Genomic DNA, 72,089 nt, shown 5'->3' with positions numbered 1-72,089 from the left:
AGAAAAATAAGCAAAATAAGTAAGAGTGAAGATCAAAAGAAGCTAGAACTGCCGAAGTTGCTGACTGCCCAGAAAGGCTGAATGCTGGGTACTGGGAAAGTCTCTGTTAACTAAGAAGCCCAGCCTGAGCTGAGTGCATCTCAGTTTCAGTGAACTGCAGAGGGGGTGTGGCCCAGCACAAGAAAGCAGAACAATGACTACCAGTGAGGCAGCTGCTAAACTAGAGCTGGCCAGACAGGAAACAGAAGAGAAGGCAAAGGACCGGGAGTTTCCATTGAAGCTCAGAGAAGCAGAGGCAACTGCGCACAAAAGGGCTCTGGAAGCTGAGGCAGCCAGTTACAATGAGCCCTGGGGTTAAGAGACAGAGAAATACAGGCCCAGATTGAGGCCCAGAAGCATGAACTGGCTGTTATGGAGTGGAAGAGACAAAACCCTCCAGCAGCTGGCCCCACTTGCCCAAAAATACACAAATGGGAGCGAATATGTCTATGGTCTGATGAGTCCAGGGATTTTGCTGAAAATTTGATCACCTTTGTGCGCCCTCCATACAATTCCTGACAATCAAAAAATGACCACATTGGTAGGAAAATTGACTTGAAGAGCTCTGGACATATTCAATAAGATGCGTATTGATGATGCTTCAAATTATGGTAAATTTAAGAAATTGGTTTTGAAACAGTTTCTGATTACACCTGAAACCTAAAGGGTTAAATTCAGGAGTCTTAAGAGGGAATCTGGATTGAGTAATGTGGCTTAAGAAAATGAAATGAGAGAATTTTTCGTTAGGTGGGTGAGGGGAAAAGGCATTACAAGCTTGGAAGAAATGTGTGATTTGGTTACTCGGGAACAATTCCTGAATATGTGCAGTAAAGATGTAAAACAGGATTTGTGGGACAAAAAGGTGGATGCAGTGGGTGGAATGGCTGAGTTTGCAGACTCTTTTGAGCCATCACAAGCTACAATTAAACAGAAACCAGGGGCAGAGGGACACAGGTTTGGGGGAAGCAGAATCACCATTTTACCCCAGGCTAAAGGATGCTGGGTGTTCACCTCCCCATTCCCCTGTTACTCGTCCCAAGTCTCCTGTATGTGCAGAGGAGCCCAAGAGGTGCCAGGATTCTGAGTCCACTGAGCACCTGAGGAATAAATGTCCTTTGCTGAGTGGGAAGAGGCAGCAGGTAACACATGAAGCTGCTGCTTCTCAGAGCCAGGCTGCTGCCTCTTTCCACACAGGATTTGTAAAGGGGGCTTCTACACAACCAAGCAGTCAGCACATGCATGCTGTTAAACTGAATGGGAAAGTTCTCCTGGGATTGAGGGACACGGGTGCAGAGATTTCTGTGGTCAGAAGGGACCCGATCCAGGAGAAGGATTTGTTGCCAGGGGAAATGGCAGAATTGGAACTGGTGGGAGGTTAGAAAGTCCTTGCCCCTTCAGCTAAGGCACACATGGAAACTGGTGATGTGCAGGCTGAGCTGACTGTTGCCACAGTGGCACACAATTTTGCACCATTTCAACTGGGGAATGATTTCTTTGATGTGGCAGTATCTGCTCCAGGCTTGGTTAACAGCGAGAAGGAATGTTGTGCTCAAAGCCCCAGGGTGGGGGTGTGTGTGTGAAGTCACATGGGCTAGTGGGGGAATAGGAGAGAGTCTCTTAAATTCCTCTGTAGCAGTGAAGCATGCAGCCTTGGGGGCAGGAATGGCTGTTACCAGTTTCTGTAGCTCCTGGGCTCAAGGCAAGTCCCTGTGGGAGGGGCTGGACAAAGCCATCTCCTGTCCTGTGATCATCTGCCTGCGGGAGGGGAGGGCTCCAGCTGTAACAAGGAGGCCATCCCAGCTGCTGACTGCCAGGAAGTTGCAGGTCGGCAGGGGACAGGCCCTGTTCTGTGGTGTACAGAAATATGTACCCCAAAGGTGGAAGTTGGGGTCCTGGTTACTGCTGTGGTGGGAACAGGGCCCAGGGACTCTGTAGCTGGAAGCAAGCCCAACCTGAGGGAAAGAGGGGAATTTTGCTGATGAGGGAAGGGTCTGTCCTAGCTGTGAGCCCACAGCCAGACCAGAGTCACGTTCCCTCTTGGGGGATGCCGGAGTCTCTGACCCAGAAGAGAGCCCAGAGTGGGAAGTCCAGACAGAAGGTGAGGGGGAATCGGAGAGGCTGCCCACCTTTTGTAGGGAGGCCTTTTCCCAGGAGCAGGATGAAAAATCTGTATTTAAAATGCCAAACCCCTCTCCCGTGAATCAGGTTTTAAGAGATGACTGGGGCTCAGATCTCCTGGAGGGGATAGTCCACCCAGCTGACCTTTTGGTAACTGAGGGTATCTTACTGATCCAAAGCACTCCATTAAAGAATATTATTCCTGTGACCCTTATAAAAAATAATACTCTCTCTTCAAGGCTGGTGGGAGAAAAACTCTGCACTTAGGAAGCTTCACAAGAGAGAGCAGTCGAGGGCAGGCATGGTTGCAGTGCCCCTTTCCTTGCCAAAGCCGCAAACACATGCCTGAATTAAAAGCCTTCTCCAAAGAGGCAGAAGAATCTGCATCAGAGCCCCTACCAGGGTACAAAAAGGAATTGGGAAATGCAATAGACACTAAACAAGCTAAATTGTGTGAACAAAGCCTGTCCGCTGAAGATTTCCTGTTAATCGTGTGTCTTTTGCAACTTCATCTGTGGGTCAAGACAAAGGAGCTCATGCTAGTGGTAAATCCTTGAAAGATGTGGGACACACCTGCTTTGTGGGAAAAAAAAAACAACTTTTGTTCATGCTAGGGATCCTGGCAAGACAGTCCCACAAGCATGTTGCTTTTCAGTTTATACCTGTAAATGGGCTGGAAGCTTGGCACCATAGCAAAAGCAAAACAGGCCTACCCTGCTGTGTGGAAGGGGAAACTGAGGCACACTGCCTCACGACATTTGTGGCTAAATGCCAAGACAACTCCACTTTAACAGATACCGCTGTCTTCATTCTGTTCGCAATACTACACCCCAACTTGTTTTCAGGCATCCGGGGACCAGGAACCCCAAACCTTGCAAGAACACCTATGAATGACCTCCTACGGTTTAAAGGTACAAAAAGGGGTTGTGACCAGAAACAAACAGGGTACTGCCTCTGCCATGGACAGTGTCCAAGTCTCTGGCAGTATGTTCAGGAGGAGGGTGTGACATTACACCCCAAAATGCTTTCTAGAAATATGCTTATGAGTGTAACTATGACATAACTGGAATATGTTTTATGCTAGATAGGCCATGTAACATATCTCTGCAAAGGTTATGATCTCCTGGATATATTCCTTCTATTTGTATGCATGTATCATTTTTGTAGTTGGAGTTATGAATATTGGCTGTGTACTTGCTTGAGTTTAAGTAGCCTAGTAGAGCATTTGGTCAGCTTGTGGAGTAAGGAATGTGCACGTTAAGTGCCCAGTCAAGGAGCAATTAACAGACAATAGAACTTGGGGATGCCAATCCACATCTGAGCTTCCCCAGGAATGTGGTTTGGCTGGTAAGGAACTCAATCGTGCAGGGACATGTGACTTGCCCATGTGACTCCAAAACTCCATTTTGTAACTGGATTCTACACAGGGAGTGGGAGGGGTGTCCACCCAGAGGAGAAAGGCTATAAAAATCCCTGGGAGACCCCTCCATTTTGTCTTCAGCGGGCTCAAGAGATAGCCACTCCACGCCCAGGCATACCTGAAAGAAACTGGAACAGAGGCCAGTAACTACAGGGGGTGTGAGTGATTGCTGGACCCAGACTAGAGGGAGACTAGTCTGTAAAAGGAAGCTTAATGGAACACCAATGAGGGTGAGGGTTTTATCTGTATTCAGTTTTATTACTATATAAAGAGAGATCTCTGTGTTTTATTTTATTCAACTTGGTAATTCACTTTTTTCTGTCTGTTACTACTTGAAACCATGTAAATTTCTGTGGAGAAAGATGTGGTTAGGGACTATTTAGAAAAGCTGGACGTGCACAAGTCCATTGGGCCGGACGAGTTGCATCCGAGAGTGCTAAAGGAATTGGTGAATGTGATTGCAGAGCCATTGGCCATTATCTTTGAAAACTCGTGGCGAATGGGGGAAGTCCCAGATGACTGGAAAAAGGCTAATGTAGTGCCAATCTTTAAAAAAGGGAAGAAGGAGGATCCTGGGAACTACAGGCCAGTCAGCCTCACCTCAGTCCCCGGAAAAATCATGGAGCAGGTCCTCAAGGAATCAATCCTGAAGCACTTAGACGAGAGGAAAGTGATCAGGAACAGTCAGCATGGATTCACCAAGGGTAGGTCATGCCTGACTAATCTAATCGCCTTCTATGATGAAATTACTGATTCTGTGGATGAAGGGAAAGCAGTGGATGTATTGTTTCTTGACTTTAGCAAAGCTTTTGACACGGTCTCCCACAGTATTCTTCTCAGCAAGTTAAAGAAGTATGGGCTGGATGAATGCACTATAAGGTGGACAGAAAGTTGGCTAGATTGTCGGGTTCAATGAGTAGTGATCAATGGCTCCATGTCTAGTTGGCAGCCGGTGTCAAGTGGAGTACCCCAGGGGTCGGTCCTGGGGCCGGTTTTGTTCAATATCTTCATAAATGATCTGGAGGATGGTGTGGATTGCACTCTCAGCAAATTTGCAGATGATACTAAACTAGGAGGAGTGGTAGATACGCTGGAGGGCAGGGATAGGATACAGAGGGACCTAGACAAATTGGAGGATTAGGCCAAAAGAAATCTGATGAGGTTCAATAAGGATAAGTGCAGGGTCCTGCACTTAGGACGGAAGAACCCAATGCACAGCTACAGACTAGGGACCGAATGGCTAGGCAGCAGTTCTGCGGAAAAGGACCTAGGGGTTACAGTGGATGAGAAGCTGGATATGAGTCAGCAGTGTGCCCTTGTTGCCAAGAAGGCCAATGGCATTTTGGGATGTATAAGTAGGGGCATTATCAGCAGATCGAGGGACGTGATCGTTCCCCTCTATTCGACATTGGTGAGGCCTCATCTGGAGTACTGTGTCCAGTTTTGGGCCCCACACTACAAGAAGGATGTGGTTAAATTGGAGAGAGTCCAGCGAAGGGCAACAAAAATGATTAGGGGTCTGGAACACATGACTTATGAGGACAGGCTGAGGGAACTGGGATTGTTTAGTCTGCGGAAGAGAAGAATGAGGGGGGATTTGATAGCTGCTTTCAACTACCTGAGAGGTGGTTCCAAAGAGGATGGTTCTAGACTATTCTCAGTGGTAGAAGAGGACAGGACAAGGAGTAATGGTCTCAAGTTGCAGTGGGGGAGGTTTAGGTTGGATATTAGGAAAAACTTTTTCACTAGGAGGGTGGTGAAACACTGGAATGCGTTACCTAGGGAGGTGGTAGAATCTCCTTCCTTGGAAGTTTTTAAGGTCAGGCTTGACAAAGCCCTGGCTCGGATGATTTGATTGGGGATCGGTCCTGCTTTGAGCAGGGGGTTGGACTAGATGACCTCCTGAGGAACCTTCCAACCCTGATATTCTATGATTCTATGATTCTATGAAATCCTACTTTCTGTACTTAATAAAATCACTTTTTACTTATTAATTAACCCAGAGTATGTATAAATACCTGGGGGGTGGTGGGGGGGGCAAACAGCTGTGCATATCTCTCTATCAGTGTTAGAGAGGGCAAACAATCTGTGAGTTTACCCTGTGTAAGCATTATACAGGGTAAAACAGATTTATTCAGGGTTTGGACCCCATTAAGAGTTGAGCATCTGAGTGTTAAAGACAGGAACATTTCTTAAGCTGCTTCCAGGAAAACCTACAGCTGTTAGGGGACATGGTTCAGACCTGGGTCTGGGTTTGCAGCAGGCTAGCGGGTCTGGCTCAAACCAGGCAGGGCACTGAAGTCCCAAGCTGCCAGGGCAGGAAAGCAGGGGCAGAAGTAGTCTCGGCACAAAAGTTGGCAGCTTCTAAGGGGGTTTCTGTGATCCAACCCATCACAGGTGGGTGCTCAGCGCTCTCTGAAAGTCCAGTCCTTTTGAGGTGCTTCAAGCTAGACACCCAAAATCACTATTCGCTTTTGAAAAGCTTGACTCCACTGAGCAGCTTCACTCTTCTAGCCTTCGTCCCCCACCTCACACCCAAACCCATAAAGGGAGTGTGTGCTAATGGGAATCAAACTCGTATTAGCATTCTTTAAACATCACTGTTTTTCCCCACTCAGTCACGTGAAAGCTAGATCCCTGGCTAGTCTGCGTCCGCATAACTCTATTGATGCCAGTGGACCAGGTGTAAATAAGAAATGTTCTATTCAAGTTAATTGCTTAGATCTCCTGCTAATGTACATTGGCCATAAACACTATGTAATTCAAAGGGGCCAGATCCCCAGCTGGCATAAATCAGCTTTGATCCACTGAAGTCAGTGGGCCAGATCCTTAGGTGGTGTGAAGCATAGAAGCCCCATCGAAGTCTCTACACCAGATTCTTTGCTGGTGCAGCTGACATCGGTCATTTGGAGCTTCTGGGTGGTGTAAATTGGAGTGTTCCCGTTGAAGTCAACAGGCCAGAGCCACTGCGGGTGTGACTCCTGCGCCAATTTGCACCAGCAGAGGATCTGAGCTAAGGATCACCAATGCACAGCCTCCTTTGGGTAACTTCTATACTAAGTCCATAGGAATCAGCCGGCCGACAATGGCACTTTTATTTATTGAAACTCTTACAAATTATGGTTTTGGTATTTGGCCAGCTTGAGGCCAGGTGTACCCTAGAAACTTATTGCCAGTATTGTGATGTGGGTTAGGCATGTGATTTTTTTTTAAACAACATTTCTGTACCGGCAAAAGCCGTAGGGCTTGTCTACACTTGGACTGTTACAGTGACAGCTCTGTAGCGCTTCAGTGTAGAGGCTCTCAATGCTGACGGGAGGTGTTCTCTTGTCAGCAGAGGTAATCCACCTCCTTGAGAGTTGGTAGCTAGTGCTCCCTACTTGGGGACTTAGGTTGGCTTAACTACGTCGCTTGGGGTGTGAAGTTTCCACACCACCGAGTCACAAAGCCGGGTGGATCTAAGTTTCTAATGTAAACCAACCCCTAATGGAGATGCAGGTATAATGGCAAAAACAAACACACACAAAAAAAACCAAAGAAGTGCTTTTGCTGATTTAGTTATTTCTTTTGGGGGAATGGATATAAGTTATGCAAGCAAAAACTGAGGCTACGCTAGGCAGGTTCACCGGTGTAGCTGTACCAGAATAGCCAAACAGGCAAACCTTTCTAGGGTAGACTGGGCCGAAACAAATAGCTTTTTCCATTCTTGGTCATTTATGCCTCATCACTCCAGCCTTTGAAACTCTCGATGTGAAGAGGTTCTGAAAAAGAAATATTCCATTAAACCTGGAAACACCAAGATTCCAGCCAAAAAAAAGTTCTCTGGGAGCGTTTTGCACACGGAAAACTTTCTGAGTGAATGTAACATATGAGCTAAATGCAACATACCCCCACCTAGTGGCTGGTCCATAGAGTAGATAAAAATTTATTATGGAGACCAGCAAACAGAGTAACTATGCACTGAAGGGCCTATGCTTTGGTGCTGAAGGTCTTGGGTCCTATAAGCAATTATGACACATAGTTTTGGTGCAGGATGTGTTTTCTAGGCCTTGGGATTTGTGCACAGCTAAGTTTCTAGGGGAGTAGTTGCCTGGAAATGGTCACATTGTCCTTGCTTGAATGTGCAGGGTTAAGGAGACAGTGCAAGGAAAGTGTCCACCGTAGCGCTCCTGCACAGATACCAAGTACGACTGCATTCTCTTTGCTTTCCTGAGTCCAAGCATCACTCCCTCCTAATCCCCTTTTGGCTGCGAGCTATCCCGCAAAAAACAGGGGGAGAAGCAGGGAGGAGATAGGCTCATGTTCCCCCTTCCTCTTAGAAGGCAGCAGAGATGACTGGACCTGGACGGGAGGAGGTGCTGTTCCCTATGAGCCTTGTTAAGTCCCACTGAAGTTAATGGATTTAATGTCTGGGCCCCATTGATTTCAATGTGAATTAGGCACCTAAATACCTGTCAGGATCCAGGCTGGCTGTGCCTAACAGGCACAATTGGAGCCTACACGATGCAAGGAATAGTCCAGCTCTTCCTCTGCTATTATCAAATCTACTGTCCCCACTGGAGGGTGTTGCTGCGAGTTTACCATCCCTTCTAGTGAGCTCCGTGTACCATGAGCGCAGAGGTCAGCGCGGTGGGCCCTCCAAGCACTAGGCTCTTGGTGGGTTCTCCATCCCTTGGTGGGTCCCCATTAAACACTTCACCTTCTGAGAGCCTCAGGTGCTTTCATGCTCTGCTTACAACTTCCAGTCCCTGGCCTCTGGCCCTGCTCTCAGGCTGCCCGCTACTTGTCCTTCCACGGGCACCTCCCAGTCTGCTGCTTCTGGCTGGCCCCTGCCCATTCTCAGCAGCTCCCTGGCTGAGCCTCATCCTCTCCTGCCCTCTGGGTGTCACCCCTTGCCTGTTCACACGGACACCTCTATTGTCACGATGCGGAACTTGGTTAGAGACATCGCCCTCTGGTGGACATACATGAACCAGATCCCTCCCAGAATGAGCTGTGGCCCCATCCTTTCCCTCCAGCTAATTGTGGAGTGGGGTGGGAGGTGGGGCCAGACCATGAGCTGGCAGGTTCATTACACTATCTCTATAGGGCCCAACACCATAACACACACTCCCACTCCTGTCCCCGGACATGCTCAGCTCCACATTCCCTCGTTTGTGTGATGCCTCTCAGATTCACAAGGGTAGTGTGGGAGCAGAGAAATTCAGTACACTCAAAAACAACGAGGAGTCCTGTGCCACCTTAGAGATGAACACATTTATTTGGGGATAAGCTTTCGTGGGCTATAACCAACCAAGGAAAACTTTATTGCCGGCACAAAGATTCTTAAGTTTTGGGAGAGTCGTGACATTCAAACAGTGACAACACGTTTAAGGCATAGTACAATCTGTTCTGGCAACCAGAGATGGATTAAGGTCTCCCAGGGCCCTAGGCCAGAGCAAGTGGGGGAGCCCCCAGCATCGGAAAAAATGGCTCAGTCCCACCCATAGTCCCACCCTATTCTGCTCCTTTCAGGGACAGATATAAACCATATTCATTAGAGCAGAAACCAACCTCTAACCAGTGGGTGTTAGGAAGAAACTTTCTACAAACAAGTTATCACATTGTGAGAGGGATGGGCAATGAGAATAAGGTTATCCTGACTGTTAGGGGGCTTATTCCTTCACCCACTTACTTCCCTGGTCCTTCTTGCATGAACAGAGAGCAACAATACCCGAAGTCCAAAGGAGCAAACAATTTGATGTTTATTGGGGTGAACTTCCAGCAAACATGATTCGAGTTTCCTTCCTTGGTATCCTCCTTCCCGGCTCTGACACCACAGAGCCTTACACCTGTGTCCCTGTTCCCATTCCTGCCCTTAGCAAAACATGATTCCAATTTCCTTACCCCCATTCCCTGTTCCCATCTCCCCCACCCACACACCCACCCCCTCCCACCCACACCCACTCACTTCCTGATTGGCGACAGAATATATAGTAAAACTTGAGTTCTGCTTAGCTATACCTTAAACAATCATTTTACTGAAATTTAACTAACCAATCCTAACATATTGTTACATGATTATGTAACCAATTATATCCCACCACCTGAATTAGTTTACACCCAGCAAAATTAATTATACAGCAGACAGGAACAATCACAGAACCAGACAGAGATTATACAGACAAACAATAGCAAAATGGGAACTATAATGACAAAACAATACAGAAGTGAGGATTTCACATCCCAGCTATTGATAAGTGAGTTCTTGCCAGACAGGATGCTGTCAAACTAAGTTTCCTTTTCTAGGCACTTCCCTTTCTCTGGAGGTGATAGGACAGGATTGTATTCCTAACAGCCCAATAGCACCTTATTTCAATGTGACTAGTTTGGAAGGTGAGGAGGTGACCGGTCGCTTCCCAGCTTATGGCTGCCTCTGCTGCTTAGCCAAAGATTTTAGCCTAAGCACAGGGCCTCAGACTGTCATGGTAAGAGAAGGCTCTCACACCAGCAGACAGTGATTTTGATTCTTTCTTTTATACCCCTGACTAGCCAAGTGATAAGAATACACCTAAATTCTTACAGTATAGGCCTTTACAGACAGGCCTGAATATCTATATCCTAACACTGACCCAATAGATATTTTGCAGACGTTCTAGCCAGCATATAGGTAATGGCCCCTGCTGTGAGTTATCAAAGCATGCAAGGGCATGTGATCAGCTCATATGACACTGGTCTCCATCTTGTGCCTGTACTTTTCCACTAACTGTGCTGGGGGCTTTGTTTGGGATAATGAAGTTCCTCCATACCTCAGAAGCTATAAAAGGGGGAAGTGACATCATCACTTGGCTTCACTCTCCCCACAACTGAACACCTGGAAAGATGGCTAGAGGTCAAAGACTTTGACTGGGGAAGTGGCCCCAGGTGGGAAAGGAGGAATTCCAGCCTGTTTGTGGAAGATTGGTGAACTGTTTCTACCATCATGGTGAGACACTGCTTCATTCAAATCCTGTCTAGGTTATAGAACTTAGATTGTGATTTTGTTTTATTTCTTAGGTAATCTACTTTGATCTGTACACTTATTACTTATAATCACTTAAAATCTGTCTTTCAGTAGTTAATAAACCTGTTTTATGTTTTTTTTTTACCTAAAACAGTGTGTTGTTTGAAGTGTAAAGGGAAATCTGCTGGTGCATTGTCCTCTCCATATTGAGGGAGGGTGGATGGGGTTATAACTTACACTGGTCAGGCTTCTGACCAGGGCAGGACAATACAGGTCTGGGATCCTAGTCTGGGGAGCAAGAGGGAACTGACTGAAGCCTATTGTTGGTTCATAGCAGCTGGCAAAACATTCATGTAACTCAGCTGGGTGTGTCCCTGCCTGTGAATGTTTGTGTCAGTGCAAGACCTGTTGCATTATTACAATATGGAAGGGAGCTCGGGTTGGTAAGACAGAGAGCTTAGCAGTGCCCCAGTTCCAGGTTGCACCCCGGGAACGCCTGTCACAATCATGCCTCAGGGATTAGGGACCCCAGTGCTCATGAAGAAGCAGGATAAACTCTGATGCTGATAGCAACTGGATGCTGATGGAACTGCTTTGGAGGCAGGATGCAGAATGCCCCGCCTCCTCCTTGTCAGCTCCGCCCCCTCCCATAAAACCTCCTCAGCTGTGCCATTCTTACCCTGTCTATCCATGTAAAGGCCAGGAACAGTATGGCTATAAAACTCTCTTGTGTGTATCTTTTCCCCACTCATGCCAAGCACAGGCAATCTCTGAAAACTGACTGTGTAAAAATGTCACCTGCCTACACCACAGACCTGCTCCCTGTCTGCATTACAGTCACGTCTTCTATTTTCAGTGGCAGAAATCAGTTTTTACTGCTGATTATTTCTGTTAGCTCTGGAGAACTGACAATGAGGAGAAAGAAGGAGCTGGACACTTTCCAATCTGATGCATCATCAGTAAAATTGTTTCTTCAGGTCCAATCGTTTACATCTGGGCAAACCTACTGAAGGTGCTGTGACTGGAGATGTGTCACTAAGGGCCCAGTTCGCTAGTGATGATGATGAATGAGATGGACAATGCCCCATTTGACTCTCAGAGAGCAGGCAAAGTTTTCAAAAAACTCCCAGGTTAGCAGTGAGATATGATCTGAGCAGACTTGGTGTAGATATTAGTGAGAGACAATAAACACTGAGAGCCATGATGCCATTTTTACTAAGTGACTTTTCAAAGAGCTTACTACATCTTAAAGTGAACATGATGCGAGTGACAGGTGTCTGACGGACAGCTCTGGAGACTGAAGACTGCTCTCAATCACCCACATCAGCCACACTGTGGGCAGCTACAATAAAGAGTTACACGCAAGCCAGTTCCAACTAATGTGCCTCAATGCTGACCTAGAAGCAACATCTCCAGGGGATGATAGGAGCATTCAGTCTCTGTGGCTTTCTAGTCACTCTTTGCTTTCTCTGCTGAAGTTGCCAACAAGGTACCAATAAGCACTAATTGCAATGGTGGAATCTGTGATGTGGGCAGAGCTGGTTAAACATTTTCCATCAAAATTATTTTTCATGAAATATTAGGCTTTCACCTAAGTGGATTTTTTTTTTTTTTTGTCCTCTGAAACCTGAATCCCTGAGAGCCCAAATATTTTTGGATTTAATTTGAAAACTAAAATACTTCAATTCTGAAATGCTGCCAGGGTACCTCATGGGAGCTGTAGCTCCAGTAACTCATGCTTCAATTCGCCACTGCATCTCCCATGAGTGTGGACAGCATTAGCGGCACATGACTTACGAGGAGAGGCTAAGGGAAGTGGGGTTATTTAGTCTGCAGGAGAGAAGAGTGAGGCGGGATTTGATAGCAACCTTCAACTACCTGAAGGGGGGTCCCAAAGAGGATGGAGCTAGGCTGTTCTCAGTGGTGGCAGATGACAGAACAAGGATCAATGGTTTCAAGTTGCAGTGGTGGAGGCCTAGGCTGGATATTAGGAAACACTATTTCACTAGAAGGGTGGTGAAGCACTTAAATGGGTTACCCAGGGAGGTGGTGGAATCTCCATCCTTAGAGGTTTTGAAGACCCAGCTTGACAAAGCCCTGGCTGGGATGATTTAGTTGGGGTTGGTCCTGCTTGGAGCAGGGGGTTGGACTAGATGACCTCCTGAGGTCTCTTCCAACCCTAACCTTCTATGATTCTATGTTGGTAGCAGAAGCTCTCCCACCGACATAACTACTGTCACTTATGGAGGTGGTTTTATTCGGCCAACAGGAGAGCTTTCTCGCTTCAGCACAGAGCGGCTACATGAGCGATCATACGGGGTGCAGCTGCATTAGTATATCTATGCTGCTGTAAGCTCTCTAGTGTAGACATGACCTTAGCCATTGAGAGCACAGGGATGCTGGTACAATAACTGACCAGAACTGTACAGAGACAAGGTGGAGGAGGTAATAGCTTTTCTTGGACCAACTTTTGTTGGTGACAGAGACAAATTTTTGAGCTGAGACAGAGCTCTTCTTCAGGTCTGGGAAACTAACTCAGAATATCACAGGTAAATACAAGATGGAACAGATTGATTTGTGTAAGTAGTTCACACATATTTCAAGGGACAATTCAAGGTGCAAGTGGCCTGTTAACACCCCTCAGTCACAGGGAGGAAAGGGGGTGGGAAGACCCACCTCGGCTCCTGTCATAAATATAAAGGGAAGGGTAACCACCTTTCTGTATACAGTACTATAAAATCCCTCTTGGTCAGAGGCACAAAATCCTCTTACCGGTAAAGGGTTAAGAATCTCAAGTAACCTGGCTGGCACCTGACCAAAATGACCAATAAGGAGACAAGATACTTTCAAATCTGGCGGGGTGGGGAGGGGGAGGTTTTAGTCTGTCTGTTCCGTGTGGCTCTTGCCGGAGTCAGATCAAGAAAGCAAGCAATTCAACTCCTATAGAATTAGTAAGCAACAACAAGGGGATGCATTAGATTATCTTTTGTTCTGGCTTGTGATTTTCTCTGTGTTGAGAGGAAGGTGTATTCCTGGTCATGTTTTTTTTTTGTAACTTTAAGGTTTTGCTGAGATAAAAATCCTCTGTGTTTTGAATCTGATTGCCCTGTGAGATTATCTTCCATTCTAATTTTACGGATGTTCTTCTTTTACCTTTTTTCTTTCTAAGAAAGTTCTGGTTTTTTAAAGAATCTGATAGGGTTTTTTTAGTCTCCTAAAAAACCCAAGGTTGGTCTTTGGTCATCTTGTTTATTCTCAAGCCTCCCCAGGAAAGGGGGTGTAGGGCTTGGGGGTTCATTAGGGGGAAGATAGGGCTCCAAGTGGCCCTTCCAAAATGTTTGTTGAATCACTTGGTGGTGGCAGTGTTTACCTAATCCAAGGTACAAGGGAGAATTTGTGCCTTGGGGAAGTTTTAACCTAAGCTGGTAAAAATAAGCTTCGGGGGTCTTTCATGCGGGTCCCCACATCTGTACCCTAGAGTTCAGAGTGGGGAGGGAACAATGACAGCTCCTCAAGTTCTTGTGCTCTGACACTTCCTTCAATGAACTCCTTCTCTATATCTATGGCAGCTCTGTGGAAATCATCTCCGTCCTCGTTATCCACATCTCCTACATTTTCATTATCATCTCTGTCCTGAGGTTCTTGCTCAGTGAATCTCTTGATTAACCTGGTAAAGAGACACCAGTGAGGAACGGCAGAACAACAAGGGGACAAGCCAATGAGATATAATGTCCTATAGCAACAGACATGGGTACATAATAGATGTAAGGGATAATTAAGTTGTCATGGGATAGGAGGGAAGATCCTTTCTTGGATTGAGAACTGGTTAAAAGACAGGGAACAAAGGGTAGGAATAAATGGTAAATTTTCAAAATGGAGAGGGGTAACTGGTGGTGTTCCCCAAGGGTCAGTCCGAGGACCAATCCTATTCAACTTATTCGTATGTGATCTGGAGAAAGGGGTAAACAGTGAGGTGGCAAAGTTTGCAGATGATACTAAACTGCCCAAGATACTTAAGACCAAAGCAGACTGTGAAGAACTTCAAAAAGATCTCACAAAATTTGGGCAACAAAATGGCAAATGAAATGTTATGTGGATAAATGTAAAGTAATGCACATTGGAAAAAACGAGACCCAACTATACATAGAATATGATGGGGGCTAATTTAGCTACAGCTAATCAGGAAAAAAGATCTTGGAGTCATCGTGGATAGTTCTCTGAAGACGTCCACACAGTGTGCAGCGGCAGTCAAAAAAGCAAACAGGATGTTAGGAATCATTAGAAAGGGATAGAGAATAAGATGGAGAATATCGTATTTCCCTTATATAAATCCATGGTACTCCCACATCTTGAATACTATGTACAGATATGGTCTCCTCATCTCAAAAAAGATACACCAGCATGAGAAAAGGTTCCGAGAAGGGCAACTAAAATGATTCAGGGTTTGGAACGGGTCCCATATGAGGAGAGATTAAAGGGGCTAGGACTTTTCAGCGAGAAAAAGAGGAGACTAAGGGGGGATATGATAAAGGTATATGAATTCCTGAGTGGTGTGGAGAAAGTGAATAAGGGAAAATTATTTACTTGTTCCTATAATGTAAGAACTAGGGGCCACCAAATGAAATTAATGGGCAGCAGGTTTAAAACAAATAAAAGAAAGTTCTTCACACAGCGCACAGTCAACCTGTGGAACTCCTTGCCTGAGGAGGTTGTGAAGGTTAGGACTATAATAGGGTTTAAAAGAGAACGGGATAAATTCATGGAGGTTAAGTCCATTAATGGCTATTAGCGAGGATGGGTAAGGAATGGTGTCTCTAGCCTCTGTTTGTCAGAGGGTGGAGATGGATGGCAGGAGAGTGATCACTTGATCATTACCTGTTAGGTTCACTCTCTCTGGGGCACCTGGCATTAGCTACCATTGGTAGACAGGATACTGGGCTGGATGGACCTTTGGTCTGACTCCATATGGCCATTCTTAATGTTCTTATGTTCTTATAATGGGACATGCATGTGTTTTGGTTTGGGGTATTAAATTTGACCCGATGTGTATTTATGTAAAGATTTAGGATCACAGGATAGCAGATTCTTTTGGGTAGGAAAGGAATCATTCATCCATCTCTCCCTGATCTATGGAGAGCAGATGGTCTGCTGGACTCGGACTCAGCAGACCTGGGTTCATTCTTCTTCTCTGCCACAAACTGGACAAATCACTTACATTGCCCCACAGGTCAGTACCGCCTTTACGGTGATATCAAGTTTAAAAAAGTCTCTCTCCTCACTCTGATGTGTGGTGGTCTGCTCTGCAGAATTGAAGAAGTGAGCTAATTGCTGAGCAATGCAGTTGGGGGATAAAGAGTAAGGATTTTAAGAAAGACAGTTTTGGGGAAAGGGAATGGCTGAAGGTTTCGAGGCTGAGACAAGGTGCCTTTCCCCTTTGCATCACCAGTTCTAATCCAGGGAGGAGGTCAAGATCCGTGAGCCCAGAAAGATGATGTGTCTTGAAATGGGATACAATTGTTTTCAGCTTTAGGTCACAGATCTTTTTTTCCCACACCCTGTTCAGTGAATAGAACCAACATTAGATGCACGGAAACAGCACCACAGGGAAAGCCAATTAAATTATCTCAGTAGCATAGCAGATGCTGAGATCCATTTTAACTGGCTGCACCTCTTTCCCCAGCTTTTTCTTTCTTCTAGAAAGCAGGACAGAACATGAGAAAGATGAGTGTTTATTTACTGTAACTTTATTATTAAATATTATGGTTGCTCCCAGAAGGACTGAAAGAAGGAAATGAAATGAGTTATGGCAATAAATAAATGTGTGGTGATATATACCATTTGTGGTGGATTTGAATAAATTAATAAAGAAGGATGACAGGGAGGAAGTGGTGTTCATCTGGCTTATTCAAACCTTTCACTGCATGCAGGAAAGTGTCCTCAATCCTCAGAAAAACTGGAACATTTCTAACTGATTTCTGAGTGTATTCAGCTTAGCCTTGAGTGTTTTGTTTTATTTAGCTTTGTTCTGTCTGTTATTATTTAAAAACACTTAAATCCTACTTTTTATACTTAATAAAATCACTTTTGTTTATTTATAAACTTAGTGTAAGTACCTGGGGGGGGTGCAAACAGCTGTGCATATCTCTCTTGCAGTGATATAGAGGGCAAGCATTTATCATTTTATCCTGTATACGCTTTATACAGAGTAAAGCAGATATATTTGGGGTTCATATCCCATTGGGAGCTGGGTATCTGTGTACTGGAGACAGGTGTCCTGCTGAGCTGGTTTCAGTCTAGATCTGCAGCATTGGGGTCATCACCCAGAGCCTAGGTCTGTGCTGCAGCTGGCTTGTGTGTCTGGCTCAACAAGACAGGGTTCTGGATGCCCAGGCTGGAAGGGAAAATGGGTTCAGAGGTAATTTCAGCACATGAGGTGACAGTCCCAATGAGGGTCTCTGTGGCCGAACCTGGCACACTATGGACTTGGGTTTCCTGCATTTCCTGTGATGCCTCCCGTTTTTTGTCCACTGATCTCAGTTGGGGACTGCAGACCTTGTTGCAATACAAAAAAATTAATAATAATAACAATATAATAATGTACAAAACTACCACGTGCTCTCCGAAATTATTTTGTAATGGGCTGAGAAGTGAATAAACCTGTTTCCACTCCCCACCACTAAACCAGTCCTGAATTAAACAGATTCAAGAATTGGTTAGGAGTTTATTCATTGCTTTCCTCAGGGCGTCCTTCACCTCCGTGTTCCTCAGGCTGTAGAGGAGGGGGTTCAACATGGGGATCACCAGCGTGTAAAACACTGAGGCCACTTTGTCTGTATCCATGGAATAGCTGGAGGCGGGACGTAAATACATGAAGAGGAGGGTGCCAAAAAGCAGGACCACAGAGGTCAATTGGAAAGTGCAGGTGGAGAAGGCTTTGCGTCGGCCCTCGGCAGAGCGTATCTGCAGGATGGTGGAGGTGATATAGACATAGGAGAGGAGGACAGTCAGAAAGCTGATGACTTGAATGCAGCACATTAAAACAAACATCCACAATCTCATTGATGCGGGTGTCAGAACAGGAGAGCGCCAGCAGTGGGGGGATCTCACAGAAGAAATGATTGATGATGTTGGAGCTGCAGAATGACAGCCGAAATGTAAAACACGTGTTTAACATTGAACCCACCACCCCCACAGCGTACGCCCCAGCCACCAGCTGTTTACAAAGCTTCCAGGACATAGTGACTATATAGAGCAGCGGGTTACAGATGGCCACATAACGGTCATACGCCATCACAGCCAGCAAGAGACAACCAACATCTGCAAAAACGATAGAGAGATACATTTGCACGGCGCAGGCAGTGTAAGAAATGCTTTTCCTCTCAGCTAAGAAATTCAGCAGCATCTTAGGGGAAATTATTGAGGAAACGCAGAGGTCACAGACGGACAAATTCCTGAGGAAAAAGTACATGGGGTCTGGAGTCGGGGATCAATCAAGATTAAAAGGATCATCCCCCCATTCCCCACCAGGTTGACACCATAAATCAGTAGGAACACCACAAACAGGGGGACCTGTAGCTCCGGACAATCTGTCAGTCCTGAGAGAATGAACTCAGTCACCTCCGAGTGATTTCCCTTTTCCATCTCCTCTCAACAGAGATGAGGCAGCTACACAGATGTAAGCAGGTGGATGCTGCAAAAACCTGTCCCTTCTCTGTAATGAAATACATGAATATAAATGGAGATCAGTTTCTCAATGGACATCAGTACCCGCTCAGGGAAGGGCTTCGTCCACAGAGCCAGATATTCACAGCTGGTCATTCCAGGTGTTTGATAAAATGCACACGCTGTGCAAATACAATGACAAGCAGGTTAATCATGCCCCGACACAAACACTCCTGTTCATTACTCTGATCAGAAATCAGTGACTTGTGACTCTGCTGTGAGAGAATCAGTCTGAAGGGATTATTCCTTGGCTAAAGAAGGGGTGAGAGGAAAGGAGTGTTAATCTTTTTACCCTCTTTGGGCAAGGGGAGCTCTGTGGCTTGGCATGTCCGTTTGGGGTAAAGTTGCTCACTGCGCTAAATAACCTATTGGGCATTTACTGGAGCCTGTATGAAAACCCAGAGACAGAATGGGAAGCCCTGCCTTCAGTGACTAGGTAATTGCCTATTTTTTCCAACTAAGGAGGTCGCTCCTTTAGCTGAAGGGGTAGGAATTGGGGCTGAGACTTTTGGTGCTGGAGGTCTGGAAGTCAATACCTGCTGATCCCCATGGTGTCTGCATGTGTGTGTGTGTGTGTGTGTGTGACTGTGATGCTGGACAACCACAGGTACCTGCTGAGAAGAGAGAGAGAGAGATGTGATGGCATTTCCCTATCATCCGAAACTGCTGCCAGTTTGGAGCATTTGGAAAGTTTTATAGTGAGGTTTGTGATCTATGGGACATGATCCCTGAAGCAACTGGGAATACCTGAGCTCAGAGACACAAAACACCTAATTAATGTGCTCAGTGAACCAAAGCCACCCAAGTCCTGGGGATTAATTCGGCCCGCTGTTTTCTACTGTGTTATTAAATGATGCAATTTCTACCAGAGTTAGAGAATATGAGATTAGAGGTATATTTCATCCTGCTATTTTCAGTGCAAGCGGGGTACTGCATAGAGCTGATCCACAAGTGGATTTTTTTGTGGAGACTGAAAGCTTTTGGCTGAAAACTTAACATTTCAGCTTGGAAATACCACGGGGGTGCATCAGATACCACACACCAACAATCTCTTCCATGGACCAGGCTCCCAGGCTGGACTCCATCCCCCATGATCCATGATGGTCTCTCCTCTTGCTGAACTGCCCTGGAATATCACCGGAGTCCCACAGCCCATCAGAACAACTGCTCAAGAAAAATTTTCAACCAATCTTAGCAAGAAGTCTGGAATCAAAGCAACAGACCTTTAGGTACAGCTGAAATGTACTAATTGTTTCAGAATCACCTCATTGTCCCGACCCCAATAGATGAAATGTAAAACCTGTAAGACATGTAAGTGTACTACAGATTATCTATCTATCCATCCATAGGACGCCAATCACCACAGTATTCTATGTCCTTCCCTTGCTAGGTTACTCCCCAAAGTAGGAAGGATAGGTTCACGCATTGTTCTTGTTGGAGACCACATGATGATCAGAGGAGCTCAGGAGGAGACCACAGCCATCTGCCCTCCATTGTTAATTTGGGTCTTCTATGTTCCCTCTACTTTTTTCCATCCATGTGCAGATTGAATATTGTTATGTGCAGCACCAATATCGAGGTCATTTTTTGTGCATACTACACCTAGATAGAATATATAGTTTTAAAAGTTCATAGGTATGGAAGAAGAAGAAAAGAGAATATTAAAACATGGGATAATGAACAAGGTGCACTGCTTAAGATGCTTATTTAATATGAAATCAAATAAAAAAAATAACACTGCCCTTGGAGTAAAGGTATTTTATCATCCTTTCTAAGAACTCAAGCTAGTAAACACAGCAAAATGTGGCGTACTGAAAACAGCTATGTAAATAAAACAAAGTCATCATGGTCATTAAGTGAAAGCATAAAAAGTATGCCCCAGAGGCCCCATTAAATAACCTACTCCTACCACGGACCACTAAATCTTCAGGGAAAGCTGCTCTCGCAGAATGAAGCGTCTGCCAAAACACTAGCCTGCTAAGGACTTCTGCAGATCACAAAACTATCCCTCTTGCAAGCATATTATCTGCACACAGAGCTCAGCTTTAAGATGCTAAATAAATGTATGAGTCAACTAGAAATGCTCTCACCGCAAATAGTAATACAATATTTGCTGATATTGGAAAGGAGAGTAAAAGGCATTCACTCGGGATTATACAATGTCTCTGGAATGTCAACTCTTCCTTTGATTAATACTTCACACACATAGAACAGTAAAAATAAGTAATAAAGTGGCACAGACAGCAAAACAAAGCCACACACAAACAAATGACAACACTGAAAATATGAAGGGAAGTAAAACATCAAGTGGTTGGTGATGGGTATTTTACATTAGTGTTTAGAACCCACTCAATGCAAGTGCACAGAGCCCTGTAGAAACAGACAAAGTTTTCCTGGTTTCACATTGTGTGTGTCACCAACTCAAAAACTCAGAGTAGACTGACTCATTACGTTTTTACACGCCCTGCATGGCATTAACACATGGCTTTGAAGTAGGGATCTCTCTGCAAACTCCAAAGAGCTTGCAAATAAGGTCTTTATCCTACCCAACACATAGCACCCCACCAAACCTAGTGCTGCTTGCTACTTATGAGTCAAAGGGAGTATTCTGAAGATCGAAATCTATACCAGATAGCAAAGATCTGGCCTTAATGGTTTCCAATACCTCTCCCCAAACAAATGCTAAAACATAATGGAAATCACTTGTCTGGACAAGTGATTTCCATTATGTTTTAGCATTTGTTTGGGGAGAGCTGTCTCTCTCCTGCACCATGGCAGCCACCCGGCTGGGAAGGAGTGGGGTATCTCCCGTGACGCAGAAGCCACCAAGCTGGGAAGGAGGGCCATCTCTCCCTGGCAGCTGCAGCCCTGAAGCTGGGGAGAGTCGCATCTCTTTCCAGCTGGTGCAGCCCTGCACTTCCCAATTTCCCCTCACTCCCTATCTCACCCAAATGCTCCCTCACCTACTCCCTATTCCTCCCAAGGCCACCACTTCATCTTATGCATGCATCCTCTCCAGGATCAAGGTGCATAGCCCTTCACTCCCTCATGCATGGCCACCCAGGCAAATACCTTAGAGGGAACTATGGAAATGACCCTTCAGAATGGAATCACTATTATAAAAATGGCATTTTGGGTGATGGTGGTGCAGGTTTTCACAGATGAGAGGAAGAGATTGATTTTTATGGTTTCACATACAAAAAGTAGCCTTAAACTTTCTATGCAAATGCCTTTTATTTCACATGGAAAGAGCAATTCAAGAATGAAAAATAGTAAATTCCCCATGAAAGAGGGAACAATTTAATTTCTGTGCCCTTCCATGCTGGGATCTCTTCAATGCATGGCCAGGGATTTCATCTTGTGAAATGACCCAGTGGTAACACTAACAGCTCCTATGCATTGCAAATATCCATTCTCTTCCTACAAAAAGGTCTCAGAACTTGTTTTTTTTTTCTGAAGTAGAGATGAGCCCTTCCTGCACAATCTCCTGCATGGAGATGTTCCTAGTGGCAGCCTCTTGTCCCTGCCCAGCAACCTGGTGAAGCTAAGGAAGAGAGGATGTGCAGACTCCCCTGCCTTATAGTGACATCACAGAGGCAGAAGGGGCATCATTAGACCTTCTACATTCCTCAACTTGTGCCTAACGAGGATGCTCAGGTCTTGTCTGCACTGTGCCCAGGTCTGCTGGATATGAATAGACTTGCTTAAAGAGGTAACCATAACATGGACACTACCCATTAGATCACATCCCCTGCCGGTGTAAATGGATGCCTCTCCCTGGGAGTCATTGGGCCAGATTCACAACTGATGTAAATCAGTAGAGCTCCATTGAAACCAAAGGGCCAGATCTTCAACTGGTGTGAATCTGAGTATGTTTTGAATCCTGAATGGGACAACATACCAAGACACAATCACTTGACATCTTTAAATCAAGACTGGATAGCTCTCTAAAAGGCATGTTCTAGTTTTAATTAGTGGGCAAGGTTCCATGCCCTGTGTTAGGCAAAGGTCAGACTAGAAATCATGAAACTATGGAAAATCTGTGTCACTTAAATGAAGTCAATGAGCCAATCCCTAGGTGCTGTAAATTGACATAGCTTCATACAAGTCAATGGCCCAGATCCCTCACTGGTGTAAATCAATGTCGCTCTATTGAACTCCTGGCTGGCTAAAGGAAACTGCAGCACCATGGACAGCTCAGAAGTGGCAGGGACTGGGGGAGTGAGAAAGCGCTCCTAGCTTGGCCTGGGGCAGTAGCCCAAGGGAGCTGGGCCTTGGCTGCTTGGCCTAAATGTACATTTGCCTTGAGGTAAAGGAGAAGCATTACTGAAGGCTGGGGCTATGGGGCAGTAGCAGTAGGGGTAGTAGGGAGCTGAAAGCAGTTTAGTTAAAGGGACACAGTGATGTGTGGCTGCTATTCTTAGGGTCTCTGGGCCCCATGGGACCTGGAGTAGTGGTTAGGCCACTGAGGAAGTGGCCTTCAATTGGACAACAGTAAAAGGGATCCAAACTACTTCATGTCCCCGCTGCATAGCTAGGGCCAGAAGGGCCCAGACAAGGCAAAATCGTTGCCTCCAGGGAGGAAGCCCTGGGGTATGGCCTGATCATACAATCACAGAATATCAGGGTTGGATGACCACAGGAGGTCATCTAGTCTAACCCCCTGGTCAAAGCAGGACCAATCCCCAACTGATACCAAAGCTGGGTCTGTTTAAAGATTATGGACACACCCAACCAGAAGGGGTACTTGTCAGAGATGAGTGCCAGGCTGCTACAGACCTCTAAAGTCATTAAAGGGGTCCTTTAGAGTTTGTCCTAACAGCAACGCCTTGTCCATACCCAGAAACCCAGTCAAGCTGGGGAAGAGAGAATGCGCATTATCCCCTTGCCCTCTACTGATGTCACACAGGAGGGTGGGGCTTCACTGAAACCTGTTTCATTCCTTAAGAGATCCACTGAGGGGAATTTTTCATTTGTTTAAACATCTCCCCAAAATGTAGGGCTGTATTCATCCCTTAATTAATGAGAGCAGAGGGATGTCAAATCTAGCAAGTCATTGATGGAGGAACACTGGGTCTGCTGAATTTCTCCCCTGTTCTAGGTCCCCTTGGAATTTGTTCTGATTGTGCTGCTGATCACATAGGGCTATGGGTGTGGCTACACCTGTTTGGTATGCTTCACAGACAGGAGTCCTCTCGCATTCTACATTTCTTATCTTTGAATAGCTGAATTTTTGTCTTGTATTTGGAAGAGTGTAGCTTTTGGTGGGAGTGGAATTGTTTGTGGATTTGTTTGTTTTGTTTTTTGTTTTGTTGGCTTTTTACTGTATGCCTTATAATGTATCATCTGAAAACCCATAATTTGCTGATCAGTATTGTCCTGATAAAATACGTGTGACATGTGAAGTTTTAAGATTACATTGTATGGTGTTTTCTGAAAACATCCACTCAATGTGCAGTGGCAGTCAAAAAAGTGAACAAAATGTTGGGAATCATTAATAAAGGGATCGATAATAAGACAGAAAATATCAACTTGCCTCTATATAAATCCATGGTATGCCCACATCTTGAATACTGCATGCAGATGTGGTCACCCCCTCTCAAAAAAGATAAATTGGAAATGATTTAGAAAAGGGCAACAAAAATGATTAGGGCTATGGAACGGCTTCTCTATGAGGAGAGATGAATAGGACTGTGACTTTCTAGCTTGGAAAATAGACGACAATGGGCGGGGGATATGATAGAGGTCTATAAAATCATGAGTGGTATAGAGAAAGTAAATAAGGAAGTGTTATTTACTCCTTCTCATAACAAAAGAACTTGGGGCCACCCAATGAAATTAATAGGCAGCAGGTTTAAGACAAAAAAAGAAGTATTTTTTCACACAATGCACAGCCAACCTGTGGATCCCCTTGCAAGAGGATGTTGTGAAGGCTAAGACTATAGCAGGGTTCAAAAAAGAGCTAAATAAATTCATGGAGGATCGGTCCATCAATGCCTATTAGCCAGGCTGGGCAGGGATGGTGTCCCTAGCCTCTCTTTGCCAGAAGCTGGGAATGAGTGACAGGGGATGGATCACTTGATGATTACCTGTTCTGTTCATTCCCTCTGGGGCACCTGGCATTAGCCACCTTTGGAAGACAGGATACTGGGCTACAAGGACCTTTGGTCCGACCCAGTATGGCCGTCCTTCTGTTCTTAAGGTCTTATTAATATGTTTCAAACTGAGGTTGGCAAACAGGTCTATCTTAAACAAAGAAATGTGTGCTCTGCTTAATTTTGTATTTAAGCAGTAAACAGAGTTATCAACAGGAATTGAAACCAAAGAAGCTCAAAAAGGTGAGGAAAAAGTACAAAGGAAACATCCTTGCACATAGACATTTTGTCTCATGGTAATCAGGTGGAAATGTTTCTCAAAAAGGGGGATAGGATTATAAAAGACACCACTCACTCTGTCTCTCTCTCTCTCTCTGCCCGTTGATTCACTGCATGTGAAAGGATAAAGGAAGCAGCCATTGGACTGGGGGAGGGGACCTGACTGAAGAAGTTTGGTCAGTAAGACTGCTGAAAGCATGTGGGGATGAAACTTTTGCTTTGAATTTCACATTGTTTGTTATTTTCACTCACTTAAAATCACTCTTTGTGGTCAATACATTTTGTTTTATTGTTTTATCTAATCCAGTGTGTTTAAATAGAAGTGTCTGAGAAACTAAGTTGCATGTATCTTAGTGTTACTAAAGAAATAATGGACAATGTAGCTTGTATTGTCCAGAAGAGGACTGGGCAGCACAGGACGTACATTTCTGGAAGGAAATTGAAGAGTGGGGAGCATGTTGGGGTCACCCTGAAGTATAACCAAGGGTGGTGAGAGCCTGAGTGTAACCCAACTATTCCTGGCCAGGCTGCAGTTACACACACATGCTCAGCGTGTGATTTGCATGCTAGACAGTTGTTTGTGAGTGGCCCAGGTGGAAGCCACTTCAGGAGGATGGACCCATGCACTGATCCATGGCTGCAGATGCACAAGGACATTGTGGTCATCACCTATCCCCAAGGAGATCCATGGAAGACCCAGTGATGACTCTTTTCTTCTTCACTATGGTAGCAGAAATTATCCCACAGGTATGCAGACTTGGCTAGTATTATCAGGATTTAGATGCCAGTTGCAATGCAGTCACTGTAGGAGGCGGTGGTGGTCCTTCCCTTTGTAATTTTTAGCCCAATAGTTGGGGTGTTCACCTGTGAGGTGGGAGGTACGACCAGCCTGTAAAAACATCTTACCAATGATATGCAGTGAGTTCTTTTTCAGAATTAGCTATTTTAATCATATCTCCATTTGCATGTGTTGTTTGGAGAATTCGCTTTCCCACATCCTTTTGGGTTTCTTGCAAAAACTGAGTTACTTTTGTTTCTTGAAGCAGATGGTCAGCTAATTCCTGCCAATCCTAACCGAGGGAGATGGAGAAGTTAACTATGGGGTCCTTTATTGTCCTTTGGGCTCTCTCTAGCTTAGGAAGGTAATAAGTGTGGTTATTTGTGTAGAAAATGCTTGCATTGCATCTACGTACATCCACTGGTGGCTAGCTAATGCTTTCCTCCTCACAAAATATTGTTTCCCAGGATACAACACATACACATTGTCCATTATATAAAACACGGGTTACATTTTCCAGTTCATCCTAAACGCATGTGCCTAACAATGTATCCCTACTGCATGGCTCTGTAGTGGCAGGCAGGGAGAGGCATACCCATCTGCGAGGGTCCCACTCTGTACACTGTTGTGTGTCCAATAGTCTTTTCTTTTTCGTGGCCCACTAACCCATAATGCAAGGTAACCAGAAAGATCCCATGGTTAATTTTGGTAGTGGACTGACTTTCCATAGCTCTGCCTCCACAGATTGCTGATGGGCAATTTTGACAATAATTTCTCCAAGTAGCCGTTCAGGCTTAACCATGCTGGAGACATATTGTATCCATTCATGCTTATAAGCATCAAACAAAGATCTTTTCTATTATTTTAAAAGGTGCTCCAGTACTTTAACATTTCCTGATATTACTCAGAACATTTCATCTTTGAGTGATGCTAAACTAAGAATTTGCATCTCAGTGGACCCCATGGCTAAGGCAGTTTTGTTTCCCAATTTCAGCTGTTCCTTGTACAGCAGCCAGGTGGTAGTGTTTAACCATTTCCACAGATTCCATTTCGCTTTCAGATTACCTAGGCCTATTTGTACTAAATCCACATTAGCATCTTCCTGCTTGTATATGAGATGCTCCTATATTTGTGATACGACACTCAATTTATTTCTGATTATCTCTAAATCTACCATATTCATAATCCCTGTTTGAAAACCAACCCCTCCGAATATAGTGTCTGCTATATCTTGTTTGGTCCGACCATAGGGACTTTGGTATGTTTTCATCCAGGCTTTTAATATAGGAAGAGAGTAGGGCAAACATTCTGGCTCCACTCTTGACACATTCAGCTGGGTCCAATCCATATTAATTTTAATTTCTACGAACAAAGGATTCAGGAGGACCTTTATGGGCTCACTCTGAGTTACAAACACTTTGGGTTTCTTTATCCTGATTGGGGTGCTTCTTTTGAAAGCAACATCTTTGGTCCAAGCCCTGGTCTACACTGGGGGGGAGGGAGATTGACCTAAGATATGCAACTTCAGCTACGAGAATAGCGTAGCTGAAGTCGATGTATATTACCTCGTGTCCTCACAGCATGGGATCGACTGCCACCGCTCCCCTATTGACTCCGCTCCGCTTAAGGTGAACCTTAAGTCCCACTTTCCCATCCCAGGCATAAATATTGGTAATTTCCTAGTGGCCTCAGATTTGATTTGTATTTTTATCATACCATTCTAAGAGGATTCCTGTTTCCCTGATAGGGATCCATGATTGATTATTTAGGGGGGAAGGATCCTTGACCAGGGGAGAGATTGCGGTGGGCTCCCACAAGATATTATTGAATATCTGGGACATACAGGCCCCCAAGAACAGGGACTGCCAAACCTTATACTGAGGTTTCATGGATTTGGAGGGTAGAAGTGGTCGAGCAGCACCTTATGTTCCAAATCCCAGGAGTCCTTTCCTGTAAAAAGTCCAAGGCATAATTTTTCATGAAAAAAGTTTAATCTGTGAAACATGTACCCATTTTAATTTTCCATCCTTCTCACTCAATACAGTATATCAGTGGGCTGAGGCGGTCTGCTACGGAATAGGGTCCTGTCCATTTTGATTCCAGTGAGTGGCCCCTTTTCCCCAATTTAAGACACATGACTTGATCCCCAATTTCCCATAGGGCGGTTTCAGTATGCTTTTGTGCATGTATTTTTTTTATTCATTTGTTCTATAGCTTGATCGATCCTATATTGGAGAGTGGTTTTCTCTTGTTTCAGCTGCTTAAGCCACTGTAAATATTCAAGCTGTGTTACATTAGGGATTTCTCCCTGATCTTGTTTTAGGTGGCTAGGGTCAAACACAAGGTGCACTGAGTTTCCAAACATAATTTGAAAAGGCTGGATTTTGGTTTGCAGTCTGTTGCTGCTGCAGATATCTGCTAGAATCAGAGGCAGCTTGTCTGGCCAATCTTTTCTGGTAGGATTTACTACTTTCCGCAGTGCTTCCTTAATGGTGCATTTCATGCGCTCTACCTGACCCAAGGATTGGGGTTGGTATGTTATATGAAATTTTTGTTTGATTCCTAAAGCTTGTAACACTGATGTAAAAATTTCTCCCACAAAGGCTCCCCCATTATCAGAATCTCCTGTTTCAGGGGTACCATATCTACACACCACCTCATTAAAAAAATTCTTAGCTACCACCTTGGTGCTATTAGTTTTAGTGGGAAATGTTTCTACACATCCTGAAAAGGAATCAATTATTACTAACAAGGATTGAAATCCTTCTTTACTTCTTGATAACTTGTCAATAACATTAATCTGAACCGTATGCCAGGGCCCGAGCCCCCGTTGGTGCATCACGGGTTACCAGTGAGGGGGTCGTGATCTATCCTGTGCACACCGAATGCAATTCCTTACCCATGTTCTAACTTCAACTTCCATGTTTTTTCCATTCTGCAACTTGTCTTAACCTATGTAAGGTTCCTTTAACCCCCTCATGCATGAACTGATGGGCTACATTAATCAGTTCTTGCCTTTCCACTTTTCCTGGAGTTTGGTGACTTATAGCAGGACCCATTGGTTTGGGGGCATCAGTAAGGGGTGCTTTTAGCTTGGCTTCTAGTTACAATTGCTATACTGTGTTGTTGGGCTATTGTGTCCACCCGACTGTTCCAAATGGCTTCCTTGCCTGTTCCCTTGTTGTGGGCTTTCACATGCCCGATTTTCAATTGCTTAGGATTCTCTGTTACCCACTGGTAAATCCATTTCCACTCATCTAAGTATGCATATCTTTACCATCCGCCTCCTTCCACCCATTTATTTTCCAGTCCTGCATCCAGAACTGAATTCCCTTTATGCAAAAATCACTATCAGGGTAAATATACACTGGTCCTGGGGAGTCCTCATATTGTTTCAGAACCTGATAAGTTGCATGTAATTCAGCATGTTGGGCTGACCCGTGGTCCAGCTGGCCCTGAATAATCTCCTTATCTAAATTGATCGCTGCATACTTTACACACCTTTTCCCATTTATTACAATTGCACTTCCATCAGTGAACCAAATAGGCTTCTCTTGTCCTCTGGTATCCAATTCCTCTAGTGGAGGTGCCTCCACGAGAGCTATTCTCTGTTCCAGAGTAACCTCTGGACAGTCATGCCAGTTTCTTTTTTCAATTAATGCATGTGTTAACACATCTGGTTTGGACACAGTTTCTGTGGTTACCCCTCTGTTAATTCAAATCAGTGTCCGTTGTGCCATTCGAGTATTAGAGGCTTCCCGCCCCCCCATCAGTTTTCCTGACAAAATGTATTTTAGTTTAGTGTGGGTGCTTTGAATAGTGACTGGAGCTATTCCTGTGAGTGGCTCAGAAGACTGCACAGCCCAGACGGCTGCCAGGCATTTATCTCAGCTCCTTGCAGCTTCCTGGATTCATATGCTACTGGATCCAGTCTTCCATCCTCATTATGTTGTAATAGTGTAGCAGCCAAGGCCATATTGTTGGCAGCCAATTGAATAACAAAAGGCTGTGACTCATTGGGAAAACGCAGGGCTGGAGCTGTGAGAGCCTGTTGCTTTAAAAGCCTGAAAGCAGCATCCTGCTCCTCTCCCCACTCCCATTTGGCCTTTTACTTTAGTAATCACCACAAGGGGTGCGTTATTTCAGCATACTTGTACATGTGTGATCTGAGAAAGTTAAAGCCTCCCAATAGTACTCTCAAGGAGTGGGCGTCAGTAGGAGCTGGCATTTCTACTAGGGCTCTCAACTGGTGCTGGTCTATTTGCCTTCCTTCTTGTCCAATAATTGTACCCAAATATGAGATTTGGGGCTGCACCAGTTGAGCCTTATCCAAGGCTACCCTAAATCCTGTTTCCTGGATTAATGCTAACACCTTTTCGGTTCACGTCTGAGTCTGTGCCTCGGTTTTCCCAAAGACTAAAATATCATCCATGTATGAAAACACAAATGGTCTATCTTGAGGAATCAATCTATCCAGCATATCTATCACATGCCGGTGTGCGATTGCCAGACTGTTGTGATACCCTTGGGGCAATCGACAAAAAGTCCACCGCTGTTCTTTTATTGTAAAGGCAAACTGACCCTGTGAGTCGGGGTGTAGGGGAATAGCAAAGAAACAATTGGCTAAATCTATTCCTGAAAAATATCTCAATGTGGCTTGGACCTTTTGTATAACCTGTGTCATGTCTGCCACAATAGGAGCCATGGGTATTGTATCTTTGTTAATCCTTCTCCAGGCAATTGTTAGGTGCTGGGACTGGCTGTCTGCTTTTAGTACTGGCCATACAGGGGGTTAAAGGGTGAATTTGTTTTTCAGATTACTCCCTGCTGTTCGAGCTCCTGGATAGTTTGTACCAATTGGGCCTCCACCTCCTTTGAATAAGAATATTGTTTTGGGGGAGGCACTAATTCTGCAACAATTTTTACACAGGCATTGATTTTACCACAGTCTGTTTTCTTTTGAGTCCAGACCAAGGGGAATTTTTGGTGCCATTCCTCAGTTTGCCGGGCTGATAATGCCGCAATTGGCCTTTCTCCCCCTTTTGCTAGTAATATCTTTCGATCAGTTTTCCCGGAGTGGGGAGGGGGGATATCCACTTTCTATCGGATACCCCTGGGCATACCTATTACTATGCGATTGGTGAACAACCAATCTGAGCCCAAAATGATTTCATCAATCATGTCAGGAGTTTGGATCAGATCCCCAAAGGTTTTAAATCCTTGTACTGAAAATGGGACCTGGGCCCATTCCCAACCATTGCCGGTGTTGCCTTGGAAGGAGTTTAAGGTTACCTGTTTAACCCACCTTCCTGCTTTTGGAGTGTTTTTGAGTAAAGACACAGTGGCTCCTCTGCCTATTAAAGCCAATGTAGGGGTATGTTTACCCTGCTGAACATACACGCATGCTCTTCCCCCAGGGTCCCAATGGACCTTTCCTGTGAACTTCCACCCTTGTGCCCCTAGTGGAAGTTCATAGTTCAGCAGGCCTCTCTATTCATCTGTGGGACAGGGGTATGTGTTGGGGAGAAGCTGTGGTGGTGTTGATGGTGGGGATGCACTGGGGATTACGCAGCCTATTCCCTTGTGGGTATTTTGTAATCTTGTAGTTTCTCTAACCAAGTCAGGTGTGGGTGCTCCATCCCACTGTGCCCTGTTGTCTCCATCCTACATCAGGGTTCGCCAGGCCAGTTGGCAAACCTCATTATCAGTTAGCTCTCTCTCTTCCTCCCTGTCCTTTGTCTAGAGGTGTCGGCCTGATATTGCCAGAGCTCTGGGTATACCCGATCCCCCTGCTGACCCCTATTCCCTCGTCCTCAGGAACGACCTCTAGCATATCCTCCCTGGGGCCCGGTAATCCCTTTTGTGCCACTTTCGTTCATATATGTGACTGCTGTTTCTATTGCTGCCACACAAGAGACCCTTTCTTTCTTTATAGTGGGTTGTGGTCCAGAGTGAGTGGTTATTTGTTGGACCACTCTCCTTAGCTCCCCTAGGATAGCTGGATTGTTGTTCTGCCAAGCTGCAAGTTTACGAGAGTAACAGGGGGCCAAAGAGGCAGCACAATCCCTTAAGGACTGGATGCCGAACAGTAGCCCATGTATCGGGGTGGCACTGTCAACTGTTACCAGACCAGCCATTACTTGCGTCAGAGCCCATCTAGTTAAATAATTCTCGCGGTCCTCATAAGGCTCCTGGACGGAGTCTACAACTTGTGCTATAAAGTTACGCTTGCCTATCTGTTCCCCAAATGTTGCCATTAGACCCGGGATACCAACGTCCTCGGTAACAACCAATCTATCCAGAGTGGCTCTAATTTCTGGGGCTGCACATACCCCCATGAGTCGATGGACTTCCAAGGTAGTTAGCCCTTCCCTTGCTGCAAGTAAACATGAATTGGTACATCTAGAAAAGGTGTCTTGCTTCAGGGTCCCCAAATGTTCAGCCGTCGCCTTTAAATCGGTGGCCGATACTGGAACTGTGGTAACGGTCGTGCTACCCCCACCATCTACGGGAGTCATTACCGTGGTGCATTGGATCGCCCCTACTGGGGCTATGGGAGTGCACTCATCACGCCTACATTCCTGAGGATTATCCCATATATCCCCCTCCCAAGTTTCCCTGGGGTCCCATATTTCCTCCTCCCAGTCCTGGTTTCCTCTGGGCAAGGTTTGATCCCATTCTCCTGCTGTGACTGCTGCAACCTGACAGGTTGTGAAGCCTAGCTTCTGCTTAAGCTGCTTGATAATTGATTCACAGCTGTTATGGTTTGCAGGAGCTCTGTCTTGTTCTAACGTTAATTTCTTCACCTTGCCCTGTAGGACTTGGTTTTCAATTGATATTTTATCTTTTTCCTCTACCTGTCCAGTAATCCCTTTTCCCTTGCTTTTAGTTCCCATAGAGTGTCCTTAAGCATGTCCAATTGGCCGTGGACCCCTGTAGTCAATACTTTCCATTTATCTGCTTCTTGCTCACTCGCGCTGAGCTTTTCACGCAGTGTAGTATTTTCTGCTTTGGCAATTTGCCAGCTGGAGGAACGCCTCATTATAGGCTTCCCACATTAGCCAGAGTGCCGCCGAATACCTTTTTATTGGGGTTGAACATTTATAAATCAATGAATATTTTGCCAATTTGTCTTCCAAATCGGCTATGGTGTGGACATCTGCTATTGCTTGTTCTGTACATGGGCAAGGGCCAAATTTCTGCAAAATTTGTAAAAAAGGGGTAATCTCTTGTATACATGGCAGCTTTTTCAGCTCCACCTGAGAATTGTCCTTAAGGGACTCCTTTCATCTGAACATTTTGTATTTAAGATCTTTGGTTGGTATTTTTAATCACTCTAAGATTCTGTGTTGCCAGTGCTTGATTCGGGATGTACAAAACCCCTTTTATCTTTTCACCTTTGTTGCCCGTGCCAGTGCCAGAGCGCCTAAATTTAACCTGCTCCAGGCCAGAGGGAGAAACGTTAAGCCTCCCTCTGTATTGCTTGGCCTACTACCACCGAGGGTTCATACACTGGTTACTTCTTAATTGGTGTTATCTTTTGATGGCTTCTTTCATTCCAAAACACCTCCAGGAGGGTCATCCTGTCCTGGTTTCAATTTTAATCAATTATCTTGTGTTTAAGGGTGCTAGTCTCCACCTCAGGGTCATCAATCTGCCCTTCCTCAATCATGGATGGGTGCCAATGGTTCTTGGGTGTCGATAAGTCTCTTCACTCCTCCTCCCTTGACCATCTGGCTCTAACAATGGCCTCTACACCTTATCTTTTCCTGATGCATACGTTCCTCATCCACACAAACAGTTCTTTACAGAGACCTTTAAAAGGTAACAAATAGCAGTGTTTTATGTTGAACAAGAAAGGCATCGTAAATTAGACCTTACTAAATCTGGTAACTATCTTTTTCAATATTGGGGCCTGGGCCTCCAAAATTCCTCTAATCTCATTAACATAGACACAGAGAAGCCCATTTCTGTTACTTAGTTACTTACAAGGCATGAATAAAAAGAAAATAGCTAATACTAGTATCCACTATCCTATTCATTTATTTTAACACTTTAATTCTTACTTTAAAACCTGCAATGTATATAGCCAAAACATAATCAATTATATAGCACAGTACTCTTGGTACAACAGTGTGGCTGTTCTTATGTACTTAACTAAGGAGAGGATAAACTGATGGGGGCAAAATTATGGGGTGGGGGATGGAGGGGCTGAAATAAGGGGGTCGACACACCAAGACCTCAGAAGTGTAGCACCATTCTACCTTCCACGATCTACAGACTGGCATCTCACCTGGTGTTATTTTGTCCCACAGAGACCAAAAGATCGAGCATCAGATGAAACAATCAGACCGTCTGGGAAATATTTAACATCTTCTTCCTTCAGCAAATTTCAAAACCATGTTTAGAAAAAAAGAACCTTTTGTAAAAAAGACCCTGAAAACTAGAATGTGCAGAGGGAACAAAACCATGAGGGTCAAAATAAAATAAAAGGGGGGATGTGTTGGAGATAACATGTCAGTTGAAAATGGCAGCATGAAGAATGTGTTTTATGTGGTCTGCTCTGTCAGGGGACCTGTGTCACACAATCAGATCAACACACAGATATTCTGCTCATTGTGAAAAGCCTGTCAGAGCACAGCCATCACAGCTATAGTGCCATGCTTCTCAACCAGGGGTCCAGGGCTCCCTGAGGGGCCGCAAGCAGGTTTCAGGGGGTCCGCCAAGCAGGGTGGGCATTAGACTGGCTGGGGCACAGGGCAGAAAGCTGAAACCTCACCACATTGAGCTGAAGCCCAGAACCCCAAAGCCCCCCACCCAGGGCTGAAGCTGAAGCCTGAGCAACTTAGGTTCACAGGGTCCCCCATGGTGTGGAGCCTTGGGCAATTGCCCTCCTTGCTATCCCCTAATGCCAGCCATGTCTTTTATTTGCACAAAAACAGTTGTTGCGGCACAGGTGGGCCAGGGATCATGTGTGTGTGTGCAGGGGGGGGGGGGGCGCTCAGAAAGAAAAAGCTTGAGAACCCTTGACCTACAACACCCAAGGCACCAGATTGCCCCTAGCCACACACCCTTTAAAGAAGCACTGGGTACCAGGTTATCTTCTCATGTATCAAAAGCCTTATATTTAAGGGGTCTGGTTCCTCTGTCTCAAACACCAGTTGTGTCAATGGTACATTTATTTCTTCATTCCCAACAACCTGGCTCATATAACCTCCCTTCATTAGCTGCTTGATTTGGGGTGTTGGCAAAGCCTGTTTCAAGGGACTTTTTGGGGTTTCCTTCTTTAATCAACAGGTCTTTTTGAGCTGCCCATCCTCTTTGATACAAAAATTGTATCAAAAATTGCAACCACTGTCTTAATCAATAGTTTAGGGAGGAATGAACACTTCAGCAGTCCATTGGGCTGTCTTCTGAGCTAAGGAGGAACTTTTGTTTGAGTTCTAGTGGGACGGGATGGGGTGAGGGGGCTTGTGAAAAGGAAATAAAGGTAGGATGAAAACCTTCACCCCCTTAGTTGTGTATTTCAGGTTTCATGCTTGTTGATAGGTCAAGTATCAAACACAAAAGACGTATGTTCTTCTGACAATAGGCCCACGTACTTGTGTTGGGGTGGGGTAGTTGTATGGGCAATGAAAAATCTGGCCCAGCACAAAGTATCCCTGAACCACTCAGTTCTCCCCTTTTCGTCAAGTCTCCTCTTGAATCAGGCCCTTTCCCACTCTAATTATACCTTTTTATTTTCCCTCAGTTGCTCTGCATTGGGACTTAAGTCTTACTACCATTGCTTTCAGTCATTTCTCATGTCTCTCTGTCATAAATATAAAGGGAAGGGTAAACACCTTTAAAATCCCTCCTGGCCAGAGGAAAAACCCTTTCACCTGTAAAGGGTTAAGAAGCTAGGATTACCTCGCTGGCACCTGAAAAAAATGACCAGTGAGGAGACGAGATACTTTCAAAAGCTGGGGGGAGGGAAAAACAAAGCCTATCTCTCTGTCTGTGTGATGCTTTTGCCGGGGACAGAACAGGAATGGAGTCTTAGAACTTAGTAAGTAACCTAGCTAGATATGCATTAGATTATGATTTCTTTAAATGGCTGAGAAAATAAGCTGTGCTGAATGGCATGGATATTCCTGTCTGTGTGTCTTTTTGTAACTTAAGGTTTTGCCTAGAGGGATTCTCTATGTTTTGAATCTAATTACCCTGTAAGGTATTTACCATCCTGATTTTACAGAGGTGATTCTTTTTACTTTTTCTTCTGTTAAAATTCTTCTTTTAAGAAACTGAGTGTTTTTTCATTTTTCTTAAGATCCAAGGGTTGGGGTCTGTGGTCACCTATGCAAATTGGTGAGGATTTTTATCAAACCTTCCCCAGGAAAGCGGAAGGGGAGAGATTTGGGAGGATATGGGGGGGAAAGACGTTTCCAAATGAACTCTTTCCCAGAAACCGGTGTTAGACGTTTGGTGGTGGCAGCAAAAGTCCAAGGGCAAAAAGGTGAAATAATTTGTACCTTGGGGAAGTTTTAACCTAAGCTGGTAAAAGTAAGCTTAGGAGGTCTTCATGCAGGTCCCCACATCTGTACCCTAGAGTTCAGAGTGGGGAAGGAACCTTGACACTCTCGTTTACTGGCTTGTATTATTTAATGATGTAAAGTATCTAGAGTTACAACATGTGGAAGATCAAACATAAAGTGTTAAATAAGACCAGATAATTGATAATTGAGGGCCCTTTCAGTGTGATGCTGAAGCAAAAAATGTCATTGTTCTCTACAGATGCTGCAACAAAATATTCCCAAGCGTGCCAGCCCTCTCCTGATTCTTTTGCTAGTTTTATTTATTTCCTACATCTTATCATCCATGAAACAGAGTTTAGGAATAGGAGAAGAAGCAATGGGTTTCAATTGCAGCAAGGGAGGTTTAGGTTGGACATTAGGAAAAGCTCCTAAACCCACTGGAATAAATTGCCCAGGCAGGTTGTGGAATCTCCATCATTGGAGATTTTTAAGAGCAGGTTTGACAAACACCTGTCAGGGATGGTCTAGATCAGAGGTGGGCAAACTAAGGCTGGCGGGCCACATCCACCCCGCAGGACCTCCTGCCAGGCCCCTGAGCTCCTGATCAACCGAGCTCTGTAGCACAGGACTGAGAAACTTTTCATACCATGTTTGAGGCAGTTAGCTTGTACTGACCCTCAGTGTATTTTTTCCATTGACCTAGCTATTGTCTCTCGGGGATGTGGATTAACTAAATTGATGGAAAAACCTTCCATTAATGTGGAAAGCATCTACACTACGGCGCTGCTGCACAGCATAGCTGAGTCAATGTAATGACTTTAGTATAGACATTCCCCGAATTGATGGGGGAGTTTCCCCCTTCCTATTAAAGCTGCTTTTCTCTCCTTTTATAGTCACTCTTCTCCCTCCCTTGGTAAAGCTCTTTCCTTCTTTGGATAGGTAAATATGTTCAGAAAAGTCGAAAATTTTCCTCTCAGGATAATTCCTTCTTTCCCGTCCCATGAATGTCATTTCAATTAAATGCTCTGAAACTGACTTGTTGAAATGCTCTGAAACTGATTGTTTGCCCATGACGTGGTGGAACCACTTTATTTTTCCTCCCTTCACTTACAATGAGTTGAGGACGAAAGCAGTACCTGCAAAGAATCCTAAAATCAGACTTAGAGTCAAATCTATTCCTTAATACCTCTGGAGCTGCTTCCTTGGCCAGAGGAGGTTAAATTTGGCTTTGATGACTTTGAGATTTGATCCCTGAAGCATCTTTACTCCCAGGACAACAGGTGTGCACAGCACATGCAATTAATGTTGTTGCCATGTCTTTCCTTGTGGAAATGGAACACAGACGGACAGAGAATCAGCTGGCCTGGATCTCTGTCTCTCCTGTGAGGTATCTTTAATATGATACAAAACTGAGGTGAATGTACTCCACCTTATTTGTTGGTCACCTCTTCAAATGTCTCTTTAAGTAATTTCCCAGCATTGGGACACAAAGGTGTCTAGAAGTGGGTGAATTTCTTCTGGACTAATCATTTATTGTCAAAAACAATACTGTTTGGATTGACCTGAAACTATTCACAAATGCATTACAAATACTCCAAATAGCTTTGCCCCAAAACAACGGGGAGAGGATTTAGGTGCAAGTGGCAACACAGCCACTGTAGGAGGCAGTGGTCGTCCTTGCCTTTGTAATTTTTAGCCCAAGAATTAGGGTGTTCACCTGTGAGGTGGGAGATCCATTTTTAATTCCACCTTCTGTCCACTGCAGGGCAAAGCTCTGTGTGACACTGCACTCCATATCCTTTAGGAAAATATTCATATGAAGATGACATCACTGGAATATGCTTTATGCTAAGTGGCCCATTTAACATATCATTATAAAGGTTATAATCGACTAAGTGTGTTCATCCTGTTTGTTTACATGGATTATTTCTAGGTATGGAGTTAGGAGAATAAGATATCAACTTGTATTACTAATGTAGACAAATTAAGTGGAGGCTATTAAAGGTGCTTCAGAATCAATGAACTGTGAATGGCTCTGTTTACCTGAAGTCTTCCTTGTATGTGTGGGACAAACCGGGAAGAATGGAGATTGGGGTCTTACAGTGACATGTGACCATGTCACCTGATACTGAAATCCATCTTGAAACTGGTACTTTTCCAGAGTGGGGTTGAATTCGAAACAAATGTTTTCCACCTTAGGGATGTTCCACATAAAGTGGGGAAGGCAAACAATTAGTGTCTTTACCTGGCTTAAGAGACGGCCTCCCTACCCCACAGAGATACCTGCAGGCACCTGGAAACAAAAGGACTGTAAGGACAGGGGTGGGTGAGGCCACGCTGGACCCAGGTCAGAAAAGGCATCTGACCTGAAAAGGATTTTACCTGAAGTAACAACTGGGTGAGAAGTTTCTAACTGATTTCTGAGTATACTAAGCTTAGCCTTGAGTGTTTTTTTTAAAATTTTGCTTTGTGATTTACATTGCTCTGTCTGTTACTATTTAAAACCACTTAAATCCTACTTTTTATACTTAATAAAAACACTTTTGATTATTTATAAACTCAGTGTAAGTAATTGTTAGCTGGGGGGCAAACAGTTGCACATATCACTCCTTCAGTGAATAGAGGGAAAACATTTGTCTTTTTACCCTGTATAAGCTTTAGACAGAGTAAAATGGATTTATTTGGGGTTTAGGTACCATTGGGAGCTGGTTTCAGTCTAGATCTGAAATTTTCAGGGTGTGACCCAGACCCTGGGTCTATGTTGCACCAGGCTAGTGTGTCTGGCTCAACAAGACAGGGTTCTGGAGGCCCAGGCTGGCAAGGAAATTGGGCTCAGAGGAAATTTCAGCACATCGGGTGACAGTCCCAATGAGGGTCTCTGTGACCGAACCCAGCATACTATGCACTTGGGATTCCTGCATTTCCAAAAAACATCCCAGCCCCTCAGCAATGAGCTGTTCCAGTCTTGGTTGCTCTCAATCTCTCCTTTCAAAGTTGTTCTACTGTGGATAACTAACTGAAAAACAATTGGAACAGAGACGTGAAGTTGAGCATCTCACCCTCTCGGTGGGTCGCCTTAGCCACCAGGTTATAGATTTCAGAGTAACAGCCGTGTTAGTCTGTATTCGCAAAAAGAAAAGGAGAACTTGTGGCACCTTAGAGACTAACCAATTTATTTGAGCATGAGCTTTCGTGAGCTACAGCTCACTTCATTGGATGCAGGTTATAGAATCATTCTCTCTCTCTGGCCCTGTAATGCTTCCCATGTTTTGTCCACTGATCTCTGTTGGGGCCAGGAGACATTGTTCGAATAAAAAAAAAGTAAATATAATAACAATATAATAAAGAACAATAGTCCCACAGGCTCTGCGAAATTACTTTGTAATGGAATGGGAATTGAATTCACCTGTTTCCACTCCCCATCACTAAACCAGTACACAGTTAAACAGATTCAAGAATTGGTTAGCAGTTTATTCATTGCTTTCCTCAGGGCATCATTCACCTCCTTGTTCCTCAGGCTGTAGATGAGGGGGTTCAACATGGGGATCACCAGCGTGTAAAACACAGAGGCCACTTTGTCTATGTCCATGGAATAGCTGGAGGTGGGACGTAAATACATGAAGAGGAGGGTGCCAAAAAACAAAACCACAGAGGTCAAGTGGAAAGTGCAGGTGGAGAAGGCTTTGCGCCGGCCCTCAGCAGAGCGGATCTGCAGGATGGCGAAGATGATATAGACATAGGAGAGGAGGACAGTCATAAAGCTGCTCCCTGTAATGCAGCTTGTGAAAGCAAACATCACAATCTCATTGATTCTGGTGTCAGAACAGGAGAGCGCCAACAGTGGGAGGATGTCACAGAAGAAATGATTGATGATGTTGGAGCTGCAGAATGACAGCTGAAATGTACAACATGTGTGTATCATTGAATCCACCACCCCCACAGCGTACACCCCAGCCACCAGCTGTTTACAAAGCTGCCTGGACATAGTGACCGTATAGAGCAGTGGGTTACAGATGGCCACATAACGGTCATACGCCATCACAGCCAGCAAGAGGCACTCAACATCTGCCAAAAGGATAGAGAGATACATTTGCACAGCACAGGCCGTGTAAGAAATGCTTTTCCTCTTGGCTAAGAAATTCAGCAGCATCTTAGGGGAAATTATCAAGGAAACAAAGAGGTCACAGAAAGACAAATTCCTGAGGAAAAAGTACATGGGGGTGTGGAGTCGGGGATCAATTCTGATTAACAAGATCATCCCCCCATTCCCCAGCAGGGTGATACCATAAATCAGTACGAATACCCCAAACAGGGGGACCTGTAGCTCCGGACGATCTGTCAGTCCTGAGAGAATGAACTCAGTCACCTCCGAGTGATTTCCCATCTCCTCTGAACAGAGATCAGGCAGCTACAGAGATGTGGACAGGTGGATGGTGAGAAAAACCTGTCCGTTCTCTGTAATGAAGTAAGTGAAGATAAATGGAGATAAGTTTCTCAATAGACATCAGTACCCACTCAGGGAAGGGCTTAGTCCACAGAGCCAGGTGTTCAGAGCTGGTCATTCGAGGTGTTTGATAAAATGCACACTCTGTGCAAACACAATGACATGCAGGTTAATCATGCCCCCCACACAAACACTCCTGTTCACTACTCTGATCAGAAATCAGTGACTTGTGACTCTGCTGGGAGAGAATCAGTCTGAAGGGATTATTCCTTTGCTAAACAAGGGGTGAGAGAAAAGGAGTGTCAAACTTTCCACCTTCTTTTGGAAAGGGGAGCTCTGGGGCTTCACGTTGGTTTGGGGTAAAGTTGCTTACTGTGATAATTAAATTTTTTTTTGGCATTTACTTTAGCCTGTATGAAAACCCAGAGACATAATGGAAAGCCCTGGCTTCGGTGACTATGTAATTGCTTATTTTTTCCAACCAAAGAGGTTGATTCTTTAGCTGAAGGAGTCTGAGTTGGGACTAAAGCTTTTAGTGCCGGAGGTCTGGAATTTAATAACTGCTGATTACCACGGTGCATGCGTGTGTGCTTGTAATTCAGGAAAGTAGCACTTACCTGCTGAGAAGAGAGAGAGATGAGGTGGTGTTACCCCATCGACAGAAACTTCACATTTGGTGCACTAAGGAAGGTTTATACTGAGATTTGTTATCTGTGGGACATAATTCCTGAAGCAACTGGGAATAACTGAGTTCAGATACCCATAAAACCTAATTAATGCATTCAGTGAACCAAAGCCACCCTCTGTGTAATTGGTGCCCTGGGGATTAATTTGTCCCACTCTTTCCTACTGTGTTATTAAATGATGCAATTTCTACCAGAGTTACAGAATATGAGGTTTGGTGTATATTTCATCCTGCTGTTTTCAGTGCAAGCTGGTTACTGCGTAGAGCTGATCCACACAGAGTTTTTTGTTTTGTTTTGTTTTTTGTGGAGAGAAAAATCTTTTTGCTAAAAACATTTCAGATCAGAAATACCACGGGGTGTCTCAGATACCACACACCACCAATCTCTTCCATGGGCCAGGCTCCCAGGCTGGACGACATCCCCCATGATGCACGATGGTCTCTCATCTTGCTGAACTGCCCTGGAACATCACCAGAGTCCCACAGCCATGGTTTAGGGAGGAGGGGAGTTTGGTATGTTGATAGAAATCTTATAATTTCCAAGGAAAAGATAATTTCCTGGAAAAAAGAGTTGAAAGGAAAATCCAATTTCCCATCAAAAACACTTCTCAAGAAAAATATTCAACCAGCCTTAGCAACAAATTTGGAAACAAAGGAACAGAAAGTTAGATACACATGAAACGTACTAATTATTTGCATGTGTAGCTGATATCTTCTGAGTCATTCCTGGTTCCAGAATCACCTCATTGTCCTGGCCCCAGTAGGTGGAATGTAAAACCTGTAAGACATGTAAGAGTACTCCAGATTATCACGCTATTTATAGCATGCCACTCACCATGGTATCCTATGTCCTTCCCTTGCTAGGTTACTCCCAAAGGTAGGAAAGACAGGTTCACTCATTTTGCTTAATGGAGACCACAGGATGACCACAGGAGCTCAGGGGGAGGCCACAGCATGCTATGGACTTCTGCAGTTCACAGAACTATCCCTCTTTCATGCATTTTATCTGCACACAGAGCTCAGCTTTAAGATGTTAAATAAATCTATGAGTCAACTAGAAATAGTCATGCTGTCACCACAAATATTAATTTTTTTATAATGTATGTGAAATTATAAGATGACACTGTATCATGTTATTAGTACTTGTTCCAAATGGAGACTGGCAAACTGGTCTGTCTTAAACAAAGAAATGTGTGCGCTGCTTATTTTTGTTTCTAAACAGTAACAAGAGTCATCAAACAGGAAGGGAAACAAAGGAAGCACAACAAAGGTGAGGAAACAGCAGCAGGGAGCATCCTTCTACATATACATTTTGTCTTCCAGTAACCAGGTTAGAAAAGTTTCTAAAACGGGGGATAGGACTATAAAAAAGTAGAGGCAGACAACCCAAGCCATCCATCTCTCTCTCTCTCTCTCTGCCCATTGATTCACTGCATCTGAAAGGAGAAAGGAAGCAGCCATTGGACTGGGGGAGGGGTTCTGACCTAAGAAGTTTGGCCAGTAAGACTGCTGAAAGCATGTGGTGAGGATAATTTTGCTTTGAATTTCACACCATTTGTTAACTTAGGCACAAGTTGCATTGTAGCTTTACTTTTCTTGTAGCCATGTCTGACTTTATGCCTCCAAATTCATACTCACTTTGTAGTCAATAAACTTTCTTTTCTTGTTTTATCTAAGTCAGTGAATTTCAATAGAAGTGTCTGAGAAACGAAGTTTCAGGCATATTAGTGCTATTAAAGAAATAATGGGAAAAGTCACTTGTATAGTCCAAGAGTGGACTGCATAGCACAGGACGTACATATCTGGAGGGAAATTGAAGACTGGGGAGTGTGTTGGGGTCACCCTGCAGTGTAACCAATGGTGGTGAGAGCCTGAGTGTAACCCAACTATTCCTGGCCAGGCTGCAGTTACACCCACATGCTCAGGGTGTGATTTGCATGCTAGACGGTTGTTTGTGAGTGGCCCAGATGGAAGCCACTTCAGCAAGGCATTGCAAGGTTGCAGGTAGGTGTGCCACAGCTGCTGATTAATCTGGGTTGGACCCTGGTATGTCACAGCCACCAACCTAAAAGGTTTCCCAGTAACACAAAGTTGTGGTGCGGACTGACAGTAGTGTTTGATTCACATGAAAGCTGGAGGTCCCCCAATGAATGGGCCCATGCACTGATCCATGGTTGCAGATGCAAAAGGACACTGTGGTCATCACCTCCCCTCAAGGAGATCCATTGCACGTCCAGTGATGACTTTTCTCTCCTTCTCTATGGTAGCAGAAATTATCCCCCATGGGTGTGGAGGCTTGGCTCGTATTATCAGTGCTCCAGGGCAGGTTGGTGCTCCCTTCTCCTAAGTGGTGCCAATCTGTGAGGCATTGCAGGGTTGATTGTATTAGGAGGAAAAATGATGATCCAAATCAGCTATATTCTTTCGTATAATCTGTGGGCGAGGGGTTACAAAGAATGTACACGACGTCCTGCTTCCCTGAACACAAGTGGAAACAACCAACAGCCAGCAATCTCTGTACTCAGAAACTCCAAAGTCTGTCACCCTCGGTCTGTGCCCAGGAAACACTATGCCCGTACTTCCTCTAGGAGTCATGCTCATAAACCTCCTCCTGGCTTCTCTGCCTCCTGTGACCTGGAGGTGCCTGCGGCAGTCCTCACTGAAAACACCATGGTCAGGGCAGGCTGCAAAAAGGAGGATATTCCCCAAACTGGTGGTTAACACAGATCTCTGCATCATCTCTGCAGATGCTGCTACAAAATATCTCCGAGCATGCGAGCTCCCTCCGATTCTTTTGTTAATTTTATTTATTTCCTATAATTTATAGTTTGTGAAACAGAGTGTGACGTTGCACCCCATAATGCTTTATAGAAATATGCTTATGAATGTAAATATGACATAACTGGAATATGTTTTATGTGAGATATGCCATGTAACATATGTCTGCAAAGGTTATGTTCTACTGGATATATTCATCCTATTTGCATGCATGTAAAATTTTTGTATTCAAAGTTATGAATATGTGTTATGTACCTGTTTGTTTTAAGTAGCCTCAGTGAAGCAGTTGGTCAGCTTCTTGAGAAAAGACTATGCTCTGTAAGTGCCCAGTCAAGAAACACTTAAGCTAACAATGAACTTTAAGAGACGTCAATCCACAGCTGAGCTCTCCTGGGAATGTGGCATGGGCCTGTAAGGAACCGAGTCATGCATGGACATGTGACTTGCCCATGTGACTCCAACATTCCATCTTGGAGCTGGATCCTCCATAGGAGAGGGGAAGGGGTTTCCACCCCAAGAGAGAAACTATATAAGCCCCTGGGGAAACCCCTCCATTTTGTCTTCAGCTGGCACAAGAGATAGCCTCTGCACCCCAAGAAGATCCCTGAAAGAAACCTGAACAAAGGACAGTAGCTACAGGGGTGTAAGTGATTGCTCGATCCAGACTAGGAGTCAGTAAAAGAGGCTTATTGGAACATCTCTGAGGGTGAGATTTACCAGCATTTAGTTTTTTACTGTATTACGCTTAGACTTGAGTGTTTTATTTTATTTTGTTTGGTAATTTACTTTGTTCTGTGTGTTATTACTTGGAACCACTTAAATCCTACTTTTTGTATTTAATAAAATTACTTTTTACTTATTAATTAGCCCAGAGTATGTATTAATACCGGGGGGGGGACATCCGATGAAGTGAGCTGTAGCTCACGAAAGCTTATGCTCAGATAAATTGGTTAGTCTCTAGGGTGCCACAAGTACTCCTTTTCTTTTTGCGAATACAGACTAACACGGCTGTTACTCAGAAACCTGTATGGAGAGAGGAATCCATGCTATCAGAACTCCATTTCAGTTTTTGAAATGCCAAAACATTTGTCAAAATCTCCCAGGGCATGAAGGACAGAGGCCATAACAGGGACCCGAAGCAGTGCCGCATGAAACTTAAGGAGCTGAGGCAAGCCTACCAGAAAACCAGAGAGGCAAACGGCCGCTCCGGGTCAGAGCCCCAAACATGCTGTTTCTATGATGAGCTGCATGCCATTTTAGGGGGTTCAGCCACCACTACCCCAGCCGTGTTGTTTGACTCCTTCAATGGAGATGGAGGCAACACAGAAGCAGGTTTTGGGGATGAGGAAGATGATGATGAGGAGGAGGTTGTAGATAGCTCACAGCAAGCAAGCGGAGAAACCGGTTTTCCCGACAGCCAGGAACTGTTTCTCACCCTGGACCTGGAGCCAGTACCCCCCAAACCCACCCAAGGCTGCCTCCTGGACCCGGCAGGCGGAGAAGGGACCTCTGGTGAGTGTACCTTTCAAAATACTATCCATGGTTTAAAAGCAAGCATGTGAAAGGATTAATTTGCCCTGGCATTTGCAGCTCTCCTGGATGTACTTCCAAAGCGTTTGCAAAAGGTTTCTGGGGAGGGCAGCCTTATTCCACCCACCATGGTAGGACACTTTACAACACCAGGCCAGTAGCACGTACTCGGGAATCATTGTAGAACAAACCATTGCAGTGTATGTTTGCTGGCATTCAAACAACACATGTTCTTTATCTCTCTGTGTTATCCTCAGGAGATTGATATCATTCATGGTCACCCGGTTGAAATAGGGTTCTTTTCTTCAGGGGACATGCAGAGGTGCCCGTTCCTGCTGGGCTGTTTGCCTGTGGCTGAACAGAAATGTTCCCCGCTGTTAGCCAGGGCAGGGGCTGAGAGGCTAGCCACTTGGTGGGGGGAGGCAAAATGCGACCTTGGAACGAAAGCACATGTGCTGTGTATGTAATGTTAACTGCAAGGTCTACCGTGAAAGAGTGTAGCCATTGTTCTAGAAAATGTGTCTTTTTAAATACCACTGCCTCTTTTTTTTTTCTCCACCAGCTGCATGTGTTTCAATGATCACAGGATCTTCTCCTTCCCAGAGGCTAGTGAAGATTAGAAAGAAAAAAAAATGCACTTGTGATGAAATGTTCTCTGAGCTCATGGTGTCCTCCCACACTGACATAGCACAGATGACTGCGTGGAGGCAGACAATGTAAGATTGCAGGAAAGCACTATATGACTGGGAGGAGAGGTGGCGGGCTGAAGAGAGTAAGTGGCGGGCTGAAGAGAGGGCTGAAGCTCAAATGTGACGGCAGCGTGATGAGAGGAGGCAGGATTCAATGCTGAGGCTGCTGGAGGATCAAACCAATATGATCCATTGTATATTTGAGCTGCAGGGAAGGCAGCAGGAGCACAGACCGCCGCTACAGCCCCTGTGTAACTAACCACCCTCCTCCCCAAGTTACATAGCCTCCTCACCCAGACGCCCAAGAATGTAGTGGGGGGGCCTCCGGCCTCCTGGCCACTCCACCCCAGAGGATTGCCCAAGCAACAGAAGGCTGGCATTCAATAAGTTCTAAAGTTTTAAACTTGTAAAGTGCTGTGTGGCCTTGTCCTTCCCTCCTCCACCACCCCTCCTGGTGCTTCTCTGCTCCAGCACCCTTCCTGGGCTACCTTGGTAGTTATCCCCCTATTTGTGTGATGAATGAATAAAGAATGCATGAATGTGAAGCAACAATGACTTTACTGCCTCTGCAAGCGGTGATTGAAGGGAGGAGGGGAGGGTGGTTAGCTTACAGGGAGGTAGAGTGAACCAAGGGGCGGTGGGTTTCATCATGGAGAAACAAACAGAACTTTCACACCGTAGCCTGTCCAGTCATGAAACTGGTTTTCAAAGCTTCTCTGATGCGCACCGCGCCCTCCTGTGCTCTTCTAACCGCCCTGGTGTCTGGCTGTGCAAAACCAGCAGCCAGGTGATTTGCCTCAATCTCCCACCCTGCCATAAACATCTCCCCTTACTCTCACAGATATTATGGAGCGCACAGCAAGCAGTAATAACAGTGGGAATATTGGTTTTGCTGAGGTCTAAGCGAGTCAGTAAACTGCGCCAGCGCGCTTTTAAATGTCCAAATGCACATTCTACCACCATTCTGCCCTTGCTTAGCCTGTAGTTGAACAGCTCCTGACTACTGTCCAGGCTGCCTCTGTACGGTTACACGAGTCATGGCATTAAGGGGTAGGCTGGGTTCCCAAGGATAACTATAGGCATTTCAACGTCCCCAACGGTTATTTTCTGGTCTGGGAATAAAGTTCCTTCTTGCAGCTTTTGAAACAGACCAGAGTTCCTGAAGATGTGAGCGTCATGTACCTTTCCCAGCCATCCCACGTTCATATTGCTGAAACATCCCTTGTGATCCACCAGTGCTTGCAGCACTACTGAAAAGTACCCCTTGCGGTTTATGTACTCGCCGGCTTGGTGCTCCGGTGCCAAGATAGGGATATGGGTTCCCTCTATGGCCCCACCACAGTTAGGGAATCCCATTGCAGCAAAGTCATCCACTATGACCTGCACATTTCCCAGGGTCACTACCCTTGATATCAGCAGATCTTTGATTGCGTGGGCTACTTGCACCACAGCAGCCCCCACAGTAGATTTGCCCACTCCAAATTGATTCCCAACTGACCGGTAGCTGTCTGGCATTGCAAGCTTCCACAGGGCTATCGCCACTCCCTTCTCAACTGTGAGGGCTGCTCTCATCTTGGTATTCTTGAGCCTCAGGGCAGGGGAAAGCAAAGTCACAAAATTCCATGAAAGTGCCCTTATGCATGCAAAAGTTTTGCAACCACTGGGAATCGTCCCAGACCTGCAACACTATGAGGTCCCACCAGTCTGTGCTTGTTTCCCGAGCCCAGAATCGGCATTCCACCACATGAACCTGCCCCATTAGTACCACAATGCCCACATTGCCTGGGCCCCTGCTTTGAGAGAAGTCTGTGTCCATGTCCTCATCACTCATGTTACCGCGCTGATGTCGCCTCCTTGCCCGGTATCGCTTTGCCAGGTTCCGGTGCTGCATATACTGCTGGATAATGCGCGTGGTGTTTAATATGTTCCTAATTGCTGAAGTGATCTGAGCTGGCTCCATGCTTGCCGTGGTATGGCATCTGCACAGAAAAAAGGCGCGGAATGATTGTCTGCCGTTGCCCTGATGGAGGGAGGGGCGACTGACGACATGGCTTACAGGGTTGGCTTACAGGGAATTAAAATCAACAAAGGGAGTGGCTTTGCGAGAAACTGAATGGCCCCCTCAAGGATAGAACTCAAAACCTCAAGGATAGTACTCAAAACTGGGTTTGGCAGGCCGTTGATTTCACAGATGGAAGGAGGGAGGGAGGAGAAAACGAATACAAAACAAATCTGGTGTATTTCTTGTTTTGAGCCATGTCATCTATCTTTATACATCTTGCTGGCAGGAGACTGTGCAGTACGACCGCTACCCATCATCTTCTCCTGGGTGCTCGGCAGAAGACGGTGCAGTATGACGACTAGCCATCATCTTCTGCTGGCTGGAGGTTAAAAGACAGTGCACTGCCTGTAGGACTGAATCGCCACAAGACGAAACTTAAAAGGGAAATGACCTGGCTGAGTCACTCCCATGTTTGCCCAGGCGCCCGATTAAAAGAGCACCCAGGACTACGTCGATGACGTCTACCAGTCATACTGCACTGTCTGCTGCCAAAAGGCAATAAACTGCTGCTGTGTAGCAATGCAGTACCACGTCTGCCAGCACCCAGGAGACATATGGTGACGGTTAGCTGAGTGGGCTCCATGCTTGCCGTGGTATGGCGTCTGCACAGGTAACTCAAGAAAAAAGGCACAAAACGATTGTCTGCCCTTGCTTTCATGGAGGGAGGGAGGGAACGGGGAACTGACGATATGTACCCAGAACCACCCGTGACAATGTTTTAGCCCCATCAGGCACTGGGATTTCTACCCAGAATTCAGATGGGTGGCGGAGACTGCGGGAACTGTGGGGTAGCCACCCACAGTGCAATGCTCCGGAAGTCGACGGTTGCCTCGGTACTGTGGACACACTCCGCCGACTACATGCACTTAGAGCACTTGTGTGGGGACACACACAATCAACTGTATAAAACCGCTTTCTACAAAAACGACCTCTATAAATTTGACTTAATTTTGTAGTGTATACATACCCTTAGAGGATAAATTTCAACATTTCTGAACATATTTACTTAACAAAAGAAGGAAAGAGCTTTACCAAGGGAGGGAGAAGAGTAACTGTAAAAGGAGAGAAAAATAGCTTTAATAGGAAGGGGGGAAACTTCCCCATCGATTCAGGGAATGTCTATACTAAAGCCATTACATTGACTCAGCTATGGTGTGCAGCAGCACCATAGTGTAGATACTTTCCACATTCATGGAAGGGTTTTTCCTTCGATGTAGTTAATCCACGTCTCCGAGAGGCAGTAGCTAGGTCAATGGAAAAATTACACAGAGGGTCAGTACAAGCTAACTGCCTCGCACAGGGTGTGAAAAGTTTCCCTGCCCTGTGTGATGGAGTCTGTTGATCTATTTTTAAGCATAAACCAGGCCTCAGAAAAGCTGTTGATGGCAAAGACCTGTTGGGAAATCTAGTCCTATCTCCCTGCCAGGCCAGCAGAATCATAGAATAGAATCATAGAATCACAGAATATCAGGGTTGGAAGGGACCTCAGGAGGTATCTAGTCCAACCCCCTGCTCAAAGCAGGACCAATCCCCAACTAAATCATCCCAGCTTCAGTTCTTTTTGTTCAGGTGAGTTGGAAATATTCCAGCTGTCCCTGATTCCCAGTAGAGATTATTCTGCATTCTGATTGAGCTCAGTGTCAGGCTGTGTGTGTGTAGTGGGCACTCTGTGTGTGTGTGTGTTTGGTGTGCAGTGGGCACTGTGTGTGTTGTGTGTAGTGGGAACTCTGTGTGTGTGTGTTTGGTTTGCAGTGAGCACTATGTGTGTGCATGTGGTGGGGGGCACAGTGGAGCTGAATGTCAATTGGAGGCATATGTGTGTTCCTTGCCCTGCCCACTGCTCACGCTGGCATCCCCCCTCCTCCCAGTGCAGGGCTCCTTGTGAGATCATGGAATAATAGGACTGAAAGGGACCTCGAGAGGTCATCTATTCCACTCCCCTGCACTCACAGCACGACTGAGTATTATCTAGACCATCCCTGACAGGTGTTTGTCTAACCTGCTCTTAAAAATCTCCAGTGGTGGCAATTCCACAACCTTACTGGGAAAATTATACCAGTGATTAGCTACCCTCACTGTTGGGATGTATTTCCTTATGTGCAACCTAAACCGCCTTTTGTGCAATTGAAGTCCATTGGTTCTTGTGCTTTCCTACCCCCCACTTCCACCCCTCCCCACACATTGTTTTGCAATTTTATTCCTTACCTCTGCGTGAAAGGTTCGATCACAGAAACTCCTTTGGAACTGCCATCCGATGTCCTGAGACGTGAAGTTGAACATCTATCCCTCTAGGTGGATGCCCCTGGACACCAGCTTATAAAATCATACTCTTTTTCTTGCCCTGTGAGTCTTCCCCAGGTTTTGTCCACTGATCTCAGTTGGGGCCTGCAGACCTTGTTGGCATACCAACAAATTAATAATGATAATAATACAAGAATGAACAATACTACCAAGAGCTCTGCGAAATTACATTGCAATGGGCTGGGAATTGAATTCACCTGATTCCACTCCCCATCACTAAACCAGTACAGAGTTAAACAGATTCAAGAATTGGTTAAGAGTTTATTCATTGCTTTCCTCAGGGCGTCCTTCACCTCCATGTTCCTCAGGCTGTAGATGAGGGGATTCAACATGGGGATCACCACTGTGTAAAACAAGGAGGACACTTTGTCTCTGTCCATGGAATAGCTGGAGGGGGGATGTAAATACATGAAGAGGAGGGTGCCAAAAAGCAGAACCACAGCGGTCAAGTGGAAAGTGCAGGTGGAGAAGGCTTTGCACCGGCCGTCGACTGAGCGGATCTGTAGGATGGTGGAGATGATATAGACATAGGAGAGGAGGACAGGAATAAAGCTGCTCATTATAATGCAGCACGCGAAAGAAAACATCACATTCTCACTGATGCGAGTGTGAGAACAGGAGAGCGCCAACAGTGGGGGGATGTCACAGAAGAAATGATTGATGATGTTGGAGCTGCAGAATGACAGCCGAAATGTAAAACACATGAATATCATTGAATCCAAAAGCCCCAGAGCATACACCCCAGCCACCAGTTGTTTACAAAGCTGCCTGGACATGGTGACTGTATAGAGCAGTGGATTAGAGATGGCCACATAACGGTCATACGCCATCACAGCCAGCAAGAAGCCCTGAGAATCTCCAAAAGTGATAGAGAGAGAGATTTGGACAGCGCAGGCAGTGAAAGAAATGTTTTTCCTCTCGGCTAAGAAATTGAGCAGCATCTGAGGGGAAATTGTCAAGGAAAGGCAGAGGTCACAGAAAGACAAATTACTGAGGAAAAAGTACATGGGGGTGTGCAGTCGGGGGTCAGTTGTGATTAACAAGATCATCCCCCCATTCCCCACCAGGGTGATAACATAAATCAGTAGGAAAAGCCCAAACAGGGGAACCTGTAGCTCTGGACGTTCTGTCAGTCCTGAGAGAATGAACTCAGTCACTTCCGTGTGATTTCCCTCTTCCATCTCCTCTCAACAGAGATCAGGCTGCTAAAGAAATATGGGCAGATGGTGGTGCGGAAAACCTCTCCCTTCTCTGTAATGCAGTAAGTGAAGATAAGTGGAGATCAATTTCTCAATGGACATCAGTACCCGCTCCGGGGAGGGCTTATCCACAGAGTCAGATGTTCACAGCTGGTCATTCCAGGTGTTTGATAAAATACACAGGCTGTGCAAATACAAGGACACGCAGGTTAATCATGCTGCACACACAAACACTCCTGTTCACTAATCTGAGCAGCAAGTAGTGACTCTGCTGTGAGAGAATCAGGGTGAAAATCATCCCAGTCTGATGAGATTATTTGTCAGCGGAAGAAGAGGTGAGAGTAAAGCAGTCTCAATCTTTCTATCCTCTTTGGGCATAGAAGTGTCTGAGAAACTAAGTTGAAGGCATGTTAGTGCTATTAAAGAAATAATGTACAATGTAGCTTGTATTATGCAGGAGAGGACTGGGCAGGACAAGACGTACATTTCTGGAGGGAAATCGAAGAGTGCAGAGTGTGTTGGGGTCACCCTGCAGTATAACCAAGGGTGGTGAGAGCCTGAGTGTAATCCAATTATTCCTGGCCAGGCTGCAGTTACACACACATGCTCAGGGTATGATTTGCATGCTAGATGGTTGTTTGTGAGTGGCCCAGGTGGAAGCCACTTCAGCAAGGCATTGCAAGGTTGCAGGCAGCTGTGACACAGCTGCTGATTAGTCTGGGTTGTCACAGCCACCAACCTGGGAAATATCCCAATAACACCAAAGGTGTGGTGCTGACTGACAGAAGTGTTTGATTGACATGAAATGGTGAGCTCACCACAGGGATAGGCCCATGGTCTGATCCATGGCTGCAGATGCACAAGGACATTATGGTCATCACCTCCCCACAAGGAGATCCCTGGCAGGTCCAGTGATGACTCTTCTCTTCTTCACTATGATAGAAATTATCCCCCACAGGTGTGTAGGTTTGGCTGGTATTATCAGTACTCCAGGGAATTTCAGTTCCCCCTTCTCCTAGGTGGTGCCAACCTGTGAGGCATTGCAGGATCGAATGGATTAGGAGGAAAATTTGATGACCCAGGTAAGCTATATTCTTCGGTCTAATCCTTAGGGGAGAGGTTTCAAAGAATGGATGCAAAGTCCTGCTTCCTTGAACACAAGTGGAAATAACCCAACAGCGAGCAAGCCAGCTCCCTCCCTATTCTTTTGTTAATTTTATTTATTTCATATAATTTATAGTCCGTGAAACAGAGTGTGATGTTGCACCCCATAATGCTTTGTAGAAATATGCTTATGAATGTAAATATGACATAACTGGAATATGTTTAATGCGAGATATGCCATGTAACATATCTCTTCAAAGGTTACCATAAACTGGATGTATTCATTCCATTTCCATGCATGTATCATTTTTGTATTTGAAGTTATGAATATTGGCTAAATGCTGGTTTGATTTAAAGTAGCCTCAGTGAAGCAGTTGGTCAGCTTCTTGAGAAAAGAGTATTCTCTGTAAGTGCCCAATCCAGAAACACTTAAGCCAGCAATGAACTTTGAGAGACACCAATCCACATTTGAGCCTCACTGGGAATGTGGCTTCGGCCTGTAAGGAACTGAGTCATGAATGGACATGTGACTTGCCCATGTGACTCCAACTCCATCTTGGAGCTGGATTCTGCATAGGAGAGGGGAAGGAGTTTCCACCCATGAGAGAGAGTATATAACCCCCTGGGAAACCCCTCCATTTTGTCTTCAGCTGGCACAAAAGATACTTTCTCCACCACAAGGAGATGCCTGAAAGAAACTGGAACAAAGGACAGTAACTACAGGGGTGTGCATGATTGCTGGACCGAGACTAGGAGGAAGTCTAGTCTGTAAAAGAGGCTTATTGGAACATCTCTGAGGGTGAGATTTACGTGCATTTGGTTTTACTGTATTAGGCTTAGACTTACATGTTTTATTTTATTTTGTTTGGTAATTCACTTTGTTCTGTCTGTTATTACTTGGAACCACTTAAATCCTACATTTTGTATTTAATAATATCACTTTTTACTTATTAAGTAATACCTGGGGGGGGGGACAAACAGTGTTATAGAGGGAGAACAATTCATGAGTTTACTCTGTATAAATGTTATACAGGGTTAAACAGATTTACTGGGGTTTGCAACCCATTGGGAGCTGGGCATCTGAGTGCTGGAGATAGCTGTTTTCAGTTAAGCATGCAGCTCGTGTGGGAAGTGGTTCAGACTTGGATCTGGGTTTGCAGCAGGCAATCATACCTGGCTCATACCAGTTAAGGTACTGAAGTCCCAAGCTGGCATGGAAAACAGGCTCAGAGGTAGTCTAGGCACATCAGGTGGCAGTCCCAAAGGCGTTTCTGAGACAGAACCCGTCACACAGAGTTTAAGAATATAATTGCAAAACAATGTGGGAGTAGGGGAAAGATAGGACGAGGACCGATGGACTTCAACTCCAGCATGGGCGGTTTAGATTGGACAATGGGAAAAACATCCCAACAGTGAGGGTGGCTAAGCACTGAAATAACTTTTCAGTTTTCCAGGAAAGTTCCAGGAAGGTTGTGGAATCTCCACCATTGGAGATTTTTTAAGAGGAGGTTTGACAAACACCTGGCAGGGAGATAAGACCTGATTTCCCAACTGTTCTTTTTGATCCGCAGCTTCTCTGAGGCCCAGTTTATGCTTAAACATTTGTTTAACAGAGCTCTGTTACACAGTGTGGGGAAACTTTCACACCCTGTGCGAGGCAGTTAGCTTGTACTGACCCTCAGTGTAATTCCTTCATTGATCGAGCTACTGCCTCTCAGAGACATGGATTAACTATACTGAAGGAAAAACCCCTTCCATAAATGTTGAAAGCATCTAGACTACCGCACTGCTATACACCATAGCTGAGTCAATGTAATGGCCTTAGTATAGACATTCCCTGTATCGAAGGGGGAGTTTCCCCCTTCCTATTAAAGCAATTTTTTCTCTCCTTTTCCATCATTCTTCTCCCTCCCTTGGCAAAGCTCTTTCCTTCTTTTGATAGGTAAACATGTTCAGAAATTTTTACTCTCAGCATAATTCCTTCCTTCCCCTCTCATGAATGTCATTTCAATTAAAGGCTGAAATGCTCTGAAATTGACTTGTTTGCCCATGGTATCTCTTTGTTTTTCTTCCCTTCACTTAGAAGGAGTTGAGGACGAAAGCAGAACCTTCTCAAAACCCTAAAATGAGGCTAAGAGTTGAATCTTTTCCTGTTTGCTAACCGCACCAGCGTTACCCTTAATACCTCTGGGGCTGCTTCCTTGGGCGGCAGAGGTTAAATTTGGCTTTGATGACTTTGAAATTTGCTCCCTGGAGCATCTTTGCTCCCAGGACAACATATGTGCACAGCACATGCAATTAATGTTGTTGCCGTGTCTTTCCTTGTGGAAATGCAACACAGATGGCCAGAAAATCAGCTGGCCTGGATCGCTGTCTCTCCTGTTAGGTCATTTTAACACGATACAAAACGGAGGTAACTGTATTCCACTTTATTTGTTGGTCACCTCTCCAAATGTCTCTTTAAGTAATTGCCCAGGGTTGGGAAGCAAAGGTGTCTAGAAATGAATGAATTTCTTCTGGACTAATAATTTACTGTCAAGAACAATACCTTTTGGATTGACCATTAACTATTAATAAATGTGTTTCAAATACTCCTAAAAGCTTTGTCCCAAAACAATGTGTGTGTGAGGGGAGAGGATTTTGATACCGACCGCAACATAGCCACTGTAGGAGGCAGTGGTGGGCCTTCCCTTTGTAATTTTTAGCCCAGTAATTGGGATGTTCACGTCTCCAAGAGGCAGTAGCTAGGTCAATGGAAAAATTACACAGAGGGTCAGTACAAGCTAACTGCCTCGCACAGGGTGTGAAAAGTTTCCCCGCCCTGTGTGATGGAGCTCTGTTGATCTAATTTTTAAGCATAAACCAGGCCTCAGAAAAGCTGTTGATGGAAAAGACCAGTTGGGAAATCTAGTCCTACCTCTCTGCCACGGCAGCAGAATCCCCTTCAGTTATTTTTTGTTCAGGCAAGTTGGAAATATTGCAGCTGTCCCTGATTCCCAGTAGAGATTATTCTGCATTCTGATTAAGCTCGCTGTGAGGCTGTGTGTGTGTAGTGGGCACTCTGTCTGTGTGTGTGTGTGTGTTTGGTGTACAGTGGGCACTGTGTGTGTTGTTTTTAGTGGGCACTCTGTCTATGTGTGTGTGTTTTGTGTGCAGTGGGTACTACGTGTCTGCATGTGGTGGGGGTACAGTGGAGATGAATATCAACTGGAGGCAAGTGTGTGTCCCTTGCCCTGTCCACTGCTCAGGCTGGTGTCCCCCCTCCTCCCAGTGCAGGGCTCCTTGTGAGATCATAGAATAATAGGACTGGAAGAGACCTTGAGAGTTCATCTATTCCCCTGCCCTGCACTCACAGCACGACTGAGTATTATCTAGACCATCCCTGACAGGTGTTTCTCTAACTTCCTCTTCAAAATCTCCAATGGTGGTAATTCCACAAACTTACTGGGAAATTATACCAATCCTTAGCTACCCTCACTTTTGGGTTGTTTTTCCTTATGTCCAACTTAAACCGCCTTTGGTGCAATTAAAGTCCACTGGTTCTTGTGCTCTCATAAAATCATAGAACCATAGAATATCAGGGTTGGAAGGGACCTCAGGAGGTCATCTAGTCCAACCCCCTCCTGAAAGCAGGACCAATCCCCGACTAAATCATCCCAGCCAGGGCTTTGTCAAGCCTGACCTTAAAACTTCTAATGAAGGAGATTCCACCACCTCCCTAATTAACACATTCCAGTGTTTCACCACTCTCCTAGTGAAACAGTTTTTCCTAATATCCAACCTAAACCTCCCCCACTGCAACTTTGAGACCATTACTCCTTTTTCTGTCATCTGGTACCACTGAGAACAGTCTAGATCCATCCTCTATGGAACCCCCTTTCAGGTAGTTGAAAGTTGAAAGCCCCCCTCATTCTTCTCTTCCTCAGACTAAACAGTCCCAGTTCCCTCAACCTCTCCTCATAACTCATGTGTTCCAGTCCCCTAATCATTTTTGTTGCCCTCCACTGGACTCTTTCCAATTTTTCGACATCCTTCTTGTAGTGTGGGGCCCAAAACTGGACACAGTACTCCAGATGAGGCCTCACCAATGTCGAATAGCAGGGAACGATCACGTCCCTCGATCTGCTGATAATGCCCCTACTTATACATCCCAAAATGCCATTGGCCTTCTTGGCAACAAGGGCACACTGTTGACTCATATCCATACTGCAGATCATTTATGAACATATTGAACAAAACCGGCCCCAGGACCGACCCTTGGAGCACTCCACTTGATACCGGCTGCCAACTAGACATGGAGCCATTGATCACTACCCGTTGAGCCTGAAAATCTAGCCAACTTTCTATCCACCTTATAGTCCATTCATCCAGCCCATACATCTTCAACTTGCTGGCAAGAATACTGTGGGAGACCGTGTCAAAAGCTTTCCTAAGTCAAGGAACAACACGTCCACTGCTTTCCCCTCATCCTCCCCACCCTCCCACACATATTGTTTTGCAGTTTTATTCCTAAACTCTGTGTGACGGGTTGGGTCACAGAAAACCCTTTGGAACTGCCACCCGATGTCCTGAGACATGAAGTTGAAGATCTCTCCCTCTAGGTGGATGCCCCTAGACTCCAGCTTATAAAAATCATTCTCTCTTTCTGGACCTGTGAGTTTTCCTTAGGTTTTGTCCACTGATCTCAGCTGGGGCCTGCAGAACTTGTTGGACTACCAACAAATTAATAATGATTATAATACAAGAATGAACAATACTACCATGACTTCTGCAAAACTAAATTGAATTCACCTGTTTCCACTCCCCATCACTCAACCAGTACACAGTTAACCAGAATCAAGAATTTCTCAGGAATTTATTGATTGTTTTCCTCAGGGCATCTATCACCTCCTTGTTCCTCAGGCTGTAGATGAGGGGGTTCAACATGGGGATCACCACCGTGTAAAACACGGAGGCTATTTTGTCTCTGTCCATGGAATAGCTGGAGGTGGGACGTAAATACATGAAGAGGAGGGTGCCAAAAAGCAGAACCACAGTGGTCAAGTGGAAAGTGCAGGTGGAGAAGGCTTTGCGCTGGCCCTTGGCTGAGCGGATCTGCAGGATGGTGGAGATGATATAGACATAGGAGAGGAGGACAGTCACAAAGCTGCTCATTATAACGCAGCACGCGAAAGTAAAGATCACATTCTTAGTGATGCGGGTGTCAGAACAAGAGAGTGCCAACAGTGGGGGGATATCACAGAAGAAATGATGGATGATGTTGGAGCTGCAGAATGACAGCTGAAATATAAAACACGAGTTTATCATTGAATCCACCATCGCCACAGCGTATGCCCCAGCCACGAGCCCTTTACAAAGCTGCCTGGACATGGTGTCCGCATAGAGCAGTGGGTTACAGATGGCCACATAACGGTCAAACGCCATCACAGCCAGCAAGAGGCACTCAGCATCTCCAAACATGATAGAGAGATGCATTTGCAAAGCGCAGGCAGTGTAAGAAATGCTTTTCCTCTCAGCTAAGAAATTCAGCAGCATCTGAGGGGAAATTATAAAGGAAAGACAGAGGTCACAGAAAGACAAATTCCTGAGGAAAAAGTACATGGGGGTGTGTAGTCGGGGATCAATTGTGATTAACAAGATCATCCCCCCATTCCCCACCAGGGTGATACCATAAATCAGTAGGAACACCCCAAAGAGGGGAACCTGCAGCTCCAGACGTTCTGTCAGTCCTGAGAGAATGAACTCAGTCACCTCCGAGTGATTTCCCTTTTCCATCTCCTCTGAACAGAGATCAGGCTGCTACAGAGATGTGGGAAGGTGGATGGTGCAGAAAACCTGTCCCTTCTCTGTAATGAAGTAAATGAAGATAACTGGAGATCAGTTTCCTCATGGACATCGGTACCTGCTCAGGGAAGAGCTTATTCCACAGAACCAGTTGTTCACAGCTGGTCTTTCCAGTTGTTCGATAAAATACACACTGCATAAATACAAAGACAGAGGATAATCATGCCCCACACATGGACACTCCTGTTCACTAACCCCAGCAGCCAACAGTGACTTGTGACTCTGCTGTGACAGAATCGGGGTAAAAACCATCTCAGCCTGAAGAGATTATTCCTTCCCGAAAGAAGGGGTGAGAGCAAATTAGTGTCAATCTTTCTACCGTCTTTGGGCAAGGGGAGCTCTATGGCTTGGCATGTCCTTTTGGGTTAAAGTTGCTTTCTGTGCTAATTAAGCTTTTTGGCATTTACTTGAGCCTCTATGAAAATCCAGAGACATAATGAAAAGCCCTGGCTTTGGTGACTATGTAATTGTCTATTTTTTCCAACCCAGGAGGTCGCTCCTTTAGCTGAAGGGGTAGGAGTTGGAACTGAGGCGCTAAGTGCTGGAGGTCCCGAATTGAATACCTGCTGATAAACATTGTGCCTGCGTGTGTGCGTGACTGTAATTCAGGACAATAGCACGTACCTGCTGAGAAGAGAGAGAGAGAGATGTGACATTTCTCAATCAGTAGAAACTGCCAGTTTGGAGCATGTGGGAAATTTTATACTGATATGTGTGATCTATGGGACATGATTCCAGAAGCAACTGGGAATACCTGAGCTCAGAGAGACACAACACCGAACTAATGCATTCAGTGAATCAAAGCCACCTTGGTGTAATTGGTGCCCTGGGGGTTAATTTGTCCCACTCTTTCTTACTGTGTTATTAAATGATGCAAATTCTACCAGAGTTACAGAGTATGAGGTTACGGTATATTTCATCCTGATGTTTTCAGTGCAAGTTGGGTACTGTGTATACCTGATCCACAAACTTTTTTTTTTTTTTTTTGTGGAGACCGAAATCTTTTTGATAAAAACTTAATATTTCGACTCGGAAATACCACAGAGGTGCCTCAGATACCACACACCACCAATCTCTTCCATGAGCCAGGCTTCCAGGCTGGACTACATCCCCCTATTATGCATGATGGTCTCTCCTCTTGCTGAACTGCCCTGGAACTTCAGCAGAGTCACACAGCCATGGTTTAGGGAGTATGTGAGCTTTTTATTTTGATGGAAAGCTGATAATTTCAGGGGGAAATAATTTCATGAAAAAAATAGTTGAATTCAAAATTCCATTTTCCCATAAAAAAGGTCTTAAAAAAATTTTCAACCAGCCTTAGCAAGAAATTTGGAATCAAAGGAACAGAAAGTTAGATACAGGTGAAACGTACTAATTGTTTGCAGCTGCAGATGATATCGTCTCAGTCATTCCAGGTTTCAGAATCACCTCATTGTCCTGACCCCAATAGGTGGAATGTAAAAGCTGTGAGACATGTAAGAGTACTCCAGATTATCTAGCTATTTATAGCATGCCAATCACCACGGTATCCTATGTCCTTCCCTTGCTAGCTTACTCCCCAAAGTAGGAAAGATAGGTTCACTCATTTTGCTTGATGGAGACCACATGATGACCAGAGGAGCTCAGGGGGATACCACAGCAGGCTACAGACTTCTGCAGTTCACAAAACTATCCCTCTTGCATGCATATTATCTGCACACAGAGCTCAGTTTAAGATGCTAAATAAATCTATGAGTCAACTAGAAATAGTCATGCTCTCATCACAAATATTAATACTTTTTTTAATAATGTATGTGAAGTTATAAAATTATACTGTATCATGTTATTCATATATGTTCCAAATTGAGGCTGGCAAACTGGTCTCTCTTCAACGAAGAAATGTGTGTTCTGATTAATTTTGTATCTAAACAGTAACTAGAGTCATTAAGCTGGAAGGGAAACAAAGGTAGCCCAAAAAGGTGAGGAAAAAGCAGAAGGGAACATCCTTCTACATTGACATTTTGTCTCCTGGTAACGAGGTGGAAATGTTTCTCAAAGTGGGGACAGGACTATAAAAAGAAGGGGCAGACATCCCAAGGCACCACTCTCTCTCGTCTCTCTCTGCCTGCCCATTGATTCACTGCATGTGAAGGGAGAAAGGAAGCAGCCATTGGACTGAGGGAGCGGTCCTGACCTAAGAAGTTTGGTAAATAAGACTGCTGAGAGCATCTGGTGAGGAAACTTTTGCTTTGAATTTCACATCATTTATTAACTTAGGCACAAGTTGCATTCTAGCTCGATTTTTCTTCTTACCATGTGTGACTTCTTTGCCTTCTCATTTGCACTCACTGAAAATCTATCTTTTTGTTCAATAAACTTTGTTTTATTGTTTTAACTAATCCAGTGTGTTTAAATACAAATATCTGAGAGTTGTATGCATATTAGTGCTGAGAAAGAAATAATGGAGAACGTAACTTGTATTGTCCAGGAGAGGACTGGGGAGCACAGGACAGACATTTCAGGAGGGAAATCAAAGACTGGGGAGTGTCTTGGGGTCCCCGTGCAGTATAACCAAGGGTGATGAGAGCCTGAGTGTAACTCAACTATTCCTGGCCAGGTTGCAGTTACACGCACATGCCTCGGGTGTGGTTTGCATGCTTGAAAGTTGTTTGTGAGTGGCCCAGGTGGAAGCCACTTCAGCAAGGCATTGCAAGGTTGCAGGTCAGTGTGACACAGCTGCTGATTACTCTGAGTTGTACCCTGGTATGTCACAGCCACTAAACTAGAAAATATCCCAATAACACCAAAGATGTGGTGCTGACTGACAGATGTGTTCAATTGACATGAGAGGGTGAGGTCACCACAGGGATGGGCCCATGCCCTGATCCATGGCTGCAGATGCACAAGTACATTGTGGTCATCACTTCCCCCAAGGAGAATCAATGCAGACTCATTGATGACTTTTCCCTTCTTCACTATGATAAGAGAAATTATTCCCCATGGGTGTTCAGGCTTTCCTGGTATTATCAGTGCTCCAGGGAATGTTGGTGCCCCCTTCTCCTAAGTGGCACCAAAATCTGAGGCATTGCAGGGTTGTTTGTATTAGGAGGAAAAATTGATGATCCAAGTCAGCTATATTCTTTAGTATAATCTGTGGCCGAGGGGTTACAAAGAATGTACACAACGTCCTGCTTCCCTGAACACCAGTGGAACCAACCAGAAATCTCTGTACTCAGAAACTTCCAAAGTCTGTCACCCCAGGTCTGTGCCCGGGAAACACTATGCCCCTATTTCCTCTAAGAGTCATGCTCATAACTCCTCCTCCTGCCTTTTTGCCTCCTGTGACCCGGAGATGTCTGGGGCAGTCCTCGCTGAAAATGCCAAGGTCAGGGCAGGCTTTAAAAAGGAGAATATTCCCCAAACTGGTGGTTAACACTCAAGATCTCTGCAGCATCTCTGCAGATGCTGCTACAAAATATCTCCGAGCAGGCCAGCTCCCTTCTGAATCTTTTGTTAATTATATTTATTTCCTATAACCTATAGTCTGTGAAATAGAGTGTTACATTGCACCCCATAATTCTTTATAGAAATAGGCTCATGGCTGTAAATACGACATAACTGGAATATGTTTTTTGGTAGATAGGCCATGTAACATATCTCTGCAAAGGCTAAGATCTACTGGATATATTCATCCTGTTTGCATGGATGTATTCGAAGTTATGAATACTTGTTATGTACTTGTTTGATTTTAAGTAGCCTCAGTAAAGCAGTTGGACAGCTTCTTGAGGAAAGATTATTCTCTGTAAGTGCCCAATCAAGAAACACTTAAGCTAAAATGAACTTTGAGAGACGCCAATCCACATCTGAGCTTTCCTGGGAATGTAGCATTCTCGTGTAAGGAACTGAGTCATGCATGGACATGTGACTTGCCCATGTGACTCCAAAACTCTATCTTGGAGCTGGATTCTGCATACGAGAGGGGAAGGGGTTTCCATCCACAAGAGAGAGACTATATAAGCCCCTCTGGAAACTCCTCCATTTTGTCTCCACTAGCACAAAAGATAGCCCCTCCACCCCAAGGAGATGCCTGAAAAAAACTGGAACTAAGGACAGTAAATACAGGGGTGTGAATGATTGCTGGACCCACTCTAGGAGGAAGTCTAGTCTGTAAAAGAGGCTTATTACAACATCTTTGAGGGTGAGATTTAGCTGCATTTAGTTTTCACTGTATAAGGCTTAGACTTACATGTTTTATTTATTTTGTTCGGTAATTCACTTTGTTCTGTCTGTTATTACTTGGAACCACTTAAATTCTACTTTTTGTATTTAATAAAATCACGTTTTACTTATTAATTAACCCAGATTATGTATTAATACTGGGGGAGGGGGCGGCCAAACAGCTGTACATATCTCTCTATCAGTGTTATAGAGGGCGAGCAATTTATGAGTTTACCCTATATAAGCTTTATAAAGAGTAGAACAGATTTATTTGGGGTTTGGACCCCATTGGGAGCTGGGTGTCTGAGTGCTGGAGACAGGAGCACTTCTTAAGCTGTTTTCAATGAAGCCTGCAGCTTGTGGGGGATGTGGTTGAGACTTGGATATGGGTTTGCAGCAGGCAAGCATGTCTCGCTCAAACAAGGTAAGGTACTGAAGTCCCAAGCTGGCAGGGAAAACACATTCAGAGAGAGACTCAGCACATCGGGTGCCAGTCCCAAAGGGGTTTCTGAGACCCAACACGTCACAGTGGCATAGTCAAGCAGGATCTGTGTACAGCTGATTGCTTTGAGACTAAGGTAGTTATTTTCAGTGAGTTTTGGGTGTGGTGGGTGGAGAACAGACAAAGTGGTTTCTGGTTTGTTATCTTCTGAGTCCTTATTTCGGGTAAGGGAAATAGGGACAGAAAAATAAGCAAAATAAGTAGGAGTGAAGATCAAAAGAAGCTAGAACTACAGAAGTTGTGGACTGCCCAGAAAGCCTGGACACTGGGCACTGGGAAAGTCTCTGTTAACTGAGAAGCCCCTGAGCTGAGTGAATCTCAGTTTCAGTGAACTGCAGAGGGAGTGTGGCCCAGCACAAGAAAGCAGGAATATGACCACCAGTGAGGCAGCTGCTAAAGTAGAGCTGGCCAGAGTGGAAGCAGAAGAGAAGGCAAAGGACCGAGAGTTTCAATTGAAGCTCAAAGAGGCAGAGGCAACCAGGGAAGAAGCTGCCCACAAAAGGGCTAGGGAAGCAGAGGCAGTCAGGGACAAATGATCCCTGGAGTTAAGAGTCAGAGAAATACAGGCCTAGATTAAGGCCCAGAAGCATGAACTGGCTGTTATGGAGTGGAAGAGACAAAATCCACCAGCAGCTGGCCCCACTTCCCCAAAATACACAAATGGGAGCAACAATGTCTGCGGTATGATGAGTCCACTGATATTGCCGAATATTTCTTCATGTTTGTGCATCCTCCATACAGTTCCTGACAATCCAAAAATGACCACATTGGTCATAAAATTGACTGGAAGAGCTCTGGACATATTCAATAAGATGCGTATTGATGATGCTTCAAACTATGGTAAATTTAAGAAACTGGGTTTGAAACAGTTTCAGATTACATCTGAAACCTTCAGTGTTAAATTCAGGAGTCTTAAGCGGGGATCTCAATTGAGTAATGTGGCTTATGTAAATGAACTAAGAGATCTGTTCGTTAAGTGGGTGAGGGGAAAAGGCATTAGAAGCTTGGAAGAAATGTGTGATTTGGTTACAGAGAAACAGTTCCTGAATATGTGCAGTGATGATGTAAAACAGGATTTGTGGGACAAAAAGTTGGATGCAATGAGTGGATTGGCTGAGTTTGCAGACTCTTTTGACCCGTCACAAGCTGCAATTAAACTTAAACCAGTGCCAGAGGTGTACAGGGTTTGTGGAAAGCAGAATCACCGTTTTACCCCAGGGAAAGAGGAGGCTGGGTGTTCACCTCCCCATTCCCCTGTTACTCCTCCCAAATCTCCTGTACAAGGAGAGGAGCCCAAGAGGTGTTTGGATTGTAAGTCCACTGAGCACCTGAGGAATAAATGTCCTTTGCTGAGTGGGAACAGGCAGCAGGTAACACATGAAGCTGCTGCTTCTCAGAGCCAGGCTGCTGCCTCTTTCCACACAGGATTTGTAAAGGTGGCTTCTATACAACCAAGCAGTGAGCATATGCATGCTGTTAAACTGAATGGAAAGTACTCCTGGGATTAAGGGACATGGGTGCAGAGTTTTCTGTGGTCAGGAGGGACCTGATCCAGGAGAAGGATTTGTTTCCTTGGAAAATGGCAGAACTAGAGGGGAGCCCAGAGAGGGAAGTCCAGATGGAAGCTGAGGGGGGATCGGAGAGTCTGCCCACCTCTTGAAGGGAGACTGTGCACCCTCCATACAATTCCTGACAATCAAAATATGACCACATTGGTCACAAAATTGACTGAAAGAGCTCTGGACATATTCATAAAGATTCCTATTGATGATGCTTCAAACTATGGTAAATTTAAGGAACTGGTTTTGAAACAGTTTCATATGACACATGAAACCTACAGGGTTAAATTCAGGAGTCTTAAGTGGAGATCTTGATTGAGTAATATGGCTTATGTAAATGAAATGAGAGATTTGTTAGATAAGTGGGTGACAGGGAGAAGGCATTACAAGCTTGGAAGAAATGTGTGATTTGGTTACTCAGGAACAATTCCTGAATATGTGCAGTGATGATGTAAAACAGTATTTGTGGCATGCTATGGACTTCTGAAGTTCACAAAACTATCCCTCTTCCATACATATTATCTGCAAACAGAGCTCAACTTTTATATGCTAAATAAATCTGCGAGTCAACTAGAAATAGTCGTGCTCTCACCACAAATATTAATATAATTTTTTGATAAAGTATGTGAAGTTATAAGATTACACTGTAACTTGTTATAAATACATGTTCCAAACTGAGGCTGGGAAACTGGTCTGTCTTAAAAAAAGAAATGTGTGCTCTGCTTAATTTTGTATCTAAACAGCGACCAGAGTCGTCAAGCAGGAACGGAAACAAAGGTAGCCTAAAAAGGTGAGGAAAAAGCAGCAGGGAACATCCTTCTACATTGACATTTTGTCTTCTGGAAACCAGCTGGAAATGTTTCTCAAGGAGGGATAGGACTATAAAAAGAAGGGGCAGACATCCCAAGGCACCTCTCTCTCTCTGCCCATTGATTCAGTGCATCTGAAAGGAGAAAGGAAGCAGCCATAGGACTGGGGGAGGGGTCTTGACCTAAGAAGTTTGGTCAGTAAGACTGCTGAAAGCATCTGGTGAGGAAACTTTTGCTTTGAATTTCATATAATTTGTTAACTTAGGCACAAGTTGCATTCTAGCTTAATTTTTCTTGAAACCATGTCTGACTTCTATGACTCCTTACTTTCACTCACTTAAAATCTATATTTGTGGTCAATAAACTTTGTTTTTTTGTTTGATCGAATCCACTGTGTTTAAATAGAAGTGTCTGAGAAGCTAAGTAGCAGGCATATTAGTGCTATTAAAGAAAGCTCTGCAGAAGATGCTGCAAAATATCTCCGAGCATCCCAGCTCTGTCCCGATTATTCTTCTCTTAATTTTATTTCTTTCCTATAATTTATAATCTGTGAAACAGACATTAGGAATAAAACAGCAAAGTAACGTCTCGGGGGGGGCGGGGGACAGGATAGGACAAGAAACGATGGATTTCAATTGCAGAAAGGGCGGTTTAGGTCAGACTTTAGGAAAAACATCCCAACAGTGAGGGTGGCTAAGCACTGGAATAACTTGCCTAGGAAGTGGACTCTCCCCCACTGGAGATTTTTAAGAGCATTTTAGACAAACACCTGTTAGGGATCATCTAGATAATACATAGCACTGCCATGAGTGCATGGGAGGGGACTAGATGACCTCTCGAGGTCCCTTCCTGTCCTATGATTCTATTATCTTACAAGGAGCCCTGCACTGGGAGGAGGGGGTCACCAGAGTGATCTGTGGGCAGGGAAAGGGAAATGTACCTGCCTCCACTTGACATTCAGCTCCACTGTACCCCCCAACACATGCTCACACATAGTGCCCACTGCACACCAAGCACACACACACATAATGCCCAGTAAACACACACAGAGAGTGCGCACTACACACAACACACACAGTGCCCACTTCATACAACACACACAGTTACAACTGTACACCAAAGACACACACACAGCCTGACAGTGAGCTCAGTCAGAATGCAGAATAATCTTGACTGGGAAGCTGGGACAGCTGCAATATTTCCAACTCGCCTGAACAAAAAGAACCAAAGAGGATACTGCTGAAATAGCAGGGAGATAGGACTAGATTTCCCAACTGGTCTTTTCCATTGGCAGCTTCTCTGAGGCCTTGTTTATGCTTAAAAATTTGATGAACAGAGCTCTGTTGCACAGGGCGGTGAAATTTTTCTCACCCTGTCCGAGGCAGTTAGCTTGTACTGACCCTCAGTGTCATTCTTCCATTGACCTAGCTCCTGCCTCGCGGAGACATGGATTAACTATATCGAAGGAAAAAACCCTTCCATCAATGTGGAAAGCATCTACACTACGGCACTGCTGCACACCATAGCTGAATCGATGTAATGGCTTTAGTATAGACATTCCCTGAATTGATGGGGGAGTTTTCCCCCTTCCTCTTAAAGATATTTTTCTCTCCTTTTCCAATCAGTCTTCTCCCTCCTTTGTAAAAAACTTTCCTTCTTTTCTTTCATAAATATGTTCATAAAAGTTGACATTTCTCCTCTTAGAATAATTCCTTCATTTCCCTCCCATGAACGGCTCACTCTCATTTCAATTAAAGACTGAAATGCACTGAAACTGACTTGTTTGCCCGTGACTCCGTGGTACCTCTTTGTATTCCCTCCCTTCACTTACAATGAGTTGAGGACAGAAGCAGTACCTGCTCAGAACCCTGAAATCAGAACCGTAAAATCAGAGTTGAATCTATCCCTGTTTGCTAACCACACCAACATTTTCCTTAGTACCTCTGGAGGTGCTTCCTGGGATGACTTTGTGATTTGCTCCCTGGAGCATCTTTGCTCCCAGGACAAAAAGTGTGCACAGCACATGCAATTAATGTTGTTGCCGTGTCTTTCCTTCTTGAAATGGAACACAGAGGGCCAGAGAATCACCTGGTCTCGATTGCTGTCTCTCCCGTGAGGCCTTTTCAATATTATACGAAACTGAGGTGACTGTATTCCCCTTCATGTGTTGGTCATTGTTGGTTAGCACTGAAGATCTCTGCAGCATCTCTGCAGCTGCTTCAACAAAGTATCTTCAAGCATGTCACCCCCGTCCCTCCCTCCTGTCATCTGGTGTGCTGTTTTCCCTGTCAGCCTGGGCCTCCAGAATCCTGCCTTGTTGAGCCAGACACGCTAGCCTGCTGCAACACGGACCCAGGGTCCGGGACACACCCCCAAAACTGCAGATCTAGACTGAAACCACCTCAGCAGGATACCTGTCTCCAGCACGCAGACACCCAGCTCCCAAAGGGATCTAAACCCCAAATAAATCCATTTTACTCTGTATAAAGCTGTTTAATGGTTATTACATTAGTTATCCACAGTAGAACAACTTTGAAAGGAGAGATTGAGAGAAACCCAGACTGGAATAGCACATGACTCAGGGGCTATGATGTTTTTTGGAAATGCAGGAAATCCAAGTGCACAGTGTGTCAGGTTCAGTCACAGAGACCCCCTTTGGGGCTGTCAGCTGATGGGCTCTAATTATCTGTGAGCCCATTTTCCCTGCCATCCTTGGCCTCTAGAACCCTGCCTTGTTGAGCCAGACACACTGGTCTGCTGCAACACAGACCCCAGGTCTGGGTCACGCTCCCAAAGCTACAGATCTAGATTGAAAAAAAAGTCAGTAGGATACGTGTCTTGAGCACGCTGATACCCAGCTCTCAATGGGCTCTAAACTCCAAATAAATCCATTTTACTCTGTATAAAGCTTATACAGGGTAAAATGATACATGTTTGCCCCCTATATCACTTCAAGAAAGATATGCACAGCTCTTTGCCCCCCAGATAAAAATTACTCACACTGAGCTTATAAATAAATAAAAGTGATTTTATTAAGTACAAAAAGTAGGATTTATGTGGTTTTAAGTTGTAACAGATAGAACAAAGTAAATCACAAAGTAAAATGCACAAGGTTAAGCTTAATAGAGTCAGAAATCAGTTACAAATGTTAACTTCTCACCCTACTTGTTATTTAAGGTAAAATCCTTCTCAGACCAGATGCCTTTTCTTACCTGGGTCTAGCATGTTCTCACCCACCCCTGTGGTTACAGCCCTTATGTTTCCTGGTGCTTGCAGGTATCACTGTGGGGATACCTTAAGCTAGCTGAAGACACTCATTGTTTGCTTCCCCACTTTATACGGAACTTCCCCAAGATGGGAAAACTTTGTCTGGAATTCCACCCCCTCAGGAAAAGTACCAGCTTCACGTGGAACTCAGTATCTGGTGACATGGTCACATGTCACTGTAAGACCCCAATCTCCATTCTTCCTGGTTTGTCCCACATGTACAGAGAAAGGTTTGGAGGTGAACAAAGCCATTCACAATTCATTTATTCTGAAGCACCTTTAAAGGCTTCCACTTAATATGTCTAAATCAGTAATACAAGTTAATATCCTATTCTCCTAATTCCAGACATAAAAATAATCCATGTAAACAAATAGGATGAATACATTTAGTAGATTATAGGCTTTATAATGACATGTTACAAGGGGCACTTAGCATAAAGCATATTCCAGTGATGTCATATTCATATGCATAATTTCATAAAGCATATGGAGTGCAATGTCACAGAGAGCTTTGCCCAGCACTGGACAGAAGCGGGAATTGAACCTGAATCTCCCACCTCACAGGTGAACACCCCAACTCTTGAGATAAAAATTCCAAAAGGAAGGCCCTCCACCGCTTCCTACGTTGGCTGCGTTGCGACCGGCACCTAAATCCTCCCCCCCGCACACACATTGTTTTGGGACAAAGCTATTAGGCGTATTTGTAACACATTTGTGAATAGTTTCAGGTCAATCCAAACGGTATTGTTTTTGACAATAAATGATTAGTCCAGAAGAAATTCACTCATTTCTAGACACCTTTTGTGTCCCAACACTGTGAAATTACTTAAAGAGACATTTGAAGAGGTGACCAACAAATAAAGTGGAATACAGTCACCTCAGTTTTGTATCATATTAAAATGACCTCACGGGAGAGACAGCGATCCAGGCCAGCTGATTTTCTGGCCCTCTGTGTTCCATTTCCACAAGGAAAGACACGGCAACAACATTAATTGCATGTGCTGTGGACACCTGTTGTCCTGGGAGCAAAGATATTCCAGGGAGAAAATCTCAAAGTCAAATTTAACCTCTTCTGGCGAAGGAAGCAGCTCCAGAGGTATTAAGGGTAACGTCGGTGCGGTTAGCAAACAGGGAAAGATTCGACTCTATGTCTGATTTTAGGGTTCTGATCAGGTACTGCTTCCGTCCTTCTCAACTCATTGTAAGTGAAGGGAGGAAAAAGAAAGAGGTACCACCAAGTCATGGGCAAAGAAGTCAGTTTCAGAGCATTTCAGCCTTTAATTGAAATGACATTCATGGGAGGGGAAGGAAGGAACGATGCTGAGAGTAAAAATTTCTGAACATATTTACTTATCAAAAGAAGGAAAGAGCTTTACAAGGGAGGGAGAAGAATGATGGAAAAGGAGAGAAAAATCGCTTTAATGGGAAGGGAGAAAACTCACCGATCGATACAGGGAATATCTATACTAAGGCCATTACATTGACTCAAATATGATGTGCAGCAGTGCCACAGTGTAGATGCTTTCCACGTTGATGGAAGGGTTTTTCCTTCGATGTAGTTAATCCACGTCTCCGAGAGACAATAGCTAGGTCAATGGAAGAATTACACTGAGGGTCAGTAGAAGCTAATTGCCTCACACAGGATGTGCAAAGTTTCCCTGCCCTGTGTGATGGAGCTCTGTTGATCTATTTTTTAAGCCTAAACCAAGCCTCAGAAAAGATGTCGAGGGAAAAGACCAGTTGGGAAATCTAGTCCTATCTCTCTGCCAGGGCAGCAAAATCCCCTTTGTTTCTTTTTGTTCAGGAGAGTTGGAAATATTCCAGCTGTCCCAGCTTCCCAGTAGAGATTATTCTGTATTCTGATTGAGCTCAGTGTCAGGCTGTGTGTGTGTTTACTGTGCAGTTAGTACTGTATGTGTTGTATGCAGTGGACACTGTGTGTTGTATGTATTTGAACTCTGTGTGTGTGTAGTGGGCATTGTGTGTGTGTGTGCATTTGGTGTGCATTGGGCACTCTGTGTGCGCATGTGGCGGGGGGTACAGTGGAGCTGAATATCAAGTGTGGGCAGGTGCGTATCCCTTGCCCTGTCCAGTGCTCTGGCTGGCGTCCCCCCTCCTCCCAGTGCGGGGCTCCTTGTGCGATCATAGAATCATAGAACTGGAAGGGACCTCGAGAGGTCACCTACTCCACTCCCCTGCACTCAAAGTACAACTGAGTATTATCTAGACCATCCCTGACAGGTGTTTGTCTAACTTGCTCTTAAAAATCTCCAATGGTGGAGATTCCACAACCTTCCTAGGCAAGTTATTCCAGTGCACAGCCACCCTCACTGTTGGGATGTTTTTCCTAATGTCCAACCTAAACCACTCTGCTGCAATTGAAGTCCATTGGCTCTTGTGCTATCCTCCCACTGCCCTCCACACACACACACACACACACACACACACACACACACACACACACACTTTTGCAATTTTATTCCTAATTTTATTCCTAAAACTCTTTGTAACTGGTTGGGTCACAGAAACCCCTTTGGTACTTCCACCTGATGTCCTGAGATGTGAAGGTGAACATTTCACCCTCTGGGTGAATGCCCCTAACCACCAGCTTATAAAATCATTCTTTCCCTCTGGCCCTGTGATGCTTCCCATGTTTTCCCCACTGATCTCAGTTGGGGCCTGCAGACCTTGTTCTTATAGAAACAAATTAATAATAATAAAAATACAGTAAAGAACAATACTCCCACAGGCTCTACGAAATTACTTCATAATGGGCTGGGAATTGAATTCACCTATTTCCTTCTTTCGATAGGTAAATAGGTTCAGAAAAGTTGAAATTTCTCCTCTCAGAATAATTCCTTCCTTCCCCTCCCATGAATGGCTCACTCTCTTTTCAATTAAAGGCTGAAGTGTTCTGAAATTGGCTTATTTGCTCATGACTTGGTGGTATCTCTTTGTTTTCCCACCCTTCACTTACAATGAGTTGAGGACGGAAGCAGTACCTGCTCAGAACCCTAAAACCAGAACCGTAAAATCAGAGCTGAATCTTTCCCTGTTTGCTAATGACACCAACGTTACCCTTAATACCTCTGGAGCTGCTTCCTGGGATGACTTTGAGATTTGCTCCCTGGATCATCTTTGCTCCCAGGACAACAAGTTGCCATGTCTTTCC

General features: G+C 44.8%; 3 protein-coding genes and 1 pseudogene across 3 annotated transcripts; all 4 read right to left on the bottom strand.

Annotated features, from left to right (window-relative positions):
- Positions 1–17,261: 17,261 nt before the first annotated feature.
- On the bottom strand, positions 17,262–18,200 carry LOC141989847 (olfactory receptor 5AR1-like; annotated as a pseudogene).
- Positions 18,201–39,398: 21,198 nt separating this feature from the next.
- Positions 39,399–40,331, bottom strand: LOC141989846 (olfactory receptor 5W2-like). Its single transcript, XM_074956768.1, has one exon. It carries the CDS (start codon positions 40,329–40,331, stop codon positions 39,399–39,401), a length of 933 nt encoding a protein of 310 aa, XP_074812869.1.
- Positions 40,332–50,678: 10,347 nt separating this feature from the next.
- On the bottom strand, positions 50,679–51,617 carry LOC141989005 (olfactory receptor 5W2-like). Its single transcript, XM_074955206.1, has one exon. It carries the CDS (start codon positions 51,615–51,617, stop codon positions 50,679–50,681), a length of 939 nt encoding a protein of 312 aa, XP_074811307.1.
- A 5,958-nt stretch (positions 51,618–57,575) lies between these two features.
- Positions 57,576–58,514, bottom strand: LOC141989845 (olfactory receptor 5AR1-like). The gene has a single exon (XM_074956767.1). The coding sequence runs from the start codon at positions 58,512–58,514 to the stop codon at positions 57,576–57,578; it is 939 nt and encodes a 312-aa protein (XP_074812868.1).
- Positions 58,515–72,089: the final 13,575 nt, after the last annotated feature.

This window comes from Natator depressus, chromosome 6, assembly GCF_965152275.1.
Source record: "Natator depressus isolate rNatDep1 chromosome 6, rNatDep2.hap1, whole genome shotgun sequence".
Taxonomy (NCBI): Eukaryota; Metazoa; Chordata; order Testudines; family Cheloniidae; genus Natator; species Natator depressus.
The sequence above is the reverse complement of the archived record's forward strand: the minus strand, read 5'-3'. Positions and strand labels throughout refer to the sequence as shown.

Excerpts from the sequence above, each read along its gene's own strand:
- LOC141989846 (XM_074956768.1), bottom strand. The coding sequence starts at position 40,331 with ATGGGAAATCACTCGGAGGTGACTGAGTTCATTCTCTCAGGACTGACA.
- LOC141989005 (XM_074955206.1), bottom strand. The coding sequence starts at position 51,617 with ATGGAAGAGGGAAATCACACGGAAGTGACTGAGTTCATTCTCTCAGGA.
- LOC141989845 (XM_074956767.1), bottom strand. The coding sequence starts at position 58,514 with ATGGAAAAGGGAAATCACTCGGAGGTGACTGAGTTCATTCTCTCAGGA.